Source organism: Dermacentor variabilis, chromosome 8 (assembly GCF_050947875.1).
Source record: "Dermacentor variabilis isolate Ectoservices chromosome 8, ASM5094787v1, whole genome shotgun sequence".
NCBI classification, from domain to species: Eukaryota; Metazoa; Arthropoda; class Arachnida; order Ixodida; family Ixodidae; genus Dermacentor; species Dermacentor variabilis.
In genome coordinates, this window is record NC_134575.1 from 110,674,358 (window position 1) to 110,746,446 (window position 72,089).

The following is a 72,089-nucleotide window of genomic DNA, read 5'->3' on the forward strand; positions in this document are numbered from 1 at the left end:
CGAAGCACTTTATTCTATGGCGAAGCAGCGGGGGGAGCCAGCCCACACGACTACAGCGCCGCCACCGAAATCCACGTCCCGTCCACACTCGCCGCCTCGCTTCAATGCATAGGGCGCTCCGGCTCCTGAGCCCACTACCCCCTTCTAGAACACCATAACTAAAGCTTCGTCCCATTTTCTACTGGATGTTCAAGTATTACAACCACATCTAGCGAATTTCTTGTTTGAAAAAATGATTCGACTTAACAAGTTATCGACAAATTATGATACTCAGATGTCGAGTAGACACTAAGTTCGAGCAGCTATGCTGCTGGCTAACGTCCATGTATGCGTTGATGTCCCAAATTCAAGGAAGGCCTTTAGTTGTTGCATCAGCGGGAATGCATTATGTTTACGGTTTCTTGAAAGTGTTTTATTTTCAGTTTTAGGCGGAATATGGAACAGCTATAGAGTGGTAGTCGGTTTGTCAATTGTGCTGCAGTCCCTAAAGCAGACTGGTAAGGGGTTATTTGCTCCCCGTTTAATGTTCGATAATTGGTATGTGCTTTGTTAGCAAAGCTAACAAGCTTGTCTGATGTTAAAAATGGTTGAGCAAAAAGTACTCCCATTAAGCTGTACATATGAAATGGCAATGCTCATCTTTATAATGAACATTACCGGTGGTTATGCTAAATAATATTGTTTCCTTTGTGTACCTGCACAGGAAACTGAGCCAGGCATCTTAGTTTCAATCTTCGGTAATGATGGAGTAGACATGAATAACTACAAATGGTTCGGTTTTAAAACGGCGCTTCACTTTGTATAGAATGTACTAGAAATGTAATCTAGTATATTGACGGGTGTACAATAACATGTAAGGATCCCTCTGCGGCTCCTGCATGACAGAAACTGCCTTTTATTTTTCATTTGTATTTACTAATAGCTTGACAAGTGAAACATGGTAGTATGGTAGCAAGATGACATGCGTCTCTCACGGTCTTTTTCTGGCCCTTGATGTTCAGTATTCATGAGATTTAGCCTGTCCTCATTATTTTCGGTGCTTTGCATTGGTCAAGAGGCAAGACTAGTTTTGTAGCAGCGGCAGATTCTGGAAGCGACGTCTGGTTGAAACAGAGCACGGCTCTATGGACTCGGCTTTTACGTACATGGGTTGTAAATGATTTTAACCGCCTGCGTTGTCCGCGACAGGGATTCTTCGTGTTTGTGCATTTTCTTTTTATTTGCGGATGCGATGGTACAATTTATGTCCGCCGCGTTCAGACGTGGTCTTAAAGCCCGAGACAAATGGTGCGATTGGTAGTACGACCATTCGCATCAGCAGCCGCACTCAACAGGTTCTCAACCGAATCCACCGCACGCGGCGCCGAATCGCCCGCCGCGCATGCGACCAACTTGCTGTATAAAGCGCGAGACACATGGTGCGATTTTCCGTGCGATCTGTCGTACGGCGCGTCGTGTGCGACTTGCCGCATGCGGCGATTCGGGACACATGGTACGAATGACCGAGCGGCGGGTAGCTCCGCCCAGAACCGGCGCCCCTGCGTGAAAGTTCGGAATGCTGCGCAACTTTGAGCAGAAAGTGAAAGCAACCGTATTTGCACAACTATGTTGTTTTAAACGAACGATGACAATATAAACACGTCCATGCGAGCACTGTAGACGTGTTTCCGCAAGGCCGCGTCAGCAGTATCGGATCCGTTGAGAGCCGCCGATGGATAGGAGCCGGCAGGCATAGCTCGCTGGGCCATCGAATCCGACTCCGGTGGCGCTTGTGACACGATTGCTTGCAGCTCGTATAGCGAAGCGCCTATGTTAGTCGGCACAAAGTGTACACAGTTATGTCACGCTTAAATTGCAGCACAATTGATTTCAATGGCGCCGACAGAAGCGAACGAGCATGCCAGGCGAGCTTGCGATCGCTGGGAGACGGTGTAGGCCTAGCTCGCCGGCCGTCTCTCCGGGGCCGAGGGCCCTTGCGATGCGTCCGCAGCTCGTAATAAAGCGCCTAAATTCGTAAGCAAAATCAATGCCTGAACATTTATGTTTCTCCAAAGTGAAAATACGGTTAGTTTTCTCGGTGCCGTTACTAGCGATGAGTAAACACACCAATCAGGCGAGCCGCTTCGTATACAGACGATGGCTGGTGTGTGTGCACTGACCGCGTCCGAGTAGAAATCACGCCAACAATTTACTCTTTCGCACGACGTTTTATAACACGCACTCTTTCGAGGTCACTTTATTCTAGAAGTTATGTCGTGTCAGGAACAAATTGTAGCCGATTTATGTGCCGCCGTCAGCAGCGATTGAGGCCCACGTTTCGACCACGGAGAAAAATGCTGACATGATCGGAGCGGCGAGGCGCCCTCTCGCCGGCACCGCCGAGTCTGCCATGTGGCCCTGACGTTCACGCTAACGGCGCTGTCATTGGCTGCTGTCGTCCATCCGATGTGGCAGTCGCACGACAATTCAGCAAGTTGGTCGCATACGCGACGTGCGATAGGGCGCCGCAGGCGGCGGATTTGGTTGAAAACCTGTTGAGTGCGGATGCCGATGCGAATGGTCGTACGACGAATCGCACCCGAAATCGCACCATATGTCTCGGGCTTAAGTCTCGTGCGATTGCCGCATCGGTCGGACAACCGCAGTCAATGACAGCGCCGGTAGTGCGAACGTCACGGCCACGCGTGGTTGACCCGACGGGGCGCGGCCGGCGAGCGAGCGCGTCGCCGCTCCGATCATGTCTGTTTTGTTTTTTTAGAGCGCAGCTCTTTGGCGTCCGTTCCTGGCTTTCGCGTCGTCGTCGTCGTCGGTCTCGTAACCAGCTCCGCCCCCCTTTCATCCCCCCAGCGCTAGCAGCGACCGACTGATACCGCTGGATGCCGCTGACGCCGCTAGAGAGTCAAGATAACGTGACTGCATAGAACACCGTCGCCGCCATGCAGAAAGAGGAGGAAAGGGTCCCCCCCCCTGTTCTTGTGTGGCGGATAGGGTGCTCTTCAGTTGCCGACGCGCCGGTTATTCGTTGTCCCTGAAACCAACTCCGCAGCTGGGGTTGACTCACTATCGGCGTCAGCGGCAACAGTCAGTCGCTGCTATCTCTTCCCTCCTCCCTTTATCGTGTTGTCCGCTTGCTGCGCGCGCTTCTGCCCCCATCGTTTGCCGCTGGGTGTACACGCCGCCCCCCTCCCCCCTCTTCCTGCGAGTCTCCGGTTGTCAAAGCGCCGGCTCGAACTTAATTCCTTTCTTCGCTCCTCCTCCAATGCAACCCCTGTGCGGTGGCAATCAGAGAGCCAGATCGGTGGCGGCGAATCTGTATATGTGCACCGCCCGAGCCGAAATTGCCGCTGCCGTTCGCCCTGTGCGGTGGCAATCAGAGAGCCAGATCTGTGGCGGCTTGACATAAAGACAAACAGCAATTTCCTAACACTTATGCGGGAGAACATCCCGTTCCTCTCGCTCGTAACGCGTCCCACGGCTGTGACAACCTCGCGAGGCACTTTTATAGATCTCGTCTTTGAGAATCAAGCATTGGTGTACCAAGTCGAACATATATCAGTCTATTTCTCCGACCACAAAGCTTCCTTCATGACTGTCAAGAACTGTTAGTGGAGTCTTTGTTAAAGGAATACGTGTGAAAAATAAAAAAAAAATTCTGTGATAGCGCATACATGTGTTGCTCGATTTCTTTGCCTCAATCTATCGAAAAGGTGAAACAGCTTATTTGCTGCGCTCAAACTTCGCATTAGGAAGTAACGTAATCGTCGGTAATTTTTTTTCTCCCTGGTCGAAATGAAGGCCTCCTTCGCCGCTTACGGCGGCACATAAATCAGCTACAATTTGTTTCTGACACGAAATAACTTATAGAATAAAGTGACCTCGAAAGGGTGCATGTTATAAAACGTTGTGCGATATAGTAAATCGTTGTCGTGATTACGTATTTACTCGCATAATGATCGCACTCGCGTAATCATCGCACCCCTGAATTTTGTCGTTAAAATTCGATTTTTTTTTTTATTTCCCGTGTAATGATCGCACCCCGAACTTGCCGCAGCGATATGTCGTGTGCCACGTCTAGCTAATAATGATCGCGCTTACCATCTGTCGAATGCTACGCGAACGACCCTTCAAGAAAAGCCAAGCGGTCTGCACGCACGAAACATTCTTAAGTAGATGCCTCATTTCATTACTTTCATCACTTTCCGCACTTCCATGACAAAAGGAGGTACAACCAAACTTGCCTTTATTATGGGTAGGCCTTACAATGGTTATGGTCAACAAAAACAAAAATGGCGCCTTTAGATTATTTTCATCTGCACTCGTGAGCACGGATCAAATCGCGCGCGGCAATGATAGTAGCCACGTTTACAATGATACGTTAAAAGGGTTCCCTATTCATACGCCGACGCTTGTAACACGGCTAAGATATTCGGCCGCCCTTAGCGCGAAACTTGCCGTGTTAGGATAGTAATGAAGACAGATGCCGCAGATTCCGCAGCACGCCGGCCATGCGTTTCTGTCACTGGCAGCTAAGCGCGCCCGTCTGTTTCTGTCCCCACAAAGTGGACATGGCGCCAATGAAATCAAGTGTGCTACAATTAAAGGTGACATAACTGTGTACATGTTGTGCCGAGTAACATAGGCGCTTCGTTATACGAGCTGCAAGCGATCGTGTCACAAGCGCCACCTGTGTCGGATGCGGTAGCCGAGCGAGCTATGCCTGCCGGCTCCTAGCCATCGGCGGCTGTCAACGGAGCCGTTAGTGCTAACGCGGCCTAGCGGAAACACATCAAGAGAGCTTGCATAGACGTGTTTGTATTGTCATCGTTTGTTTCAAACAAGACAGCTGTGCAAATGCGGTTGCTTTCACTTTCTGTTCGAAGTTACGCAGCATTCCGAACTTCTACGCGGGGGCGCCGGTTCTGGGCGGAGCTGCCCGCTGCTTGCTCATTCGTACCATGTGTCCCGAATCGCCGCATGCGGCAAGTCGCACACGACGCGCCGTACGACAGATCGCAAGGAAAATCGCACCATGTGACTCGCGCTTAATAAGGTCAAAAGAGAAGCGATGGGAGGAAATATATTTTTTCCACTACGCTTTGTTCTTATTGTAGAAAGCTTGTGAATTGTGAAAGTTCAACAAATTGCTTGCTATTTGTAAACGGCTGTAAGCAAACTGCACTGAAATTAGTAAGAAATTTCTAGGAAATTATCGGGTATATTTTGGCCACCTGCGCCACTTTAACCCACAAACGTAGTATGGTATATGGCTAAAATTGATGGTTTCGAGAGCATTTTATTGGGGTCAGCCGCATTGGCGATGTTATATAACCCTGATAAGTGCCAATTGAAATGGCAATACTTAGCGACAATTAAGCAGGATAACATTACCATTGAACAAGCTCTCGCATAGTGGATGTCGCCCGCATTGTGTCATAGTGGCTATTGCTTCGGGACACTAAGCACGTGATTGCGGGATCCAAGAGCGGGTGGTGCTGCGGCAGTTCAGTTGAGTGAAATGCAAAAGCGTCCATGTTTTGGACGGTAACGACACACATGCTCTCGGAATTATTTCCAGGTCCCCCACAACGACCATGCCTAGTAATTATTTTTATGATTTGGCACGTAAAACCAAGCAGTTTCATTTTGAAATACCAGACGTCCTTCAAAAGAATGCTTAATTTCGTTATCTTATTTATTTATGAGTTTCATTGGCTAAGCTTCTTGACACAGTGCGCAACCAAAAATTTTTTATAAAACTTATTATATATATTAATTGCACGATTTACCATAATAATAATATTTTGCGAGTGTTATTTGGATTCCACGGCGGCGCAATTAGATGGGGTAGAAATGCGAAAACACCTGTGTACTTAGATTTAGGTGCATGTTAAAGAAGCCCCGGTGGTCGAAATTTCCGTAGTCCCGCACCACGGCGTGCCTCGTAATCATAAAGTGGTTTTCACACGTAAAACCCCGCAATTGAATTTTTCTATCTCGACAAATATGCGCAGAAGTGTCTTCAGCTAAAACAAGCTCCTATTCGGGTTGCTGTTCTCGTGTGCGCGTACAAATTGTGGGCGTTTTCAGGAATGCGCCATTATGAAAAGTTTTAGTGGTATTTCACAGGAGAATATGACATTTCGCTCCTCAACACGTGGTGAGAAAACACGCGTTCCAAACAGCTCGTACGCCAAACAATACCTACACAAGGCTGCGTTCCCAGTGTCCTTGAAATGTGCTCGTTCCTTCCCACGTATTTAATGCGGCGTGAAGCTGAAACTGGTTTTTAGAAAAGCCTTTGTGTGATCTGAGACAGGACGATGCCCTGACAAGTTCGTTTACGGCTTCCCGGAATGTCTGGTGACCAGCGCCGCTTTTCTCGATGGTAGTCTGGAACATGAAGCTACAAACCAAGCCTATTTTGGGACGACGCGTTTGCACAAAGAGCCGCAGATTTCTCCCTGCGTATCACCTGCGCGCACTAACCGCCCCATTTCAACCTCCCTTGCACCCAATTCCGCGTGCCTATTATCGGGATATGCAAAGACAGCCTGCAGGAATGCGCACACAAAGAGCCACTGCTGGGTTTTCGAACACACACAGTAGTGTCAGCAAATTTCCTGTCATTGCAGTTCGGATGGGATGGGATGGGTTTGGGGGGCTGCAAAGGAAGGGAGATGATAGGGAATTTTAGCTTGGGCGGTTTGCCGGTTGAGCGGGGACCTAAGCGTGAGCGGCCAGATTGGTGGCGGCCGCTGTTGATGCAGAGCTCAACCACATAAACACAGCCAATTACTATATTCTTATTAGCTGCTGGTGCAAATTTTTGACAGCGGCGTAATCGCATTCCAAATTACGCCGCTGACGAAAATTTGCGCCAGCGGGGAAGCCGAATATAGTAGGTTACTTCAATTTAGCTCTGTGTTTGTCTGGTTCAACTCTACGCCACCAAGCAGTTGCACCGCTCCAGCCGCTCACGTTTACGCCCCCGACCATCCGCCCCCTTTTGCCAGAATAGCGGACACGCTAAAAGTATCTAATTGCGTTGTCACCTAGGTGTCACGCAAAAATGTCGTTTTTGGCAGTACATGCTCTCGAAACCTTGCACCAGGTGTTTTTCAACGATGTAGTAGAACGCACTTTCAAATTTCAATTTACAAACGGCAGTCCTTGGCCTCTTGTTTTACAGTAGCCCGAATAGCCTTCATCATTTTTCGTATTAGCCTCAGACTTGTAGATAAGCTGTAAAAAATGGTGCTTCTTGATATGAGCTGCAAACTTAAATAAGAGGCAATTCCAGGATGAAAATGTGCTTGATAACCACCTAGAATGGTTTCACGCTTTAGTTCCGCAAAAGATACGCACCAACAAAGCTGCACATATTGAAGTTTCCTTATTAAAAAATTAGCAATCAAATCAAGTCAATCTTACAAAATAAAACATAAGAGGCCGTTTTCGGTAGACCGAATTTTTTTTTTTAATTGAGCTACCATATCACTTCTGTAATAGCAAGTTTTAAGGGTTTTTAGAGAAGAACACTGATATTACGCGTTATTAAATGGTCCAATAAAATTTGGCTCTCGAAATGGACGGTAATCAAAACAGTTCACTTGGGACCGGAGTGCACATGTCTGCGGTTTATGCGTGAATTACTTTGCTTTCATAAGAAAAGAATTATGCAGATCCCACGCACTGTGGGAATCGATGTAAGCGAAGCTTTCCATGCTGGATGCTTTGATTGACGATAATTAGCAGTGCTGTTGACGGCTAAAGCTTAATTTCTGCAACGTTCAGACCAACACGAGAGTGGTGAGTGGATGTTAAATGTTATCTTGCGTGCACCACTGCTGTTTGTCTGCGTAGTACATAGTACACTCAGGGAGAGGTGTTTCCTTGAGGCGTTGTTGTGCACATTATTTTATAACTTCTGAGAGGGTTGAGCGTTGTCATTTCCTCACATGGCACATCGCACTGTGGCAGAAGTATTAAACTTGAGTTGGATTATGGCGCTGTACGTTCCAAAACCACACTCAGATTATGAGGCAAGCCGTAGTGGCGGACTCCAGATTAATTTTGACACCATAATGTTTTTTTAACGTGTCCCAATATCTAAGTGCACGTGCGTTGTCTATTTCGCCCACGCCTAAATGCGGCTGCCGCGATTGCGATCAAATCCAGGATCTCTTGCAATGCTATAGCGCAAAGCTAACGCGGCAGCCAGATAAATGTTGATTTGACGGTCGACCGCTTCCGTTGTGTCTCGTGGACCCTGCGGTGTGCTTTAATGTGGCTCGGCTTCGGCACTCCCAGCGTAGGTTGCTTGTTTGAAATATTTGCATGGCGTTTATTTTTCACAAATAGGAGCAACATACTGTACTGTAACTTGAACTTAAAGTTATCCTGTTTCCCCGCTACCGCTTGCCTTCTCATGTCTCCTCCCCCTCTCTAATACTGGAACTGCCTCTTCTCCCTCTCCTTCTTCTCCTCTCTACAGGTCTATCTGCGTCCACTTTGGCCTCGCACGTTAGCAGAAAGGGAAGCCCTGCAGTTTCTACAATGCTTCTGAGGGGAGTCACGGATAATTACAGCTGTCAAGCGGCTAAAGTGGCGATGGCCAAGGAGCTCTAGAGGGCATTGTGCACATTCGACGTGGTGGAGTGAAAACGACTTTCCCCCGTCGCATTTTCTCTCTTACTCGCGCTCTGAACCACCCTCCGACACGGATGCGGGATAGCAGCCCACAGCAGCAGCAGCAGTGGGAAAGTCGAAAGAAGAGGCAAAGAAAGCTTTGCTTTAAAACTTTTTGTGTGCCGTCGTATTACTGCGACAGCCTGCATCCTTTGCATCATTTCAGCTTCTATCCATAAAATTGGTTAATTTTGGCGCAGTGGTGATAAAACATCTCGCTTCACTACATCAATAGTCAGCATTAGCCTTCTTAAATGATGGGGTTTTACGTGCCAAAACCACTGTCTGGTTATGAGGCATGCCGTGGTGGGCAACTCCCGAAGTTAGGACTACGTGGGGTTCTTTACATATATGGGTGTACATCTACGTACCCGGGTGCTTTCGCATTTCGTCCCCATCGAAATGCAGCCGCCCGGCCGGGATTTGATCTCGCGACCTCGTGCTTAGCAGCCCAACACCATAGCCACTATGCGACCAAGGTGGGCAATAAGCATTAGCCTAGTGGATATGGCTTTGCGATGCCAAACTCGACGTTGTGGATTCAATCCTGGCCGACGTAGATGCGTTTCGATAAGGGCAGAAGTCGAGATTGCTGAATGTAAATGCACGTTAAAGAAACCCAGGTAGTCCAATTATCTCGGAGTTAGTACTACGGCGTACCTCTTAATCTGATTGTGATTTTCAAAAGAATCTGGGCACATGTATTTTTTTATCTGCGAACGTCCATTTTCCGACAGCGTCGATAATGATGGATGGATGCTTCCACCATGTTATCAAAATGCGCACAGGCTCAACAGACTGGAACAATACTTTCAGTTGTCTCTGGGCACGTACGGTGCTTGAAAAATAATTTAGAAATGTTATTTAGAACTTTCATACAAGGAAAAGGCAATAAAAAGTGGTGCAGGCAGCTGAGCACACGCTGAATGTGGACGTTGTTGCTCTTGCAAAACTCTTCGTCGGAGAAAATTTTACAATAGTAAATTTTTCATATCAAAGATATGTGATTCAGTATTGGAGATCCGTATGAAAGAATTGAAGGAAAAAAGCGAATGCAGGCAAGTTCATAACAAAGAGGAAAAGAACGCGTTACGAAGCGCACTTGCCTAATCACACTCTCTCTATCATCATTTCTAGGAGAGGCAAGCAGGTTCAAGTACACGAGACACTGCAACGTGCTGACAGTGAAAAAGAGGCAATGCTTGTACACGTCTTTGCCGTATTTAGTTTTCTGGTTCCTGTAAGTACAGCGCCTATTACGCAAGCTATCGCAACGTTTTATAAAATGTGGGAAAACAAAGCGATTGCGAAATTATAAGAACGAGCGAATGCACAACCAAACAAGAAATTAGCAGAAAATGAAAAGATGCATGCAATGATTGCTAAATTAAAATTGCTGTCCTAGATTGGGACTCCTTCTTTATCGGACGGAATCATTCCTGAAGCAGATCAATTATTCAACGAGCGCGCGCTGTACGTGAGGCCCATATGCGTCCGTTTCAACATTCATCGCGCAGAAGGTATTTGTATCCCAGTGCCATAGCGACATATGCGAAAAGTCCCTTAAGAGAAATTACTGCCTGTCGTGCGCCACACCGCAAGCAAGCAAATACTGTAATTGTTATACCATACTACGAAAACAAGGCATCATGGCTTTTGCACGTTTGTGTGGGGCGTATAGCAATAACCGCGTAAGGAACTGTCACCATGTGAAAAGCCCGCGGTTCATCAAACAATGTCTTTTGATTGTGCGATACCAAGATGGTCGAAGTGATAGCCGAGCACCGTGTGTTTGTAGCAAATCTAAAAACCGCACAGGTGGTCGTAATTAACCCGGGTGCCTAGCTACGGCGTGCCTCAAATTCGTATTGTGGTTAGCGCATGAGCAGCCCCTTAATTTAATTTCGAAGTAGTGGATAACAATATAACGAAGGTTTGGTTAGGTCACGTTATTCGCTAATAGGTTTCACTGGCTAATATTTTTGAAGTACTGTGCGCCGTAGAAATTGCTATCAGCTTCCACATATTTATTTCTCGTGCATGCATTGCCTTATCAATGATATTTCGTGTGTTTGGTTTGAATATGTTATACAGGCTATGTGGCTGTTGCAGGTTTTGCGATAACATGTGCGCTTGAGCGTTTCCGGGCGCCTGTTCGTTTGATCCTTTTCCTCTGTGTGTGTGCAGGCTATCGCCATTTTCGCGAACAGATTATTTACAACATTTTTAACAACATTTCTCCCCACAATGTGGTACATTGGGCTTCACCACGTGGTTAGAAAATGACTCCTTCTAAACACCACACGTGGTTAACGACACAGGCACAGTGGGTGCGTTGACACCGTCTTTAAGCACATTCGTTTCCTGTCAAGCCTTCGAAGTGGTGTTAAGATGAAGCTGCTCTTCACAAAATCCTTTGTGTCACCGGAAGGGGCAAGGCAAAGAGAAATACATTTCAAGCGTCCTGGAATTTCTGTGTTAACAGCGTCGCCTGACAGCTAAAGTGGAGGCTTGGTTGGAGCATGAAGCTACCAACCAAGCCCCCACTGTGACTACGCTTTTCAGAAAGAGCCGCAGTTTTCACCTTCCTTATCACATTCTCGTACTACCCCTCTCATTTCAACTCCCTCGCACCAGATTAGGCATGCCTATTTCGTGGTATACAAAGACAGCTTCCAGGAATGCGAGCTTAGAGCCACTGCTGCGTTTCCGAGCACACAGATGTCCGCAATTATCTTGCCATTCCAGTTCTGATGGCATGTGTGTGGGGGGCTACTCAAGGAAGGGAGATATTTACGCTTCAACGAAGCTCTCAAGGGAAAACGTGGTTTCTGGAAACTCATGGGGCAAAATCTTGCACCTCGCACGAAAAATAACTTGCACACGGGCTGTTAGAAACACTTGTTTTGCCACCTGCGATACCCGCAGTCCTTCTTCGAAAACTGCGATACCCGCAGTTTTCGAAGTTTCGAAAATCATGCAGTCTTCAATAGCGTGTTCTATAGTAGTGCGAATTTCCCTACATCAGTTATCTTATTTTGCTTCACACTCGCGTCAACGCTGCAAATCGCAACAACACAGTACGAATATTATAAAATATGTTTTATTAGTGGGTCTGAGTATATACAAGCTAAAGCACAACGTTAAGATGCTCTGAATTAGCCTGAATGAAATTACGTATGTTCGCAGAAATATTATTTATATTTCTACCACTTCTACTGCCTCTTTCTAAACCAAAAATAATTGTTGGCTGATATAGCGACGATAGCATTATGTGGTGGAAACGTTTTTCTGTAATAAAGTTAATTGCGAAAACGTACTTAACAGTCATTATAAAAAGAAAATATGCAGATTAGGCGGATATTCAATCAAGCGAAATTTATTTATCCAATAATGCAATACAAATATACAAAACACGAACACTCATATACGGATATTTGCAAAAAGAGATACAATGTCACTTCAGGTATTTAAAATAATTAGGTCTTTCGAGCAAAGCGCGGTCATGAGGCGGTATTACATCTTTTAAGAAATATTTCTTCCCGAATGGACGACGGTTCACGTCAGAGCTGAATACACATGTTCTTTGCTGATTTGTTATTTAAGTAGTTTCTGAAAGAAAAAGAAGACAGCGTTTACTAGATTTCTCATAGCGAAGCGACAAGCTGAACTCTTTGCAGAATTGACAATTGTATCTGCATAATTGTTTAAATGAGGCGCAATCATGGTACAATATTTTTTTTTAATGTCTGATAAAATCATCGACAGTAAAACATACCTGATTTGAGACCCGATTCTGCAGGCTTTGTTTGCTTATGGCGTTCCGCTGCTCAACTCACGGATCATGGATTCTGTCCTGGCTGAAGATCATGAAGTAGACAGAATAATATTGGTGGCACAATGCACGCACCACTGCTTATCATAACTGCAATACATTTTGCCGTCTCCGATCTTGAGATGCGCTGAGCTCATTTCAAACTCTAGGAGCTTCGCACAAGTGTTTTTTCTATCCATGAAAATATAAAAAGGCTGGTACATCGCTACCTTCTATAATTGCCTGCACGCCAAACACTGCAAGGTGATGTTAACCGCGCTCTCATTCAATGCACGTGAGTGCACTTATCACGCATTTTAGATCTCAACATATGAGCAATAGAAGTAATCAGTAGGGTAAATTGGTAGTATGGATTAGTAGTGATTACGTAGCAGGCTTCGAAGAAGGACTGCCGGAAGAAACAAATAACACATATATGTCTCATGAATATGCCGTATAAATTAGCTTGTCACAACTGATATACGTTCGTATTTAAGTACTTATGCACTGAAGACAACATTAAAGAAACTGAGAAACCGTCGATTTGTTTTATTGTATAAGGGCCCATCTCGAATTCTAATGCACTTCAATATAAAAAAAAGAACCTTTATTTGCTCCCGTACGCAAAACGTGTCTGAATATTGTTCAGTAAATTCTATTTAACATAAGTGACCTACGCCTTTTAACTTAGTTAGCAGCATTGCAACCCATAGGAGGAAGATTTCCAAAACCAGCGAGTAACGGCGCAAGACAATTTCTTTAACTTCGCGATTTGAGAATTTTGTTCTCCGACTCAAAGCCAATGTTTTTCTAGTCAGCTTCCTCACCGCCAGAAGTTCTTTTAGAAATTGTTGTTGAACAGTCTTAAGCAAATTTAACTAAAGGTAAAGCAGGCGAGCTAAAATTTGTTCTTGCAATGACACTCAAGACAAAACCTTGACGTTCGTCAAGTATTTTGTTAAAATGGCAAGGCTCACGACCAATTATTGGGCGTGAAAGAGTCGTAAGTATGGTCCATTCTTGCTTATTTTATAACGCGCGTCATCCTTAGAAGCATGGTGCTAACATGTGCTGTTGTACATACACCACTACACAAAAGCGAACGGATGTACTAGTCGACACCTTTTATATTATGAATATTTCAGGAGTCTGTGGTGGTCGCTAGTGTAATATGGTTAAATCTGATTAACGTTTTCTCGATGTTCTTATTAGTGCCCAGTGTTTTTGGTGCCGTTATTTGTGTTGTCACGAAGGAAAAGAAAGTTTGGGAACTTAATATGTAGGCTGTGACAAACAATAGAACAAGCACACTCTGCCCTTCTTTGTTCTTCCGCTAGTGGTTAGCAAAAAAAAAAAAAAACATATCACCCACGCTTCTATTACCCCCCTTTTTTACTTCGTCTCCTCTCTTAGGATATCAATTTTATGTGGGTTACACGAGATTTCCCCTTTCTTTTTCCCTTTCATAAAAACAGCCTTCTCAAGAAACACTACCCACACCACGCCAAGAGCTTCCTTCTTTTCGCTTAGTCATGTGAGCAGGAGAAAGCCGCGGAATACAAAGGCGCTTTGCCTCCTCACCACTTAGAGGAGGAAAATATACGTAGACTTCTTAGATGGACTGGGAAAGGGATTATACAAGAGCAAGGGCAAGAAGTGAAGAGCAAACATGCGAGAAGTGAGAGAATGGCACGAAACGAGGGGGTTAGCGAAGGGGCGAATCAGAAGCCTCAGTTTACCACGACGTCATGTAGCCCTGGGAACCAGTGAGCGCGCAGCAGACTGGTCAAAACGTGAGGTCGGAGCCAGAAAATTTTGAATCGTCTCTTCGGTTTCAGCTATGAACGTCCCCAAGATCATCTGCCTGCTCCTTGGCCTCGCCCTCTGCGTAGTCTGCGGAGTCAAGTTGGGCCTCGCTTTGGTGCCTTACGTGTGTGCTGGTAACCTGGCCAAGGATGCGGCACAGACGATGGTCGCCTACAAGCTGTCTCTGGCTACCAAGGCGCTCGCCATGATCACCGGTAAACGTTCTTTCAGGGCGACCATCTACAACTCTCAGCTTGAGCGTTACGAAGCCGCTCCCGCAGCGACCGTTGAAGACAACGTGGTCAGGGGCGCTCTGAAAAGTGCCGCGTCCATTACGGCTGCTCCGAATCCCGTCCATGTAGAAAACGAGGTTAGTGATTCTTTTCCTGCTAGAATTTGTGCAAGTTCTTCGGCATCCTCGTTAGTATGTATACTGAATGCGTGTTGCGATGTTTAAAGCATTTGTCAAATTCAAATTCACTACATGTTCCAATGCTCACGCGAATAATTTTCTACATCGCGTTCGAGGCTGCTGTCCGTTACATATTTAACGCAGCTCTGTTGAATGGGATGATAAAATCAACTTTGCATGCATTACATCGTATTCGTGGATTTTCTCAGATGTTCGTACAGTTGATCATACAAAATTCGTTCCTTAATTGTTTGACTTCAGGTGAAAGTTGAGTGGCTGCCCAGCGTGACGAAGTCCACGACCCACCTTCCAACGCTGCCGTCGATGCCCAAAATGGTGGTGCCTGCAGGTGTCCCTAAAGTCGTGGTTCCCCAGCTACCAAGGATTGGGGTGCCCAAGCTGATCGTCCCCAACATCGTCATGTCGGAGATTGCTATTCCTGACGTCATGCAGTCCAAAGTTGACCGACTGACCAGCAAGTTAAACAAGCTAGGCAGCAAGTCCGCCGCCTTGCTTGGCGGTCCCAAGTACCAAAGCGGCTACATTAAGGGCGGATTCCGCGTCGCTCATGGCGCTGGCCCCGCCGCTGACCTCCAGCTGGGGTCCAGTGCTGAGCCGACTCGAGTCTCCCCCGTCGAGTCACGACAGTTCACCGTTGTGCGCAAGAACCCTCAGCTCGAGCAGAGCGTGACCACTGTGCCGGCGCCCGTCCACCGCAGCCGTCCAGTCCGTTCCGTCGACGCCGGCGTGATGGGCCGTTACTTTAGGATCATCCAAGCCAACGACGAAGGGCGCTGCGTCGCGCTCATGGTTTGCTCCATGGCCGCGCATCCGCAACACTTTGGCGTCTATGGTCGCAAGGTCGTCGACTTCTTCGATGACGTCAACCCCTCAGCGTTGTCACCCGTGGCAACCTACAAGGAGGCGTCGCGTGTCGGTCGCAGCGGGGATTCCTGCCAGTCACGCTATTCGGCTTGCCAGGTGGATCCCATGTACCTGGCCCGTCTCGGTGAATCCCATGTCCACGTGATCTAGAGTACAGCGGGCCGGGAGTTCCAGCTCGTCACCCATGTATATGCTCGTCCCGTGTATATGGACCTCATGTTTATGTATACATGTTACGCTGATTTGCTCATCACAAAGCATGTATATATTTGCATATTTGTATATATCTATGTGTATAGTTGCACATATATAACTGACCGGTTGCGCCTGTCGCAATGTAGAATGTTTTAAATATTGTAAATAAAAGTACATTGAATGTATATGCTGGTTATTGATACCTCTACCACGCAGTGCAGTAGACTGCATTTGATGTGCGGCGTTCTAGAGAATCTTTAGAAAGCATGGCTGCTTGCGTAGAGCTATGCAGATGTGCAACGACTGCAGGATAAACAACGCTTCCCACGCGGATTTTACTGGAATAGTGATATCATCTCCAAAATTGGAAGCCTTAAGCGACTGGAGACAATGGCTCATACCCTAAAAGAACGGCGTCTAGTTCCGTGAAGAAGAAGAAAGAGCAATGGGTGATACACTATCTTAGAGGATAGTATCATGCTGTCGAACTTTCTTTAAACTCAAAAAATTGTTTTACATGGGAAGTGGAGTTACCGGATGGTGCCCGACCCCGATGGTATTACAGCAAAATGAAGCTCCTTCCTACATTTTCCCTTAGCTCCGATCCCAAGATACCAACTTACCTTTAGGAAACTTAGCATTCGAAAAACAATTGAGAACGCGACCTTACGCTGCTAGGATATAAGATTAAGGAGCGTGGCTTTTGGGGCTTGCTGGTGCATGAATTGAAAAGCAAAGATTAGCGCGAATAGTGTGAACCAGGTTCGTATGAACGGTTCACTTCGGTTCGTATGAACATACGAACCGAAGTGAGAGCGTGGTAAAATGAATCAAAATGCAAGAATTCATGGCGTCGACTATCAAGGCTAGTACGCCAGCAAACGTCAGGCGAGCGCAATCGCGCAATCAGACAGTGAACGAGTTTTGTAGCTAGTTTTAAGTTCCTGACAACGTGCTGTCACCATTTGCTTCATCAAATATTTTAAAATAATTTGAAGAGACGAACAAAAGTGCAAGAACGAAACCGAGACTTGACGAAGCAGTCCAATGAATTCCTTTGTTTCATGTGCCTTGGGCCACGCCAGTGGGGCAGGCGCGCAAAGCCTGCCAGCTTCACAGGCACGGAGAACGAAACCGGCGAAGAGTTGACTCTTGACCACGCAGAACTTTTGGCATCATGTCTTCAGTTGATAACTATGACAGGGACAGCTGCGATTCCGTCGATTTAAATACCCACACACAACGAACCCACCACCATGAGGCCCAATTCGTAATGCATGCGTTGTCGAAGAGACGGGTGCACAAACAGAGGCACACGTGGGCGCGCGTATGACGGCAGCGTGGACCGTTAGCATCCAAATTCGCATTTTTGTGCGACTGTTGCCGATAACGGTAGTGCCGGTCTTGCTTGATGCCCTGTCACACAGTGCCACGCGCAACTGCCTGCAGAAAATTTCGGAACAAGAAAGCAGTTCGCATAGTCACTGTTAGATTTCCTATAGTTTCTATGCCAAATCATAAAGTGAAAAATTTCAAGAACAGAGCGCAGATGACGTCCCATGAAGGGACAGATTCATTTACTTACATCGGCTAATACACCAACCATTCCTTCATCGTTGGCTTGAAAGATAATGTAATCCGAGCCCTCGCCTCGTGAAATAAAGTTTGAACATAGCGAAAAACGCACATTTTGCGCATGTAAGTGCTGTCGCATCGCACTGAGTGCGCTGCTGTGGGCAACTGTAAACCTTATATAAAAAACAGCGAGTGGTACTCCGTGGATAGCGCACAATTTTATACCTCATATTTATCATTTTCGTGGTCTTCTCATGCCGACATTTCACGTTTGATAAAGCAGACATAAATGAGTATTTTGGGCACACGATCGCTCATTAAGAATACGAGTAGTTCATGCGAGGAAACTCCTGCTAACGGTCCTGACACCGTTGGCCGATGAATGAGGCGGTCGTTTACGTTGCTGTAACGATGGGGCCACTACTTTATGCTGGTTTGGGAGTACAGGCAAACAGTGCATATCGAAAGGTAAACATAGGTCAGCATGACAACAAACATAAATAAATTTACTTACGTATTCGCTACTCCAAGTAATGGGTCGAATCCTCACGACCTTGCCGGGCACCAGCGGATACACGTTCACGCTTTAAACGAAAAGAGTCTTCTTTGACGCCATGCCCTGAATTCCTCATAGTCGCCCAATCGTCGTGATGCCATCATGCTCGAGCCTGAAAATAAGAGCGCATGTCGAAAGACTTTCTGTGTGCTATCATGCGTGTCATCGTGGTCGAACGAGAGCAATGTGCCATTTCTTCGTTTCCCGAAGTAATCGACGACGCGCGTAGGAAGGCAACGTCTATAAGAAACCTGCGCGTTGATCAAAGGTAACTGAAACTATGCTGGTTTTCCCAAACATTTTACTCAGGACCACTTCTGTCTAACCGGTTAGTATACTGACCATTGCTTTCTTTTTGTAAATTGTAAATTTTACATATATGCTTTGTTCTTTTCAAAAGACGGAGTTTAACTTAGGCAGGCTGTTTAATAAATCATAGCCACATGTTCTTGAGCTCCTTTGGTTTTGATAGTTTAGTAACATGCTGTCATAAGAGAGAAAACTGAAAAAGGCAAAAGTAGGGAGGATAACCAAGCACGTGCCTGGTTGGCTGCTCTACACTTGGGAAAGGGGAAAGTGGAGGGAGAGATGATAAAAATAATAAAGAGTCAGTCATTCACAGAGTCAATCGCAGAGGAACGTCCATTTTCACAAGCGCCCATGCAGTGCAGTAGCCTTCAAGAAGTGCAGAAGGGCTCTTATGGCCCTCTGCATGCAAGAATGCTTAGGCATTCACAGGTTCTTTTCCTCTGAGAGTACTCCACTATATAAAAGGCCGAGTTTCGCATGTATAGTAAGCCGTCGAGCGTCACAGCATAGGCAATGAGGTGCTCTAATGTCTCAGCGCACCCGCACAAATTGGATGCCGCACTCTTGGCCATTCCTACTAGGAATGACTATAACTTTGTGAATGCGACGCCCTACCACAGGTGACATCGGTTGTTTCGCGAAGGCAGCGTCACGGTGGCACGCGACGTTGCAAATTAGGGTCGAGAGAGTGCAAGCGTGAGTTCCTGAAACCCGATGAATTCCATTGTATATTTATTTATTTATTTATTTATTCAGTACCCACAGGCGCCAAAAGGCATTACAGTGGGGCGGCGGGGGGAGGTATTACAAAACTGTTATAAACGGTCACAAAAGATTTTTTTTTTACCCGACGTGAAAAAAACAACAACAAAGTTCAGCAGCAGTTACAGAATTGTCAAAACACGATAAGTTATACATGGGCAATTCAACCTATAGGTACAAGAAACGGGCTTGTTGAGTCACTTCAATAGGGCAAAAAATACATCATTTGACACGACGTTGACGACACTGGCAGGTAACCTATTCCATTCTTGTATAGTCTTTTGAAAAAAAAAAATGTATTCTTATACAGTTCTGTCTTGCATGGAATTTCTAGTACCTTTAGCACATGGCCTCTCCGTTGTGATCGGTAATGAGGCGGCATTATATATTTGTCCTTTTCTATACCAATTGCACCGTAGAATATGGAATGGGGAAGCTTCAGTCGCAGCCTTCTGCGTCGTACCTCCAAGGTATCCTATTTAAACTCTTCCTTAGAACTCGTAACGCTGAAATTAACTTGGTATCGACCTGACACGTACCGCACACCTCGATTCTGTACTCTCAAGTTTACCTATGTCGCGTGCCGTCGGAGGGTCCTACACTACACAGGCGTACTCAAGGACGGACCTTGCGTATGTTTTGTATAGCAGCTCTCGTGTAGACGTCCTGAATACTCTGGAGTTCCTACGAAGAAAACCTAACATTTTCCCTGCCTTAGCGGTTACATAGTTAACCTGTTCCTTCTATGATAAATCTTGGATGTAATTATAGGGTGAACCAAACACCAAGGTAATTGTTATTCAAGGTGTAAGAGAAATTTATAGAGTTCTTCTTCCGAGTGAATGTCATGTTGACTGTTTTGATTCGGTTTATCTGCATGCGCCACTTAGTGCACCGTTCACTAATTAGATTGAGGTCTTCCTGAATCAGACTGGCATCATCCATGCTGTTAGTCACCCGATATAAGACGCAGTCATCTGCAAACAGCCTTAGCTGCGATGTAAGACTTTCGCCAATATCGTTTATATGCAATAAAGAAAGTAAAGGCCCCAGGACGGAGCCCTGGGGCACACCGGATGTAACTTCTTGAGGGCGCGACTGAACCCCGTTTACAACCACGACCAGCCGGCGCAGGGTAAGATATTCTTTAACCCATGCGAGAACCTGCGGATGAATTTTATATTTATGCATTTTTTCTATGAGCAAGGAATGGGGTTAACGTGTCGAAAGCCTTTCTGAAATGGAGGAAGATACATTCAACTGAAAGCCGTTTATCCAAAGCAGAAGCAATATTATTTCTGAATTCCAGCAACTGTGTAATAAAAGAAAACCCTTTACGAAATCCATGTTGGGAGGACGTAATTACATAATTAGTATTCAAATGAGCTACAATGCTCGTGAATAAAATATGCTCTAGTATTTTACCTGCGATGGATGTCAATGATATTGGACGATAGTTTGAAACGTCGCTTCTAGGGCCAGACATATGAACAGGGACCACAATGCCTGTTTTCCAGTCATCAAGCAGGGAGGCTTCGAGCAGCGACTTCTCAAAAATTTATTTCAAGTACTTAGAAAGCGGTTCAGCGCATGATTCGAACAGGAAGTTTGGTAAGTCATCGGCACCACAGGCTTTAGAAGTGTCGACCCCTCGAAGCAACGATTCGATGCCGCGCATGCTGATTACAACATCATTCATGTCACTTGTCGTTTCCAGCAGCGTTAGCTCGTCCGCAGAAGGCATTGTTGCAGGATTGAAAACGGAACAGAAGTAGGCGTTGAAGCATTCTGCTTTGTCAGTGTCATCATGAACTGTGACATCACCGGACACGAGAGGGGGAATATTTACTGCATCCTTTCCGTTCTTTTTCACGTGTCTCCAAAATTCTTTTGGTTTATCTTTTAATCGTGAATGAATAGTTTTTGAATAACTGTCTTTAGCAGTGTGATGTGTGATGTGACGAGCAAATGACGGATGTTGTCGTGCAGCATCCGCTTTTGAGAGTAGTATAAGCACCCGCTGATGTTTTTAATGAGCCGAGCGAGCAGCTTTATCTGCGCTGTCGTTGCCGACAATTGCGCAGTGGCTCGGCAACCACTGAAATACAATGTTTTGTCCTTTCTCAACCGCATGGCCATGAGCTTGCTTTATTTGGTACAATTGTTGTTCGTGTATCCAATGAGTTTGCAAGGCTGCTTTCGAATCGCAGAAAATGGCCCTGTACACGATTTGGTGGCTGCTGGAGTACGTAAATGAAGTGCACCTTGGAGAGCGGCAAGTTCTCCGGCTGTTGATGTGGTATAGTGAAAGTGAAGCAAAGAGACGGGAGGAGGTACGATAAAATTAGGAAACAATTTGTGCAGCTACGTGTCACTCGCGTATTTTGATGTTTCCGTCAAACCACGTCGGACACCCGGTATAATGGGGGATGTCATGTAACACCAGTTTTTTGCGTTCGCGAAGCACGAAATGGAGATTGGTGGATTTGAAATCTACATGATCAACAAGGAACTATAAGAATAGTTCTCTTTATCCCAGTAGTTTGATCGTCCGGTCAGGTTCAACAGTGGCAGACGTATGACTTTGCGACTGTACTAGGCCTAACCTCGACAGAACACCATTGACATCGGCAGAAACTCTGTGGGCGTCAGATGAGGACAAAATATTGTGCACTCAAAAAAGTAACATGCCTACGTGGCACACGCAGCACAATCACATTGTGTAAGTTCGAGGAGCGGCTCCATAGCAGCTCTATTTTCGGCACCACACACTACATGGTCCTCGCGGCGAAGTTTCTTCGCGATCGATTTAGGAGAACGATCTGAACTGTTCTCCCGGTGTCGATCGCGAGCTGCGAATTGTGCAGCGATTTGCCCTGCTCTCTCTACCGCGGTGTTATCAGCCCGATGCTGCCTGGTTGCTGCCGAGCGTGTAGCTCTACGATTCGCTTCTTGAGCAGTCGTTCGTTCTTTGCGAGGTGGCGCCATAACGCGTACCGAAGAAGAAACACAAGTATTCAGACTACGTGGCGCACATCTCATATCCCTTGACTTGTGGCACGACGCGTTGGTGTTGATGATGATGACGATTAAGATGATTTATTGGTACGGCATTCGAAGCCGGGTGGTGACGAACAGTGGTCCTGGCCGCGCACACTTTCAAGTTCAAGAAATGGCCACAGAGGGCGAAAAAATCGACCGCGCGCCGCTGCTAATGAAACAACACAGCAGAAGTATTCAGGGGATGCTCGAGTTAGTCTCAATATCTCCCGCTAGGGGCGCCGTAATGAGCGCAAATTTTTCTTACAAACTTTGTCCTGCAATTACCGAAGCATATTTATTACATAAAATAGGCCATATAATGATCATTATTAATTAGATACTGTACGCTTCATTACCCCGCAGGGGCGTCTGCGTCAGCAGGCGTTTGGTGTGTTGCGACACCACGGACCCGAGCACACGAGGGTTGGACCCTCCCGCGTGTAGCCGTGCGCGGCTTAGCCGTGTCTGGGGAAAGGGGGATCCTGGAGGTTGAGCCGATGCTGGGTGTTTGGACCTTTAAGGCCCCCCGGCGGAGGCAACACCCCTCTTCGGCCTCGGCTTCACATAGACGGCACCCCCGGACTGACCCACCCGGGGGAAATCGGTAGTCGCCTCTTCCTGTCCTCCTCTCCAATCTTCGACTTTCTCTCCCACTTTTACATCTTTCCTGTCTTCTCTTCACTTCTTATTACTTCCTTTCTCCACGGCGGCAAGGGTTAACCTTGTGTATCTGCCCTCCCTTGGGTATAATATATTGGGTTAAGGCCAAGATATAGTCCGGCGTTCTCGGCGCGCCAGGCCGCGGCAGGCGAAGTCGGATACGCTGCGCTAGCGACGCCAGGGGTGCAAGAAATTTGCTTCCTCTAGAGTTCGGCGTGCGCGCGCAGCTCGAGGCTGGCGCCATCTATGCGTCCGGGAGCGCAACTTCACCGCCGCGGCGAACAGCTGTTTACATGGCGCATGCGCGTCTTGCATATACCCTCGCCGTTCGGGTAGCGCGCGGGCTTCTCGTTCCGCGCGCTGTTTGCGCGCCTAAAACGAAAACTTTTGCGGGATGGCGTTAACTTGTCCTGACAGCCAGAAAAAGAAAACATAGGGTTTTACGTGCGAAAACCACTTTCTGATTATGAGGCACACCGTAGTGGAGGACTCTGGAAATTTCGACCACCTCGGGTTCTTTATTAACGTGTACCTAAATCTAAGCACATGGGTGTTTTTCGCATTTCGCCCCCATCGAATTGCGGCCGCCGTGCCTGACAGCCAGAACATCGCACTCATATTGCTAGTACTTCGGCTACGTCAAAAATGGAAGCGGACCATGTATGTACATGCGAAAGCTATTCGACAAGCGTCCTCAACTCGGCGACTACCACCAGCTAGTACAGGAGCTGCGAAATGCAGCTTACCTGTGGCGAGACCACACTGCTTTCGTATAGCTTCCCACGCCTTGTTCTTCCGCTCTGTGTCGCGGTAGTCCATGCGTTTCACATCGTATACACATGGAAGGTTGCAAATCGCTTCAAGCAGGCGTCTTCACTCGCGCTGTCATCCCACACGGATGTTAAAAAAACCACAGCCGCACTGTCAATACGCGCACCGCAGGCCGCCATTCTGCCTTCTGCTCGCTGCCGCTGCAGCGCGAAGTGCATTCTGGTCTAGCGGCAGCCGCGTGAAATAGAACACGCTCTATGTCCGCGCCGGCGGCGTTGTGCTCGCCAAGCGCGCCTGGGCACGCCGGCTACGCCGTGACGCCGGACTGTAGACTGCACGCTTTTCACCGACGTCGCTTAACCGCGCCGCGCGTGGCCGCGCGCGCGCGTTACGCCGGACTATATCTTGCGCTTTATAGTAGCAATGTACGGCTGGCGCCTGCAGCCTTACGCGTTAAGGCCTGCAGCGTCCCCATGTTGGGCTCCGTGGTGGGTGGCCGCCATTGCTGCCGAACACAAACCAAAATACCATGGGAACACCCGCATTTCCCCGCCTACTTGATCGTCACCCTCAGAAGAGGGGACGCACCGAAGAATTCAGCACATGTTTGACCCGCACTAAAGAGAACTACCCTAAATACCATGTTGTACATAGTGAGAATGCTGCAAAACAGGCCAGACTCATTTCACCATTCATAGTTTCAAAATCTTTGACCGAAGCCTTAGGGTCAGGTTACAAGGTGACGAAAATGGCAAGTGGAGATCTTCTTCTTGAGATCCCACAGAAAAATCAATACGAAAAGCTAGACAGACTGGTGACCTTTGGCAACATTCCAGTTTCTGTTACGCCACACCGATCAATGAACAGCTCACGCGGAGTCGTCTCAGAGGCAGACCTTCAGGATTTGACAGAAGCTGAACTGCTGGAGGGATGGAAAGATCAAAATGTGACCGATGTAAAGCGTATTATAATTAGACGGGACAATAAGGAAATCCCCACAAAGCATCTTATCCTAACATTTGCATCCAGCGTACTGCCAGAAACGATTGAAACAGGATACATCAGATTAAACGTTCGACCATATATCCCCAACCCTAGAAGGTGTTTCAAATGTCAGAGGTTCGGCCATGGCTCGCAGAGCTGCCGTGGTCAGACAACTTGTGCAAAGTGTGGAGTGCAGGGCCACCCCTCCGAGAACTGCAGTGGCACACCTCACTGTGTGAACTGCAGTGGCGACCATCCAGCTTACTCACGCTCCTGTCCGAACTGGAAGAAAGAAAAAGATATAATCACCCTTAAAGTCAAGGAAAATATTTCGTTTAAGGAAGCCCGTAAACGGTGCTCACCTTTCCACAGCACACCTTATGCTGATGCGGCGCGTCGGGGGGCAGCGTCGCAGCGGCCATTGCCAAGTACCCAGCCCGCGTACAGCGAGCAGGTACCTTTGGCTCCTGCCCCCAGGGTGGAAGTAGGTAAGCCTACTCCATCCAACCAGCAACCAGGCCAGGCTACCCTTGTTTTGCCGGCCCCACAAGAGTTATCTGCGGAAACCTGCGCTGCACGCAGCGATCCCGCAGGACCGATAGCGGCCACGAAGGTAGGCGCAGCTGAGGCTGCCTCGACCTCCCCGGCCCCTCCCAGCGCTGGCAACAGCCGGCGCAGCCAAATCCCACAGGGAGCCCCATCGACCTCAGGGCTGGTGGGCGCAGGGGTCTTGCCTTCCGAGGTGAGACTCTCACGAAAAACTTCTCGCTCGCAAGAGCGCGTGTCCGGCGCCTCACAAGAGGCAATGGACACAACACCTATACCTACGGCGCAGCAAGCGCCTAAGGAGCGGCGAGGTTCCCTCGAGCGCTCCAGAAAAAACAAAACCCCGGTTACAGGGCCTCGAAAGAGCTCTGTAACCTAAGGCATCACCTCCCTTTCCGTAGACAACGTACTTATTTAAAATAAATATGGATACACAAATTATCCAATGGAACGTCAGAGGTCTTCTTAGAAACCTGGATGACGTACAAGAACTCATACACAAACACAATCCAAAAGTGCTGTGTTTACAGGAAACACACCTAAAATCAAAACACACAAACTTTCTCCGACAGTATATAACTTTTCGCAAAGATCGCGATGATGCTATCGCATCATCGGGAGGTGTAGCTATAGTTATCCACAAAAGCATTGCGTGTCAACATTTACAGCTCCAAACGCCTCTTGAAGCAGTGGCAGTTCGAGCTGTCCTCCTAAACAAACTCATCACCATTAGCTCGCTTTACGTACCCCCACACTACAAATTAAACAAACATGAATTCCAGTCATTTATAGACGAATTGCCAGAACCTTATGTTGTTCTTGGCGATCTCAATGCGCACAGCTCCCTGTGGGGTGACTGTCGTATAGATGCGCGAGGTCGTCTTGTTGAGCAGTTCCTTTTTTCTTCTGGTGCGTGCCTTTTGAATAAGAAGAAACCCACTTATTACTGTCTTGCAAATAATACCTTTTCTTCAATTGATCTCAGCATAGTTTCCCCGTCTATACTGCCTGAACTGGAGTGGGAAGTTGCGGACAATCCTTACGGAAGCGACCACTTCCCCATACTATTAAGAACACTTAAAGAAAACGAATATCTACCACAGGCTCCTAGGTGGCAGGTCGACACAGCCGACTGGGAGAAATTCCGAACCATAACTAGCATATCATGAGATGACATGTCCTCGTTACAAATTGATGCTGCTGTGGATTACCTTACACCTTTTATTATAGATGCCGCATCTAAATGCATACGTGAAGTAAGTGGCTCGGCGTGCAGGCGGCATGTCCCGTGGTGGAACGATGAATGTAGAGTCGCACGTAGGAATCAAAACAAAGCGTGGGGGTTGCTACGCGCTTCGCCCACTGCAGAGAATCTCGTTAACTTTAAGAAAGTTAAGTCTCAAGGCAGGAGAACCCGCCGACAGGCCAGAAGAGAGAGCTGGCAAAAGTTTTTATCGAACATCAACTCGTTTACAGATGAGGCGAAAGTCTGGAACCGCGTAAATAGAATTAGAGGGAGACAGACATATTCACTCCCTCTGGTAAACACACAGGGTGATACGCTGCAACATCAGGCAGACTCACTTGGGGAGCATTTTGAGAGTGTGTCAAGTTCAAAACATTATTCGAAATCCTTCCTGAAATATAAGCAAATAGAAGAATGTAAGCCACTCAAAAGAAAATGTCCACAGAGTGAATCCTACAACTGCCCATTCAGTATTGCTGAGTTGAAAGCTGCCTTGAGCTCATACAAGAGCTCTGCACCCGGATCTGACAGAATCATGTATGAAATGCTCAAAAACTTACACGATGACACGCAAGTTACACTACTCACACTTTTCAACACCATCTGGGATGCAGGGTACCTTCCAACCGCATGGAAGGAAGCTATTGTGGTCCCTGTTTTGAAACAAGGTAAAGACCCTTCCTCAGTGGCAAGTTACCGCCCGATAGCCCTCACAAGTTGCCTTTGTAAGGTATTTGAAAAAATGATTAATCGGCGACTGATCCATTTCCTTGAAATGAGCAAAATGCTTGATCCTTATCAATGCGGCTTTCGAGAAGGGCGGTCCACAACCGATCATCTCGTACGTGTTGAAGCAAATATTCGGGAGGCATTCATACATAAACAGTTCTTCCTATCGATATTTCTCGATATGGAAAAGGCCTATGACACAACGTGGCGTTACGGAATCTTAAGAGACCTGTCATAAATGGGCATCCACGGTAATATGCTTAACATAATGGACAGCTATCTGTCAAATCGTCCGTTCCGGGTAAAAGTAGGCAATGCACTCTCACGTCCTTTTACGCAAGAAACGGGTGTACCCCAAGGAGGCGTGCTCAGCTGCACGCTCTTCATCGTGAAGATGAACACGCTTCGCGCTTCATTACCTCAGGCCATCTTTTACTCTGTCTACGTGGACGACATTCAGATAGCTTTCAAATCCTGTAACCTCGCAGTGTGCGAGAGACAGGTACAGCATGGCCTGAACAAAGTCTCAATGTGGGCAGACAGGAATGGCTTTAAGATCAATCCTAACAAAAGCACCTGCGTTCTTTTTACAAGAAAGAGAGGAATGATCCCAGACCCTTGCTTAGAACTGGGTGGACAACAAATACCTGTAAACAAAGAACACAAATTTCTAGGTGTCATACTTTACTACAGACTCACTTTCGTCCCCCACATTAAACATCTTAAAGAAAAATGTCTAAAAACGATGAACATAATGAAACTGCTATCGCAGAGTACATGGGGTAGTGACAGGATGTCTTTATTGAAACTCTATAAAAGCCTCATTCGTTCACGCCTAGACTATGGTGCCGTGATTTATCACTCTGCCGCCCCGAGCGCGCTAAAGATGCTAGACCCTGTTCACCATCTGGGTATCCGTTTAGCCACAGGAGCTTTCAGAACGAGTCCCGTACAAAGCTTATATGCAGAATCGAATGAGTGGTCACTTCATATCCAGAGAACATACATCAGCCAAACATATTTTTTGAAAGTCCACTCTAATCCTGAACATCCCTGTTTTAACACCATTAACGACATGACATATGCTACACTGTTTCGTAATCGTCCTTCCGTAAGACAGCCTTTCTCGCTGCGTGTGAGGGAGCTTAGTCATGAAATGCATGTTCCACTTCTCGAACTTCGCCTAATGCATCCAGCCAAGCTGCTACCTCCTTGGGAGTGGCAGTTGATACAATGCGATACATCTTTCATGGAAGTTACAAAAAACGCCCCAGAGATTGCAATCCAAATGCATTTCCGGGAACTCCAGCACAAATACTCCTGTACGGAGTTCTACACAGACACATCGAAGTCACACGACGGGGTGTCCTATGCAGCCGTCGGTTCATCCTTCTAGGAATCCGACGTACTGCATCCGGAAACTAGTATCTTTACGGCTGAGGCCTACGCAATATTGTCGACCGTGAAGCATATAAGGAAAACAAAACTCAGAAAATCAGTTATTTTTACGGACTCCCTAAGTGTTGTGAAGGCTTTGATATCGTTCTGTAAGCGCAAAAATCCTGTTTTAATTGAACTCTATTCCGTGTTATGTAAAGCATATGTATCTAACCAGCATGTGATTATATGCTGGGTGCCTGGCCATAGGGGCATCCAGGGTAACGTTCTAGTGGACCAGATGGCCACATCAATTTCATTACATGCAGTTAGTCCTACTGCTTCGGTCCCTGTCAAAGACCTGAAGCCTTTCTTAAGAAGGAAACTACGAAACCACTGGCAACGCATGTGGGACGAAGAAATAAATAATAAGCTCCACGTGATAAAGCCACAGTTAGGATTCTGGCCTTCCGTAACAAAATCACGCCGGACAGATGTCCTATTCTGTCGTATAAGAATAGGACACACATTCGGCACACATAACTATTTACTCACCGGAAACGAGCCTCCAACCTGCGGTAGATGCGGGGAGAGGCTCACCGTCCTCCACGTCCTTCTGGTGTGTCGGAAAGCCGAATATGAAAGAAAGAAACATTTTCCCATAGCATACCAGCAGCAGATCCCCCTTCATCCAGTAATGTTACTCGGCCCAGAACCGCTATTTGACACCGTCGCAGTTCTAAGTTATCTGAAAGATGTTGTGTTTCATGTTTTTAGCCCCACATGTTCGTAGCGTCTCCTCTCTTCAGAGGATGGCGCTATGATAATTATTTTAGAGCGCAGCTCTTTGGCGTCCGTTCCTGGGTTTCGCTTCGTCGTCGTCGTCGGCGTCGTCGTCGGCCTCGTAACCAGCTCCGCCCCCCTTTCATCCCCCCAGCGCTAGCAGCGACCGACTGATACCGCTGGATGCCGCTGACGCCGCTAGAGAGTCAAGATAACGTGACTGCATAGAACACCGTCGCCGCCATGCAGAAAGAGGAGGAAAGGGTCCCCCCCCCCCTGTTCTTGTGTGGCGGATAGCTGGGGTTGACTCACTATCGCCGTCAGCGGCATCAGTCAGTCGCTGCTATCTCTTCCCTCCTCCCTTTATCGTGTTGTCCGCTTGCTGCGCGCGCTTCTGCCCCCATCGTTTGCCGCTGGGTGTACACGCCGCCCCCCTCCGCTTCCGCTTACTGCTGGTTGCTCTCGACGGCGGCGATGAGCCTCCGCTTCGGCGGCGCGAACTGCAGGGTCTTCTTGGCGGCGGCGATGAGCTTCTGCTTCCCCCACGGCTGTGACAACCTCGCGAGGCACTTGTATAGATCTCGTCTTTGAGAATCAAGCATTGGTGTACCAAGTCGAACATATATCAGTCTATTTCTCCGACCACAAAGCTTCCTTCATGACTGTCAAGAACTGTTAGTGGAGTCTTTGTTAAAGGAATACGTGTGAAAAATAAAAAAAAAATTATGTGATAGCGCATACATGTGTTGCTCGATTTCTTTGCCTCAATCTATCCAAAAGGTGAAACAGCTTATTTGCTGCGCTCAAATTTCGCATTAGGAAGTAACGTAATCGTCGGTAATTTTTTTTATCTGCGAACGTCCATTTTCCGACAGCGTCGATAATGATGGATGGATGCTTGCACCGTGTTATCAAAATGCGCACAGGCTCAACAGACTGGAACAATACTTTCAGTTGTCTCTGGGCACGTACGGTGCTTGAAAAATAATTTAGAAATGTTATTTCGAACTTTCATACAAGGAAAAGGCAATAAAAAGTGGTGCAGGCAGCTGAGCACACGCTGAATGTGGACGTTGTTGCTCTTGCAAAACTCTTCGTCAGAGAAAATTTTACAATAGTAAATTTTTCATATCAAAGATATGTGATTCACTATTGGAGATCCGTATGAAAGAATTGAAGGAAAAAAGCGAATGCAGGCAAGTTCATAACAAAGAGGAAAAGAACGCGTTACGAAGCGCACTTGCCTAATCACACTCTCTCTATCATCATTTCTAGGAGAGGCAAGCAGGTTCAAGTACACGAGACACTGCAACGTGCTGACAGTGAAAAAGAGGCAATGCTTGTACACGTCTTTGCCGTATTTAGTTTTCTGGTTCCTGTAAGTACAGCGCCTATTACGCAAGCTATCGCAACGTTTTATAAAATGTGGGAAAACAAAGCGATTGCGAAATTATAAGAACGAGCGAATGCACAACCAAACAAGAAATTAGCAGAAAATGAAAAGATGCATGCAATGATTGCTAAATTAAAATTGCTGTCCTAGATTGGGACTCCTTCTTTATCGGACGGAATCATTCCTGAAGCAGATCAATTATTCAACGAGCGCGCGCTGTACGTGAGGCCCATATGCGTCCGTTTCAACATTCATCGCGCAGAAGGTATTTGTATCCCAGTGCCATAGCGACATATGCGAAAAGTCCCTTAAGAGAAATTACTGCCTGTCGTGCGCCACACCGCAAGCAAGCAAATACTGTAATTGTTATACCATACTACGAAAACAAGGCATCATGGCTTTTGCACGTTTGTGTGGGGCGTATAGCAATAACCGCGTAAGGAACTGTCACCATGTGAAAAGCCCGCGGTTCATCAAACAATGTGTTTTGATTGTGCGATACCGAGATGGTCGAAGTGATAGCCGAGCACCGTGTGTTTGTAGCAAATCTAAAAACCGCACAGGTGGTCGAAATTAACCCGGGTGCCTAGCTACAGCGTGCCTCAAATTCGTATTGTGGTTAGCGCATGAGCAGCCCCATGATTTAATTTCGAAGTACTGGATAACAATATAGCGAAGGTTTGGTTAGTTCACGTTATTCGCTAATAGGTTTCACTGGCTAATATTTTTGAAGTACTGTGCGCCGTAGAAATTGCTATCAGCTTCCACATATTTATTTCTCGTGCATGCATTGCCTTATCAATGATATTTCGTGTGTTTGGTTTGAATATGTTATACAGGCTATGTGGCTGTTGCAGGTTTTGCGATAACATGTGCGCTTGAGCGTTTCCGGGCGCCTGTTCGTTTAATCCTTTTCCTCTGTGTGTGTGCAGGCTATCGCCATTTTCGCGAACAGATTATTTACAACATTTTTAACATTTCTCCCCACAATGTGGTACATTGGGCTTCACCACGTGGTTAGAAAATGACTCCTTCTAAACACCACACGTGTTTAACGACACAGGCACAGTGGGTGCGTTGACACCGTCTTTACGCACATTCGTTTCCTGTCAAGTCTTCGAAGTGGTGTTAAGATGAAGCTGCTCTTCACAAAATCCTTTGTGTCACCGGAAGGGGCAAGGCAAAGAGAAATACATTTCAAGCGTCCTGGAATTTCTGTGTTAACAGCGTCGCCTGACAGCTAAAGTGGAGGCTTGGTTGGAGCATGAAGCTACCAACCAAGCCCCCACTGTGACTACGCTTTTCGCAAAGAGCCGCAGTTTTCACCTTCCTTATCACATTCTCGTACTACCCCTCTCATTTCAACTCCCTCGCACCAGATTAGGCATGCCTATTTCGTGGTATACAAAGACAGCTTCCAGGAATGCGAGCTTAGAGCCACTGCTGCGTTTCCGAGCACACAGATGTCCGCAATTATCTTGCCATTCCAGTTCTGATGGCATGTGTGTGGGGGTCTACTCAAGGAAGGGAGATATTTACGCTTCAACGAAGCTCTCAAGGGAAAACGTGGTTTCTGGAAACTCATGGGGCAAAATCTTGCACCTCGCACGAAAAATAACTTGCACACGGGCTGTTAGAAACACTTGTTTTGCCACCTTATAGCGATACCCGCAGTTTTCGAAGTTTCGAAAATCATGCAGTCTTCAATAGCGTGTTCTATAGTAGTGCGAATTTCCCTACATCAGTTATCTTTTTGAATAGCACATGCCTCTAGGCCCTTGTGGTTCAAGGGCTCTGGCGAGGCAGCAGTGCTCCAAGTAATTTTACCATCTTATATATTTTATAATTTGCATCATCCTTCTACGATGGATTTTAATGTTCATAGTACTCGTCATTAATCATCGCCATAATTTTATAGCACATAGATTTTACGCACTTTACAGCGACTATTTTTAGGCCACTTTACAGCCAAGCCACATCTCCATAATACATCGTCAACATCACCACTTGTCATGGCGCTCTTTGGCCACACCTGGCCCTTGCGCCATAAAACACCACAAATCATCATCAACTGTACGTTTCATTAGTAAGTTTCCTGTTTTTGTTATTATAAACGCAAATAGCGTTCAGCATCATCGATCTTACACGGGACCTCTGGCCTGGATTTAAAATTTTTACCGGTATTTTCGAGTGCATGGCGGCACGGATTCATTCGTTCGTGCACTTAGACTGGTTGCTTTTTTCTTGCTAAAACTAGTTTATTGCGCTTCGATGTCTGCCGTTATTTATCTTGTGGTGAAGGGACATGTTTGCAAGCGGACATGTAAGCCCGAAAGCTACGTTTCGGTCGTGAGCCATGCATCTGCATTGAAACGGGAACCGTATTCTGCGACTGAGGACAGCAGTACCGCTGAGTCGTTTAATATCGCTGCCTGAATCCTTATGCAATATTGCTCTCGTTAACTTACAGGGGGAGACAAGTCAATGAACCAGATGCTGCAATACATATGGGCCGTCAGGACCCTCTGTTGCTGTTTCCGAAATAAGTTTTTAGTTGCGAATTCACGAAAGAAAGCGATATCGGAACGCGTGTCACATTTTTTATCTCGTTGTAGCCGTAGCCATGGGTGACAGAGTAGCCTTATCAATGTACTTATTTTCGACTCCACCTGCAAGTTCTTTCGTCCACAGAACCGAAGAACCCTTTGATAAAATGAAGCTAAAGTACTGAATTTAATCTAAACTGTATCTATCTATTTAATCTAACTGTATTTAATTTAAACTGTATCAAACAGTTTCACGCATGATAATTCACCCATATTTCGTACCTGTTGGCTCCAAGTCTTCTTGCTGTGCAGTTTGGTTTACCTGAGGACATTGACTTTTGTTGTAAAGCGGTGCAACACGTTCATGCAGAAAAAGAATGCATCATTTCTAATAGCTTCATGTCTTTCATGCATTTGCTTGTGAAACCATCAGTGTGATCTCTTCTAATGCATAAATGAGGGCACAAATGTTCTCATTTGTGATCTTAATAATACTTCAGTTGTTGACATGTATTGCAGTTAGGCAGACATAAATTTTATGGAGAGTAGCAATATTTATTTACCATGCTGCTAAGCACCCTAGAACAAACAGTGTACATTTGCATGTGCTCTGTAGTCACAAACCATTACAATGTATATGTAACACCTTTCCGCATTTCATATTGCGAAATTGTGCTTATTCAATTTCTGATGCAGCCAAAATTTCTGTTCCAGACATGGAGTAATGAGGACGGCACCAGTATAAAGCAACAAACTCCACGCACTATAGAGAAGTTGCTGCCTGTTACAACAAGGTCATTGTGTGGACGTTGGCTGCTACCACAAGGTAAAAAAAACCTGGTTCCGATATAAATAAGCTTGATATATGCTGTATTGACTTGCTAGTCTTTAGATACATGTTATTTGTTTGTAGCAGAGGATATGAACGTTTGTTCGTATCTACAGTTCAGTATAATTGGTTCGAACATAAGAGAAAACACTACACGACTTTGGATAATCTCTGCTGTATCTCATGTGCCGCTGTTCTGCCCCAACAGAGTCTGTGCCAAGCACATCTTGGTCATCACGGGAGCGTCCATCTACACAAACAGGAAGGGGCTGAAGCCCAATTCACAAGGCTTTACACCACGAGCAAAGAAGTCGTTCTAGAAGTATTTGGATGAGATATCAAGTCTACAGACGACTGTGTCAAGAGTGAAAAGAGCCTCTGCCATCACTCCACCGGCATAGATATTGGCCGAGTCATCCAGGTACCTCAGCAACAAAAATTGTGTGTCTTCAGATGTACCTGCAACCTCTGAACAAGCACAGACGACGCTGGCCCAAAGAGTTCCGTCAGCTTGCCCTTCCTTAATGAGCTTCCTGGCCTTGTCAAATACCATTAGCGCCAAGTATAATTTTTTTTCCAATGAATGCAAGCTTTTTCATTCCACATTCTTGTTAAAGATCATTCCTCTTCCTCAACCAAACATTAAAGGTCAACCACTTCTTTGCTCATACTTAATATGTCACTGTCTAGTAGCATAACATATGTGTAGCAGTATCTTCTATTGTACGTTGCCATGTGCATTTCCTCTCCTGAAATAGCTGATGCGGCATTGGCGTGTGTCTTGCATTAACATTTGCAGTGTGTGCTACGTAGCACTAAACTTTTCTTGATGTTTTTGGCTTTCAGTGCTTGCAAGGTAGAGTGGCTTCTTTCTTGAATGCAAGCTTTCTCATTCCTATATTTAATTCCTAGTCTCGTTCAGAATTGCTATTCTTGCTCGACAGCCAGTGTTTTTGCACAAGCTACATTGAAGTGATATATTGCGGAATCTTGTTTCACTGCCGTCTGATTTGGTACTCGTAACACATTGCCGTGTTACATTGCTCGTATGTGGGAGCCTGGTCAGTTGCATTGGGAAACAGTCTCTTGAGGTAAACACCTACTCCTGCTGTCAGCGCAGCGACATAGACTCCGAATTTACACACACCGTGATTGGTGCTCCCCATTCCGTCCTTTCCTGCTGCTGCGGTGTGCAAATTTTGCTTGTGGCCTTCCTCGGCCATGATTTGACGTCAACGGAGACTATCATACGTGACTACATGGTCCGAAGTGTATGAAGTTGATATCCACAGGGTTGGAAAGGCTTGCAAAAGTGGCTGCAAAATGGTGTTGCCCACAAAACCGACCATGCCCATATTTGGAGAATGTGAGGCACCAAGTGCCAGTTACACATTAGCAGCACGCGAAAGAACAAAAAGAAACGTGCAGGTCGGAAAGGAGATAACGCTAAAATGCCGGGTAGTCCATGTCGCTTTGCTGGCGGCGGTAGCAGAGTCCTGCGTCACATGATTGCTTCGCAATGCAAGTTACGGCGACTGTCGATGCAAACAGGTGGGGCACTGTCCAATTTGCTTGCGCTGCTGATTGTCGCTCGTTACCAGACCGCCATGTGCGACGACTTATGTGCGACGACTCTCAGTGTATCTCGAGATGCAAATTTTATTTCTGCTCTTATACGTGATGGTGCACTGCTTTTCTTCTGCCAATAAAGTCGCACGTCCTGTTCACTCACTTGTGGGTTGTTTGTATGGGCATCAGTAGAGGCTCTTTGGTCTCCTGGCAATTAGAACGCACCAGCTACGCGGCAGCCTAGGCAATGAGGCATGCCGCATAGGCAGCAGGGCGAGCACGGCGCGTACCAGCGCATGCGACCGGCGGAAAACGGCCATATTGGATTTTGCTCTGAAAAAAAAAAACACTTCCGCTTCCTTAGAGTTACTGTATGTGCTACCGCAGGTAGAAGAGTTGCGCGTCTGTTTTATCACGCCGCTAGCGCCCCTATTGGCAGAGCGTCATCACGTGGTAGTCAAGCAACCGTGCATTGCGGAGAAGCAGATGCCCGGGCCAATTTTTGTATTTCCCGACGCCGCCGCTGCAGCGAACTGGATTGACACAAGTTATCGCCAGTCAAATTCAAAGCGAATCCGGCCGATCTTGGCGTTCGCTGTTCGCGTGCGCACTAGCTGCAAAGAAACAACACAACGTGCGCAGCGCATCTCACAGTTGGTTCATCGCAGTGTCCGCGCAGTCCCATCGGAATGATATAATGACCGGGTGTTCTGCTCCCGTCTGCACGAATCGCTCTGAAAGCGAAAAAGCTTTTTATTCGATCCCATTTGAACCCATGCACCACACTGCTTTCACAGAACTGTCATAAAAAATCCAGCTCACATTTTCAGGATAATGCACTGCTTTGGTTGCTGTTTCTGAACATAAAAAGGTTACACAACTAAGTAAAGATATTTCATCTACTACTGCTTATGTGAAGCAGGATGCAAGAGGAATTAATGTCGTTATTTACCATACGGTAAGGGCCTTTACTGTGTTTTGCATTATTACTCATATTGTAGACGCAATCCTGTGAGAGGAAAACTTTCACTACACTCCCACAGAAGGTTACTTTTCGAATCCCTGCAGTGAAAAGGCACATAATGAAGTGGCACTTGAAGGTGCGGCTGATGTCCAGTGCCTGCTTGTACGTGGGTACGTTTCTACAGCAAATTTAATGGGGTACCAGAGTCGAAATACTAATGGTTGGTCATTTATTCACCAGTAATATTTAAGACTGCCTACACGTTGAGAGCTTTGGCACATAAGCAGGTATGCCTATTGCAAAACCCAGTATCCAGTGTCCAGTTCAGCGCCAGATTATGGGCCCAGTGCCGCGCGCTGGATGCTGGGGTGCTAGGCAGGCGCGGCGTACTGGGAGGCACTCGGTACTGGTGCGAAAAACAGCTCTAGCGCGTTAAATACGCGGTGCCTGGACGCCGTATATATATTTTTTGAGAACAGAAAGAGAGAGCATTTTGGCGCAATAAAAACAAAAAGCTCCGACCAGGATTCGAACGTCGGACCTTCAAATCCCAAGCCCGGTACTTAACCACTACGCCACGCCAGAAGCCGAGCATCGGCGCATGATTTTCTACGTCAAGGACCAAGAAGCAGTTTTAGTTTCACAGAGAGAAGTCTCGCTCAGTCATGGTAGATGCGCTATCGCCCAGCAACTAAAGCTCACGCCTGTACCACAAAGAAAATTTAGCTGTCCATATTCAGTAGCTTGCTCGGAAGTGCCACAACACCGATTTTCACTTGCGATTGACATTTTAACTTCGAAAAAAGTCCTAAATGAACCATTGACCCGGGACGCTGTATGGGCTGTTACTACCGATTTGGATAGCCGTTTGTTGTTCTTCACGCGAAGGATATGCAACGTTTTCTTAGTTCAGTGATGCCTTTCAGTCGACACGTCTGTCTATTCATATATCTTCGTCAGAGAAGCGCAGGCTAGGACTGTGATCCTTCGGCGACAGCACATATATACCTGTGTTCATGACGCGTCACATCGGCGCTCATCGCTACTTGTGCTGTTTGTGCGCTCATGCTACTTGTGTTTATTTAAGGACACTGATGCGAAAGCTGAAATATGGTGATTTATCCTTGTTAGACTTCTTGATTCCTGAGCCTAGACGCGCCGAGAGCGTGCAGATGGACTCGGCGGATACGCTTGGCATAAGCTTCGGTGGGGACCGATCTCGGCGCCTCTTCTTGACGATCTTATTCAGTCAGCTGTTTCGATGCACTTTGTTTGCGATTAGGCGGAAAAGCAGTCTACAAGCGATGCAAAAGTGCTCACGGTCGATCGACAATACGGTAGGCAAGTCGCCTGCAAAAACAGAGTGCGGCTTCGCCGCATAGATTTGGTTGCTTGCCAGGCAAGATGGCGGACCTCCGCGCAACTCTGCTACCTGTGGTAGCATATACAGTAACTCTACGCTTCCTTGTTGAGCATCGCCATCTGGCGTCCGCCCCGCTAAGTTCCATGCGTTGCCGCTGCTTATTTTCGTACCACAGCCAAAGGTACAGTTTCCCTTCTCTAAAGTTGGTTCTTTATTCTATGCAGTGGCCCAGCTACACGCAGCACGCAACTGCTATATAGACTGCTACATGTCAGGACACCTAGTGAAATATAACCGAACTGCCATGCAAAGTTTGTACACATCGACGCTAGGTGGCGCGCATGACGCATCGCACGTCAAATTGCACGATACGAGGCTAATGATGATCATGATTGATGGCATTCCCTCTGCTTTTGGGCGGTGACAAACAGTCACCTAGCCTTCTTTCATTAGTGAGGTATGCAATTTATGATTTTCATTACATCAATCGTTACACATCTCGATTATATAGTTTTTTTTTCTCAAGACTTTTTTATCTACTTTGTACCACCACCTATGCGACTGCCATGTTTCGTGCCGCCTGATGTAATAATATGCAACTGAAACGCAAAGGGGTGCACGTATAGAGGCTCCGCGGCGAGCATCTCACAACGCAAGGCTACTGGCACGATACGATGGTAATGATGATGATGAGTGTTTGTTGGCATACCCTGTGAAACGCAGCGGTTACATGGTCACCTAGCAAGCATGATTTATTCAAGTACAATATATATATATATATTCGAGCACTCTCGTACACATTGCCTTAAACTTTACGTGTTCTTCCTCGAACCTGATTTAACTACTTTGAACCATTACTTGTGCATCGGCTTCACGGCGTCCTACGTGGTGTAATATAATGAAACTGCAATGAAACTGTGCACGTATCGACACTGCGGGGTGCGCATGTCGCATCGCTTGTCTCCTCGTGCGCTAGAAGATTTTATATGGCATTTTTTTCCCGCTGCATGCTATAGCAAGCGCTGGCGTGGCTAAGTGATAGAGTGGCTGGCTCCTGAGCCGGGTTACCGGGTTTGAATCGCGTCGGGAATTTTTTTTTTCTGATTCCCGGGGTAGCTGCTGCGGACAACTACACCAACCGAAATGGCTATTGCAATCAGCCCATAACAGCTTACGCTGTAAAACGCTTGTCGCACATAATTTGCACGTCCATATGTAACAGAACTCGCACGAAACACTAGCTCATGATCGTCCTGTCCATGTTGTCGCCCGCTATCCTTTAACAGCATGCTCAGCGTATACCGCAATATACGCCATAACACGACGTGGAGTAGGAAAATAATGACATTAAAGGGACTTACTGAAATTGTATTCCAAGATATAGGCACAACGCCAAGGTCAGCTGCTGGGAAAGAATAACTGGAATATATAGAACAACGTATCCAGAGAATTTTATTATCACACGCTGACCTCCTAATATCCCCAGAGTTACGCTTGAAAGGTTAATGGGTGCATCGTACTTCTAGTTAGGTCGGCTGCCTGCATCCTCAAGAGCAAATGTTTTGTGGCACTCGTGCGAGCTAGGAGTGTCATCGATAGCTCTTGTACATTTCCTTTATTTGCCACACCAATTTAGTATAAGTGCTCCGCGTTTTATTATCCATATACTGGCGTGGAACATGTAGCCGACTAAAAGACAATTTGGTCGGTCACGCTATTGAACAAGTTTACCGTACGCGCATTGCCCCTTACTGTTCCAAAAGCTATGATGCAGAAACTCCACTGGAGTTAATGTCTAATCATTGTGCCACTTGCTCATCTCCAAGTAGCCCGGCGTCGTTTTCATTCTTATCATACTCCAATGCGGCCAGTGTGAACCCGTGTCGGTCATTAACAATCCTATCGGACTTCATCCGACCCGTAACAACCCTTATCGGTGGTATCGTTATGAACTTTTTCTGTCCGTGTCAACCTTATAGGACATGATCAAACCATTATTAACCATCATCGGTTCTTATCAAACTCATCGCACTTGATTCGACCTTTATCAACCCGTATCAGTTCTTATAAACATTATAAGAACTGCTTCGACCATTATCTGCCCCTATCGTGTTCTTGACGTAGCACAAGCAACCAACGCCGAACTGCACTAACTATTCAAAGTAGGCTCATCGCTGAAAGTACACACAATTCAATACGCTGGCGCAAGAGGCACTGTCTACTGTGACAAACTAACCTGATGACCCACGCCCTACGTGCCGTCATCGTATCGTCATCGTACCAGGCGTATAATCCCAGCCATCCTGCTATCCGCGCCTCCACTCGCCTCATGGCAGACTACTACGTTCGGAACTTCATGCAGAGGGACGGTCGTACCTGGGTGCGTACCTTCATTCAAAGCCAATATGACAAAATTATTCGGCACGTTGTTTCGCCATCTTGATCATTATCCCTGCCTTCAGAACGCTAACAAGTTCACCTTGATATTATTGGGCTCTTTCCACGAGCGGGACCTTATGGCTACTGCCTCATGGCCATCGATCGTTTTACTCGATGGCTTGAAAGTATGGCCACTCGAAAGGACCTTCAGTTCACTTCACCTTATTCACCTTAAAGACCCCCTGGGGGTATTACATAAGGGGTGGGTGAATATATTCAACAAATAAATACAAGTCACTTCCTTATAATATAAGCGGTTGCAGCACTTGTGTATGACAATGGGCATGTGATGGCAACTACGCCGGCGGAGAGGCCGTTCCAGTCCACAACAGTGCGGAGAAAAAGGAACCTGCAGAAAAGGGGCAGTAGAGAAAAAGGCCGGGCAATCTGAGATGGATGTTCAGTACGCTGAGATATGCGGGTCGGACGTGGAATGCAAGATGTTTGATTTAGAATGGTATGGTAAAACTTGTGGAGTAAACAGAGGATGGCGATGCGGCGGCGAGCTTCAAGGCTTTCGAGACCGGAGTTTCTCTTCAGGGATGAAACGCTGATGTTATAGGAATATGAAGAATCGACAAAGCGAATGACGCGGTTTTGAACAGACTGGAGTGCATTTTTTAGGTTTATTTGGCGCGGGTTCCAGATCGGACTGGCATACTCAAGTTTAGGTCTAATGAGGGTTTTGTATGCCAGCAGTTTCAGGTGTTGCGGCGCATGACGAAGATTACGTTTTATGAATGCTATAGATCTGTTGGCAGATGATATGATTGCGGTAATGTGTGTTCGCCAAGAAAGGTCACTGCAGAAGGTGATACCAAGATATTTGAATGACTGGGCGCTTTCTATAGGTGAGTTAGCAACTGCACAGGAAAAAAAATGAGGGGTTTGTGTTGACGGTGAAATGAGACCAGTTTGCATTTGTTAGCGTTTAGCTTCATTAACCACAGGCCACATTATTCATGGACGCAGTCAAGGTCGTCTTGAAGGGTAGCTTGATCGGAATTGTTAGCAATTGCACGATAGATCACGCAGTCGTCGGCGAAGATACAGATTTTACATGATGCTTGGAGTGCCAGATTATTGATATATATCATGATCAAAAGCGGGCCGAGCAATCATCCCTGCGGTATGCCCGATGTTACAGGGAGAGTACTGGAGCTCTGATTGTTCATATAAACAAACTGTGAGCTGCTAGGAATTCTTTATTTCATGCTGGAATATTCGGTTGTAAGTTTAAAAGGGCCCGTTTTAGTAATAGGCGTTGGTGTGGTACCTTGTCAAATGCCTTCGCGAAATCTAAAAGCAATGCATTGGTATGGAGGTTATGGTCAGGGTTAGAATTTAGGTCGAAGGTGAAGATTGCCAATTGTGTTTCGCAGGAGAGTCCTCTACGAAACCCGTGCTGAGCTGGATGAAGCAAATTGTTGAAATCTAGAAAGGCGATGATATGTGATTAAATTACATGTTCTAAGAGTTTGCAAGGTGCGCTAGTTAAGGAGATGGGATGATAGTTTAACAGAGAATCTTTTTATGCCTTATTTGTGAGCCGCAATGACCCTTCCCACCTTCTAGTCGTCCGGTAGAGTTTCTGCTGAAAGCGTCTGAGAAAATAGTAATGAAAGCTATATGGATGATTTTGTGTTTCTTTAATATTTTTTTGTTGATTTCGTCGACTCCAGCGGGTGATGAGAGTTTAATTCTGTCGATAAGTTTCATGATGCCTTGTGCAGTGAATTCGATAGATGGCAATGCTGAAAGTGGTACGCTAGACGGAGCGGGCAATAATGAGTCAAGGTCGTCTGTGAAACAAAAACAAACGCACGGTTAAATATGTCGCACATTCACCATCAGTGGCTTCTTCGCCTGCAGTGTTCGTGACAGCGATGGTACATGTTTTTTGCGGGTTTATTATTTCCCAAAACTTCCTGGGGTTATTCGTTAGGATTTTTAGCAGGTCAGTTGGAAAGAAAGCGTGTTTGGCGCAGCGAATTGCGTTATAATATGAATCCTCGACTGCATAGTATTCATCCCGTACATTTGCTCATGGGTTTCATCGGTTCATTGGTTTCATTCAAGCTCGCACCGCCAATTCAGAGCAGTTATCACGTGTCACAAAGACTCCATAGGGCTCGAGGCTTACTTAGCCATTGCCCGGTGTTTTCGTGCCACTTTCAAACGCGACCTTCAAGTGACAGTTGAATAGTTCTTTACGGAGAACCACTGAGCCTTCAAGGAGAGTTACTGTAGGCATCGTTTTACGCGGCACCTAGGATCCTCATGATTTCATGGCCCTGCTCCGACGCACCATGAACATCTTCCCTCCGTTTTAAGCGGCCCATCGTTCATGGCCAACGTCCTTTGTTTTCAAGGAGCTCGCAACATCTACAGACAACTTTCTCCTCGGCGGCACAATAGGTGCTTCTTTTCAGCCGCCTTACACCTGATCCTACAATGTTATCTGTCGCGATGACAAAACTTTCAGCCTGCGCATCAAAAAGAAGGTCGTTCGCGTTTCCATCAACGCTCATGATGCCGGCATACATTCTCCCCGACGAGCCGCACACCTCTAACGCCCTGCTTCGGCTTCAACAGCACGCGGGAACAGCTCTCGCAACTGATACGACCTGTTATGAATGTTAGGTGCAATTCACGGCTTCCATTCACCCTGAAGTCTCCGTGCTGCACATTGGAGTCATTAGGCGATAGACCATCCCCATAAGTGCAGCCAGCTCTTTACCGAAGCTTTCGCTTAGCCATCGCTTCATCAGGCAAGGCACACCTGACAAGCCTGCGCGCATCACCGGCCAAGATAACAGCAATATTTATGAGCAGGCTGCATAAAACGCATTAGCCACTGCTCGTCATACGCACCGTTCCACCAGACACGCTGTCAGAGCGCACCTGTGGCTGCTACCCCATTGAACTCTGCTGTAATGCATTTACGTTCGTTATTTTTAGAAGAGATAGCCAGCGTATGTTAGTATTTTGTCCTCGGATCTTTCATTTCGCAATCCCGCAAACTCGAATCTGCGCATGCAATGTTGACGACCAATGTTATATCCAGTGGAGCTGCATTAAAAACGAAGGTCACGTCCTGACATGAGATTAGGCATGAGCCTTGCAAACGTTACCGTTTCTCTCCCTAACTCTGTCCGATACATGAGATGCCATAAAGACATCGATAATGCCAACTTATTTCAACTCCACTAGTGCAATATGTTGTTAAGGCAAGTATATCCTAACTGCACAAAATGTATTCATCTTGTTTTAGTTTAAAAAAGTAAGGTTGTTTCCAAAACCCCCACGTTTAGCCATCTCCTTACCGTGAAAAAAAAGAATCTAAAGGTAGGCTTGGCGTTCTCACTTTGGAAACCGGGCTACACGAAAGCTGACTCGCGGCACTGCAGTCAGCATACCACGCAATGACGCGTACTTTGCACGGCGTCATTCTCAGCGGGCACTGATTCTTGCAGTATTTCACCAATGTTTCAAGCCTGAAAACCTATTGCGGCCTTACTTAGTTTGATGACCCTGCTAAGCAAAAGGTCCTTCACCAACGAAAAATATGAAAGCGAAGCAGCGCGATGAAAGCTAGTATTGCGCGGCTGGAACAGTTTGAGTACACCACCTACAGTGAAAGCATACATCAACACGAATGAGAGGAGCGTTGTACGCCCAGTCTTAGGATCAACGATAAGTAATGTACACGCGATTGCGCCAACGGAAACAATGATGCTTTATGTGTACTGGAGAGGGAAGCAATAATTTAGAGATTAACAATACTGCTATCAGCCGTGAATTTCCCATCCGACTGACAACAGAAGCGTCAAGCAAAAATTACGCAGATACCATGCACTGTGGGAATCGATGTAAGCGAAGCTTTCCGTGCTGAATGCTTTGATTGACGATAATTAGCGGTGAAGTTGACGGCTAAAGCTTAATTTCTTCAACGCTTAGGCTAACACGAGAGTCATGTCCAGGAATTCTGGACATTGTCCTTCGGAACTTCACAGCAACGCACAAATGTAACTCAATGGGAAAATTCTTTTTCTAAACTATATTTCAGAATATCGGCCGAAGTGTTTTTCGGCCGAGGGTCAAAAAGTTTCAACTGACTACAACAAGAGGGTAGTCCCTTCCATCCGCCGTGGTTGCTCAGTGGCTATGGTGTTAGGCTGCTGAGCACAAGTTCGCGGGATCCAATCCCGGCCACGGCGGCCGCATTTCGATGGGGGCGAAATGCGCAAACACCCGTATATTTAGATTTAGGTCCACGTTACAGAACCCCAGGTGGTCGAAATTTCCAGAGTCCTCCACTACGGCGTGCCTCATAATCAGAAAGTTGTTTTGGCACGTAAAACCCCACAATTTAAGTCCCTTCTAGCAACATATGCATTTTGGCACTTAGTCGGAACATTGGTGGTGCGTTAAAGAAGGTAAAGCAGGTCCCAGAGGGGCGGTGAAGTCCCGCGACAGGAGGAAATCGTTTTGCACCCTCCCGCCAGAGGGCACATTGGCTTGAAGAAGCGCCAAATTAAACCAATGGAGCGATTTGTCACAGTTGGCATTGAGAAGGTAATGGTAGAGGGAGTGTTACGCAGCCTGTTAGCACGCGCAGGTTTTTGAGAAGCAGCCGAGATGGTACAGACTGGCTATTCGTGTACATGTCTTGAGCATGCCAGGGTATGGTTCTATGCTCGTGTTCGTTCTGTGCATGAGTGTGCGGGCGTGTACCTCCGTATTTGCCTTTGCATGCGCGCGAGTGAGTGTATGCGTGTGTCAGCGTTCGCGACGTGTGTGAGCGTTCGCGGCGTGTGTGCGTGGCTGCGTGTGTGTGCGCGTGTGCGCGCCCTTGCGGGGTATGCGTGAGCGCGTGTGAACGTGTACGCGTGCCAACGTGTGTTTCAGCATGCACGATTCCGAACAAATGTGTGAGTATTTGCGTGCGCATGGATGCCGGTGCGTGCGTGTAGTGTGTGTGTGTGTATGTGTCTCCGTGTGTGTGCGTATTACGAATGGAGAGAGAGTACGCGCGTGTGAGGGAGAGTGCGTTTGTGTGCGAGGGAGACAGAGTGTGTGTGTGTGTGTGTGTGCAAGGGAAAGAGATAGTGTGCGTGTGCCAGGAGAGAGTGTGTGCGCGTCCTAGTGCCTCCGTATTTGCATATGCTTGCACGCGAGTGTGTGTATGTGTGTGTGAGCGTTCGCGGCGTGTGTGCATGCCTGCATCTGCGTGTTAGTGCATGTGTGTGTGCGCTTGCCTGCTTGCGGCGCATGCATGGCGGCGTGTGAATGTGCACGTGTGCGACCGTGCGTGTTCGTGTTTCAGCATGCATGCCTGGGGACATAAGTGTGCGTATTTGCGTGCGCATTGATATCTGTGCGTGTGATGCACGCGATGAAGAGAGCGTGTGAACGCGTGTCAGGAAGAGAGCGTGTGCTCTTGCGAGGGAGACAGTGTGTGTGTGTGCGTGCGAGGGTGTTTGTGTGTTTGTGGGTGTGAGCGAACATCTACCTGCTTACACCTACTCTTCGAAACAAATGCGATTTGAAGACAATTAAAACCCGTGTTTAAATCCAATGACACTACATTCGTAGCCTTATCTCTTTCTGAAAGCGAACCACACAAAAAAAATGTGCCTGCGACGTCAGTATTCCCGCCTTTGGCTGGCACGGCCCGTGAGAAGCAGCCAAGCAGTTCAACTTCGTTATCTTCCTTCCGTCGGTGGCAGCGCATATGTCTTGTGGGCATTGACGCGCAATATCTGCACTATCATTCAATCGTGTATCGTTTGTGTGACCAAGCAAGCTTTCGGTAGCGCGCGTTCGCTGCTATATTGATATTTTAACTTTACACGGCTTGTCTTTGGAAACCCAATGTGAATAAAAATCGCCAGTCGCCTGGCCCCAAGGAACATGCTCACGGAGCCGTGTCTTTGATGACAGTAATAATAATAATAATATATGGGGTTTTACGTGCCAAAACTACTTTCTGATTATGAGGCACGCCGTAGTGGAGGACTCCGGAAATTTAGACCACCTGGGGTTCTTTAACGTGCACCTAAATCTAAGTACACGGGTGTTTTCGCATTTCGCCCCCATCGAAATGCGGCCGCCGTGGCCGGTATTCGATCCCGCGATTTATGACAGTATCTCACAAGGCTGGAAGCGGGCAGGTCGATGTTACCCCCGATTTTTTCCCGCGTCAGTTGGGCTTTCAGAGAGCGCTTAATTGCAAAATATTTGTTTTTAGCTCTTACAGGACCATGTTTAATAAGCATATATTCGTTCAACTACACTATGTCGAAGACACACTCCAAACTGCTCATTTGCTTTAGCCACCCAAGATCAATTATTTAAAAGATAATTAACATACAATCGTGAATTACGCACACAACTGCTCAACTTGCTCCGTATCAAGAGGTTACCATCTGAACACTCGAATGATAACAGTTATGTCAGGAAGATTTACATTGATCTATTTCTTAAAATTTGGTGCTGTTAAAAAGACCGTGTGTATATTGATAGTGCAATAGGCATCTAATAAAGCAGGTGCGAATGCTCGGACAGGTTTTCTTGGAGCAATTAAAGTTGATGAACTTAGAACACATGCATCCAACCGTGCACCTCTGTCTTTACAATGTATTCTCCTACATTGTACAACAAACGCCTCAGAACCACGGTACATCACAAAAGATGTGTGGGAGCATTATTTGCTCTCCCTAATAGATTTCTGAGCGTTCGTGGCATCAGGCTTGGCTTCCTGGCGTCATCAGGAATGAAAGGAATACATACCTAGGGGCCCAAGCAGGCAGACTACTTCGGCCACTGGGTCGGCGTAAGAACATAGATGGATAGATAGATAGATAGATAGATAGATAGATAGATAGATAGATAGATAGATAGATAGATAGATAGATAGATAGATAGACAGACAGATAGATAGATAGATAGATAGATAGATAGATAGATAGATAGATAGATAGATAGATAGATAGATAGATAGATAGATAGATAGATAGATAGATAGATAGATAGATAGGAAATGGCTGAAGTATAGGGAAATAATGCAATTTACCTTAACAACTCACTCAGTGATAGCATTGGATAATTTTTTCCCGTAATTCGTAACAGAGGGGGCAGTACGGACCCGATTAGATCTGGGTTGGGACGGAAAATATCGAAATTGTAGGATGAGTGCTTTGCTGCAAATAGATTGATTGTCTAAGGTGAATTTTTATAAATCCTTCGGTTTTACGAGCAATAACGACAATATAATTATGGGGCATGTCATAGTGATGGGCTCCCAATTAATTTCGACCACCTGGGCGTACTTTCAATTTCCACACAATGCACGGTACGCTAGATTTCTCACATTTGGTCTCCGTGGAAATGCGGCCGCCTCGGCTGCCAATCCAACCCATACCTTAGTGCTTAGCGGCGCAACGCCAAAGTCACTGCTTTCGGGTGGCTAGAACTGGGAGGCATGAAAACCGGCCTCTCCAAACTTGTCAGGATGCGCGATCACTTCAAAATGGCACTGTCGTCGCGGGGGTGGGGGCTGGGACTGGACAACAGTGAATTAGGGTCTGATTTATCTTGCATGAGTAATTGACAAATCGCACAACAGAAGGTCCCCGGACTGATGTGTGATGACGACATTCTGCCAGTAGCGACAATGCATGCGATTTATACACTAGCGAATATTTGTGGCTACGCGGCGACAAACCTAGGATTTAAGTTTAGCACAGAGAAATTGGGAATTATGATCTTTAATGAAAAGACGAATAATTACATGGTGTCAATTCAACAGCAAGTCATACGCATAGCCAAACAATGTATATACCTATGCGTATTTATAGGGTGTCCCAGGTAAGTTGAGCCAAACATTAAGAATATGCAAATACCACGTAGCCGAACAGACTCAAGGTAATGTTTGCCATCACTAGGAAATACTCAGATGATTTTTTGTCTTTCGACATAATGAGAAAATTAGTCTTATAAAATCAAATTCTCAAATATTATATTTAGGTGAAAATTGACAATGACAAAATTGTATAGCAACATGGAAACTCCCTATCAAGTAAAAAATGCATTGCCTCACAGCCCCGTAAGGCAGAGGCTACAAACACTCAACAAAGTGAAGCGAACAGTGCTTAAATTCTTTCTAATCACGCATACAACATACAAAACAGCATGTCGACAAATGTCATCATCAATGGCTCATACCCCCCCCCCCCCTCATGAGCAATGACTCATACCCCAGTAAGCAACCAAAAAATGCAATGACTCATAGACCCGTAAGGTTCACGGCTACTCACTTTGCGTGAATTAGCTGCGAAGGCAGTGCCTCTGCTGCCGTCCGTGATTTCAATGTGTATGTGTGGGTAGCGAAAAGGGAGCGGTTACGCGCTCCGTGTTGCAGACCTGTCCTTTGCGATGCCACAGTGATCCGGCCGAACCGACAACCCAGCGGCACACGTGCATCGATACGACATTTTCAAAGAATGTGATTGCAGTTCCGAGTGAAATAATGACGACACATCAAGACAATGAATGAGTTTGTACCTTTTGTTCAAAATTATGTGTCACCTACGTCTCCTATGCTAAACAGCTTCGCTGGTCAACCATAGAGAAAGAAAAAGAAAGTTAAGAGTGGACACGTCCATACACCCCCAGCGGCCCAATCGACCCTAGCGCGCCTGGCGGTTGATGAGAGCAACTGGCCTGCACGTCCTGTTTCGGTTTCGCTGGCGCGAAATTTGGATTACCCCTCGTAACCGACGTTGGGCTGTAGCGAAAGCTTGTCATTTCAGACCACTTTTCGTCACCCAAATGGCAACGCTTTTATTTGATTCAATATTTTCTCTAGTTTAATATTTGGTGTGAATTGAGGTCGTGACGCAATTTTTATTGCGATTAAGTTGTAACAGATTGAGATATAGGTAACCATAATTCACTACGGCTTTATCCATCGCGCTTGTCTTCTGTGTTTTGGTACAAGCGCTCATATGTATCAAAGAGACAGAGTTTCCGCAATGTTTTTATTCCAAGGCAAGATAGGCTTCTTCTGGGTTCTGCCGTTGTCAAAGCACCACGACACACAGCAGTAGCTGCCGTAGCTTGGACCGCCGGACGGCATGGCATCAGCACGGTCTGAAAATGTCAATAAGTGCACGCTTCGTTAATTACCAAAAACATATGTACACGTCATTACTGTACCAAGGAACCGCTTTGAATGAATAGCGAACCGATGCACAATATAAAACCACCGACACATCCTGACCTCTGACCCATATAACTCGCACTTACAAGGATAAATGTTAAGACCCCGTACAGGGGTGTTCAAAAGTTCCCAGGCCGCCATCCTATGTAATCCGCCCATGGCATCGCGGCCTGTGAACTTTTGGACACCCCTGTACGTACTCAGTATAAGGAGTAGATTGGTAGGCAAAATAGCAGTTCACATAAGCGTGATAAAGATACATTCGAAACGTCCAAATACGAGGCCTTTGTTCAAATGCGCGCCACGCCAAGCCTATGCGACAATACACTGTGCAATGTCTTCCGCCACGAAAAAATGGTAAGGAACCGAAAATTACTAGAATGCGCAGTACTTCCCAACACGGCCGCCGCAATAAGTACATGCAGTAGTCATTGGTGGCTTTTCCCCACCATTACTTTTCTGTATAAACAATCCGCACGGACGTATACACCAGCGTCTGTCCGTGCGCCGTAGATACAGACCTCGCTGAAGTACCAAACGCAATAAGCTACGCTCGCTGTTTATGTCACATGCTATTGTTTGCAATCAATATCGTTAAAATATTCAGGAGCCCTTACTCTATAAGGGAAACGAGCAAGCAAAGCTTGGCTACAGCGTGCCTAATGTCCTGTTTTTATTTATTTATTTATTTATTTATTTATTTATTTATTCAGGAACCCACAGCGGCAAGGCATTACAGTGGGGGGGGGGGGGGGGAGGTGTACAAGAAGAAATACACACGACACCTCTGTTCCTGTACAGTGTTAAAAGTGATAACAAAAGAGGGAAAACGAAAAAAAAAACGAAAAAAAAGGCAAAGCCCTTAGCAATGCACATCTACAATCTACAAGATCAAAAAGAAAGCATCATTTGATTCAACCCTCACAACATCACTCGGCAGTCTATTCCATTCCCTAATGGTTTTAGGAAAGAAAGACATTCTAAACAATTCAGTTTTTGTAGCAAATTGACGGACCTTAAAATCATGGTCAACACGATTGGATCTATAAAAAGGCTCTTGCGCAAACTTTTCGCGATCAACCCGAACAGCGGAATAATAAATAGCATGGAAAAACTTCAGCCTCAACTTCTTACAGCGCGTGTCTAGTAATTCCCAGTTGAGTGCTTCCTTCGTACGCGATGCACTGTATTGAGCCCCGCGTATGCCAGATACGAAACGAGCGGCGATGTTCTGCACCCGCTCCAGCTGATCTTTATCTCTACGAGTATGCGGGTCCCAAACCGTACACGCGTATTCCAGAATTGACCTCACATAAGTCTTGTACAAAATGTCCCGACATGACTGTAGAAAATTGTTTGCATTTCGGCGAAGAAATCCCAGGATTTTTGCATGCTTTAGCAGTGACGTAATCGACTTGACGGCGCCAATTCAAAGCAGGAGTAAAATAAAACCTAAATATTTAAATTCGAATACCTGTTATAACATTTAATTCCTAATAACATACGGTTGCATATCAAGGTTTTTCTTTCTTGTAAATTTCATATGAACAGTTTTAGACAAATTCAAATTCATATTCCATTTGACGCACCACTCTGAGATTCTGTTCAAGTCTTCCTGAAAGATCTCAGCACCACGGTCACAAGTGACTACTCTATAGAGAACGCAGTCGTCCGCAAATAACCGCACTTGAGACACTATTCCGTCACTAATGTCGTTCACGTACAGCAAGAACAATAGCGGCCCAAACACGGATGCTTGCGGAACACCGGACACAACTTGCACCTTCTGTGACTGAGTACCATTCACCACCACAAACTGCTGACGTAAACGTAGGTAATCTTCTACCCATGATATTACTTGAGGACTGATATTGTAAAAGGCCATTTTTTTTTATTAGTAAACAGTGCGTCACGGTATCAAATGCCTTTTCGAAATCCAAGAACACACAGTCCACGCTAAGACGCCTGTCCAGTGCTTCTGCCAGCTCGTGCACAAATTCAGTCAACTGCGCAGTACAAGGTAGGCCCCTTCTAAAACCATGCCGCCGAGGATTAAACAATGAATCTGTCTTTACTTAGGTAGCGCCCGTCCCCGGAACGCCGTTTTCAGTCTGAATCGGCGTGGCGTCTTTTATGTTCTTTCCAGCGTTCGTCAGCCTCTAGAACGGGCCAAAGAAAAGACCGTCAACCGTCGCGCAATGACTTAAACGCGGGTTAGGAATTCAATTTTCTCGAAACCGGAATTTTCCTGAAATGTGCAATTCATGATATTGACCTTAAGCGTTGTCCAGCAGATCGTTTTTAGTCCGCCAACACAAACTATTTCAATGGAATGCCGATACCGTGGTTATCGCAAACAGCGCTGGGCAAGAACGGTTTATCCTCGCATACCGAGACGCCGCGTCTCGATGGCGTCTGACAAGCTGAGTCTCAGTGCAGTGCACAGCCGTGAACCGGTGCAAGTTAATGGCAGCTTCACGTTATGATTTTCACGGAACGCAACCAACAAAGATTATTCCGTTCTCGGCGGGGGTAGCAAGAAAGCACATGGTACAGCCCTCACGTTACGCGTTCCTTGAGGGGGTATGCTTTTCGCATTATTCGCGTCTAGCCGCCTCTTATATAGAGAGCCGCAAACTGGTTTCTTTAGCGAACCTCATCGCCCTCACAAGTCAGGTACTCCAAGCTTCGCTTGAAAACGTGACTCACCTGTCTCACACTTGAAAACACCGCCGCAGCCGACGTTCAAGAAACCTTCCCGTTGGCACGCTGCTGGTACACGAATCGCTGATTTTTTTCTCGATGGACGAATGGTGATCGGTGTTGATGGCAGTACGGATGAAGAACAAAAAGCACGGAGGTGTCTTGGATAAATTCTGTTTTTATGCATAAGAAACACGCCAAATTTGAGCGTATAATTATTATTTTGTAAAATGATTGAGCAGAATTCATTACAACATTTTCTTTTTTTGCGCCTGCGTCCTCTGGCGTTTGGTGAGAGTGACGTAGTTCCTGAGACCAGATTTCTTGGAGTGTCCGGAAGCGTTTACGCACGTCCAACGGAATGTCTTTCTTGTAATTCCGTTGGATGTGCGTAAACGCTTCCGGACACTCCGAGAAATCTGGCCTCAGGAACTACGTCACGGCTACGTAATGAACAAGTGCTCTCACCAAACGCCAGAGGACGCAGATGCAAAAAAAAGAAAATCTAATGAATTCTGCTCAATCGTTTTTCAAAATAATAATTATACGCCCAAATGCGTAAACGCTTCCGAATCGCCCCCCTACCTAAAAATATGCATCCTATCCACAGCAAAGAGAGGTGAGCTCAAAGGGCTAAGGCTCTAGTAAATAAGCTTAAAAACACACTGGCGTATAACGCAGCGTACGTGAACGCCGTTTGCGGCAGAGACGGGGCTGCGGTATCGACGGTGGTTGATGGCGACGGGTGCGTTAAGATAGCGTGCTCCACGTGCACGAGGGATGCCTGTACAGCCGAGGAGGTTGCAGTAGCGCTGGCTTGAGCGGGTACAAAAGCGGGGGTAATATTCTGCGATAACAAATTAGCTATCCGAAATTTTAACAAAGGGAGAATCTCGGAAGAAGCCCTCCACATTCTACTCAAAAACCCTTCCAGGAGGGACATAACTTTTATTTGGGTACCTGCCCATGAAGAAGTCCCAGGAAACGAAGCTGCTCACGAGCTCGCCCGAGCACTCTACCACCGGGCAACTCTAGAGCAGCCAGTTCCTGGGATAAAAGATAGCATGATCACGTACAGGGAAATTGTCGATCACTACAAAGCCGAAAGAAGAATCTTTCCGCCTCCGCATCGGTCTCTCTCTCTGAAGGACGCTAGCATTTGGCGACGCCTCCAGGGAAACAATTATACATCACCACATTGGATCTACTTAACACAGACGAGGGACTATAACGACGCCCTCTACAGAATTTGTAAGCAAAAAGGTACGCTAGACCATATAATATGGGAGTGTGCTGGCTCCCCAGGGGCCACGGAAAACATTGACAGTAGAGAAGCCTGGGAGGCCTTGCTCCAGAGCCAGGCTAAAGACGACCAGCGTCGAGCAATCCGCCTGGCCGTTGAGGCAGTGAAGGCTCACCGTCCTCAACGCGCGGGGACTGCTTCGTCCTCCCCCCCTACCTACGTGTAGGTTTAGAGGCGGGCACTCCAGCTCGGTGGAACAATGAAGTTTTCAATCACTCAATCAATCAATCAATCAATCAATCAGTCGGAGTGTCCGCTCTTAGTCTTTTTCTTTCTCTATGGGCCAACCACCTTCGCGGAGTGGAATGGCTCATATTTTTGTTTTGCTTTCTGGCTGTCGATGAGGATAGCTATAGCGGCTTGTTGGTGCGGCATATCTTATTGTGTTGTAGCGCAAGCTGAACAAGGACAACACACGGGCTGTATGACGTTTCGAGGGTGTATACATAACGACGAGCACGGGAAATAAATCTGTTGTTGAAAGTTAGCGCTGTGTGTGTCAGATGTGCCTTTCTGTGGTCCTTGTTCAGCTTGTGCTACAACAAAATCAGATTTCTTTCTTTCCTTCTTTCTTTCTTTGTTCTTTCTTTCTTTCTGTTGTTCCTTCTTTCTTCCTTTCGTTCTTTTTTCCTCTTCTTTCTTCATTCATATTCAGCCATTGCATCTTTGCTTGCTTGCAAGGATATGAGCCATTCCTGATTATGTCGTTCTTCATTCGGGTATGGCCATTGCAACGAGCCACTTTAGGCTTTCTCCCAAGTAAACCAGTATTTCGTCTGCCAATGTAGCCGTGCGGTTTGGAGCTGCTTCCATCACGGGCACTAGGTCTAATGTTTCCATTGACTGCATACGTATATCAGCATTACTTACTTTAAAAAAAATCGCGGTATTTTTTTTTTTTATGTGGCAACAATAGCCATTTAAAATATATTCCGCAAAGCACTCATCCCAATAATTCACTACTTTTTGTTCTAACACACGTGTGCGCTACTGTATTTGATACAATGTACTAAAAAAATTCCATTGATTTCCGCCAGGAAACCAAGCCTGATGCCACGATCGCTCATATATGTAATTGGGAGCGCGCACAACGTTCTCGCACACCTTGTGTGATATACCGTAGCGCTGAAGTGCTTCTTCTCTAACGTAGGAGAGTCCGTCGTGGAAGCAGAAGTGTACTGTTGGGCGCATGTGCTTCAGTTGAACTTGAATTGCGCCAAGAATGCCCGTCGAAGCATTCGCACCTGCTTCAGCAGCAGCGTACTGCACCATGAATATCCAGGTAGTTATTTTTAACGCCGGCAAACTTTAATAGAGCAATGTAAATCTTGCTGACATTATTGTTATCATTCGAGTGTTGAAATTGGTAGCCTCCAGATACGGAGTAAGTTGAGCAGTTGTTTGCGTAATAAATGAAGGTACGATAATTCAATTAGCTGGCTTGGTCGAAGGAGGGATGCACGACGGAATGATGGTGCAGATTTAGCGCGTCATCGCCGTCATGAGGCAAGGAAGATAACGAACACGAACCGCTAGCAGCTCCTCGCGGGACCGTGCCGATGGTGATCGCGCCATCGAGACAAAATTCAGGGCGGCAATACTGACTGCACAGGCGCTTTCACACCGAAGCTGTGTACCTCTGCCCCGAAATGCATTTGTCGTGTCAGGGAGCAAGTATGTTGGCCAAATCTGGAGGTTGCGGAGTATCGGGCTGCCATGCGACGGAGGTGAAACAGGCTTCAAGTGCTCCGCCAATAATAATAATAATAATAATAATAATAATAATAATAATAATAATAATAATAATAATAATAATAATAATAATAATAATAAAATAAAGATGCGTTGTTTCACGTCGGTGGGTATGCTGGAATCATTTGTGAACCCCACATGGCCTCACGCGCAGAAGGCATTGCCGTATATGCAGAGGAGGAAATGCATGTGCAACCACACATATGAACCGTAAGAGGAGAGGGGCACCGACTGTGGGGTTGTCTGTGCCGTACAAATGAAAGACGTAATTATGATATCCACTGTCTATATATGTATATTCAGGCACACCCAAGAGTGCTACTGAGAAGTTCATGACCCTGCACTTTGCATTGGTTAGCCGCGATGACAGTACCCTTGTGATCACCATTGTAGACTTCAATGTGGGCATTCGAAGACCAGAAAAGAAATGGTTCACTGAGTTTGTGCAAGAAGAATTTGGTTTCACGTGCTACATCTATCAAAGTAACTCAATTAAGCAACAACGGTCGTGCATAGGTTCAACTTTGGCCAAGATTCTGTCTAAGGTTGTAAGCGGACCAACCAGTATATATTAGAGTAATCATAAGGCTATCGTCACTACCATTACGAAATGGTGAAAATAAACACAAGACCCCTTGTCTAATCCTGTGTGATGTGCTACAGCTCAGCTGGTCACCCATCTTCACAGAGTGAAATGGCTCCTAACATTTTTTTTTCTTTTTGGGCTGGTTTCGCTTTCAGGAAACGATAATGGTATAAAGGCAGTGCCATTCGTTCTTGCCGCTGTGGATAGAAATAAGATTCAAGTAAACTCTATATCCGCGCCGTGCTTTCTTAGTGTCTGTGGTGTTGGGCTGCTAAGTACGAGGTCGCGGGATCAAATCCGGGCCACGGCGGCCACATTTCGGTGGGGGCGGAATGCGAAAACACCCGTGTACTTAGATTTAAGTGCAAGTTAAAGAGCCCCAGGTGGTCGAAATTATTTCGGAGTTTCTCACTATGGTGTGCCTGATAATCAGATTGTGATTTTGACACGTAAGATAACCCATGTTTTAATGTCTATATTTTATTTGCATCCGAGAGTAGGCGCAAATAAGGAAATGCTAGTTTCTCACACACACCTACAAACAGAGATATTCACCACTCTCTCTCTCTCTCTTTTTCAAGCATGCAGACGCACACATAACAGGCACGTTTGCCTCCATGCAGATTTACGCGCGCCCACGCACGCACACACGAAGAAAAATGTGCGCACGCACGCACGCACGCGGAGATGCACTCATACACGAATGCGCGTATGCTCGCAGACGCATAAACGCGCTCGTGCGCACGCAGACTCAGATACGGAGACGCAGCATGGGCGAACACGCAAACTCAAGTACACGCGCATGCACACTCAAGACGTGCACACGCATATACACTCCCCCTCTCCCTCCCTGCTGCGTCTCAAGAAGCTACTGCGTGCAGGGTGAATCACACTTACTCTGCAGTTACAGTTCCAAATCCAGCTCTAATTAATCGCCTTATGGTTTAAATTTGGTGCTTCTTGAAGTCAACGGGGCTATTTTTTTATCTACACTGGCTACACTAGTGTAGTTAGTGTAGGAAGTCGCCATTTTTTACTTGCCGTAGAATAGTTTAGCTCCGCCTACCTACCCGAAGTACTATTTTTATAGTGTAGCATGAAAACTGCACTTTCTACACTGCGCTTTCGATTAATGCAAGCAGCGGACGTCAAAAAATATTAGTGATATAGCGACGATAGTAAATACTCGCTGCAAAGATTGTAGCGAAGTGCTTGAGTGACCATGTGTCACAGAGGGAGGTGAGCTAATCTTCCAAGTAGGTAAAAGTATCTTACTCATGGATTGTGCAGGCTGTTTCAGACGGCGCGCTGATTTCGTGCACTGCGCATTCGCCATGTATTTAGCTGCAGTTTGTCTAGATTTGTTGACGAAAAAAAATCGTACACTGTAGTTTAGTTTTAGGGTAACGTGATGTGGGTAATGCTACGGTTGTCCGCGTCGTCGTGAGTCCCCGATACGAGCGTGTGTGACGGCGATCCCTGCTCCTTTAAAGGGAAGCTGAAACGGTTTTCAATTTCTATGAATTGCTGGGATTGGGAAGAACAGACCTAATAATTTACGGTTCCGAAATTTTTTTTTCGTTTTATTAATATAACGGGCGGAAATCGCTTTCTAAATCACCCGCGCGGACACGCCCCCATCGCTTCCCGGAGCGCCGGGTGAGGACGTCGGCAGAGGAGAGAACCGGCGAGAGTGACGTCATGGGCGGAGACCGAGCCAACCGAGCTGCGGACCGGCGTGCTGACATGTGCTGGCATGCCTCTTTCCGTCCTGCGCTTTACTGAACGACGCTACGAGAGATCTGCCGCGGCCGCCGCCGCCGCCGCTCACGTTTGTTTTGCGATTTTCGTAAACTGTTCTTTCCTTCTATGCTGCGTGAGTGCCTACAGCCAAGGGCGCCCAACATGCCCTCGTTCTGTGCAGCATTCGGCTGCGCGAACACAGGCGGGCGAGACGATGTGGTGTTTCACAAATTCCCGAAGGAAAAGAAGCTTTCAGCGCAGTGGGTACGTGCGGTGAGGAGAGATAAGTTCGTGCCGACGAAATCAACTGTGCTGTGCTCGGACCATTTCCGCGACAGTGACTATCATCGGAGCTTGACAACGATGCGGGCAATCGGTATTCCAATTAAATCGGCGCGACTGAAGCCCGGCGTTGTTCCGCGTTGTTCCGCATCACTCTTTTTCCATTGGCTATATCATTTTCACACCTGTGTGTAAACTTCTTGCCTTGTCCAGCCGGTTCGACTCCTTTCTGGGCAAGTGCCACTTCCAGTACTGCCCTGCTGAGGCACACAGTCCTGAATTGTCTTGAACTTGTTACGCACTGCGTGCGCTTCTGTTTTTTCCTAATCTCTTGCACCTCCTGGCAGCACAAGCAGTTCTCTTCATCTTCCATCAATACGCAGCACATGCAGGTGCACCTAGTTTAATGAAAGCGTGATTAGGCCCACATTGATGCACTGGAGAAATACGAACATTTGCAGCCATTAACGTCTGGTAACACAGTTTTAGCGTAGCGGGATAGCCTTACGACAAATGCGAAAACGCGTTGTTGCTAGCGTTGCTATACTCCGTTTCATACATCAAGTGCAACGCTGTGGAGGCTTGAGATACTTCTTGCAGTGGCTGCGTTCGCACTTAGAAAAAGTTCGGTGTTTCTTGACCCGATTTTTCAGAAAGCTTTCCATATATAAGCCCAGGTCGGAATGAAAATAAAAAAAGAATTTACCCATAGAAACCATCCGTGTACTTATACGGCTGCTAACACGTTCTTTTAAAAAAAATTTCTTTTCGGTATTTTTTAATTGCAGCCCGTCGCGGCAGCTTCACGTGCATGCTCGCGCGAGCAAACGCCGCTGGCACGCTGCGAAGCATAGACGGAACCGCGCGCAGTAATAAATTTTGGTGACCGGACTTCGAGCGTAGCTTCCACAGCGATGCACCTGAGGTATCAAATGGAGTGTAGGCTTGTCTAGTGACATTCGACGTACGGTTCCTTTATCGTGTTTACCACACGGCGGTGCTAAAACTGCCTAATATCTTTATGTCAACACTAGCATGGAGCACGCATACCGATTCTTGATCGAGCCACACTCGCAAAGTCGTCGAACCATAGTATGAATATTGCACATATAATACCTCTGGTCGTCTCTGGATGTGTATGATAAGCAACTTCCATGACTGTACCTCACAGCACTGCATGTGCGCGCTTTGAAACGCGGCACTTATGTTCGCGATCGTATATCAACGCTGAAAAAACCACGGGACTTTAGACAAGCAGCGGCAAGGTGCTTGACATCGCGGAATTGCACCCGTGTTTAGAATCTAATGAGAAGTTAGTGCTTCGGCATTTTTCCAGCAGCATGTTCCCAGTGACACTTTAGCGCATTTTTCTCCCGTCATTGCAACGTGCAGCTACATGAAAAAAAAAAACATACGTACGAGCTAAGATTTCCAGCGCGCGAGAAGGTGCACACATCGCTCTCGCTGTTGGCACACTCAATATCGTCGTTGACTCTCTTGCCGCCATCGTTTTCCGTATCCGCTGTGGGTTCAAACATGTACGGAGACAATATAAGCTGCCGGAGACAGCGAGAACGTTCCATCTTGCAACTCAGCTATGAAGCCAGAACAGCAGAACCGCGTGCTACCAAAGAGAAAGGAATGGTGCTACGCATTGAAACGGAGACATGCGGCGGCGCCGACCGGCGACTACCGCCAACGACGTCACAGCGGCCCCGACCAATCACGGGAACCAGCGGCGTTCGCGCGATGCCCTGAGGCGCTGGTGCGCGTTTTCTTGGAAAAACAGCCGCTTGCGTTTGTTTCCGCCCTTTTTGAACCAGATATTCGTGTTCAAGGGACTCAAAACTGTAGAATGCTGCAGAGAACTCATTTTTTTCTAAAAGTGTTTCAGCTTCCCTTTAAGGGTCGACGGCAAGCGGCTACGAGTAAAGCTTGATGCGACGCTTCCTTGGGTGTTGTCGCCGCTAACACTGAAATATGCAGCCGGTAAGTGCGAAGTCAGGTGCTTTTCGTCTGCTGATGCAGAAGACGATGCGCAGTCTGCTGTGATTGCCTACAGCCCAGCGAGCCAAGTGCAGCACACGAAGACATAACTGTGCCCAGCACTACGCTCGTCTACACGAACCTGCACGAAGTGAAGGTTAAAAAAGATAGCCCTCTGCCCGGAGGGTGGAAAACAATTTTCTCCTGAGGTGAAATGTGACTTCATCGCTGATCCCTGGCCAAAACATTGCTTTAACGCACCACCGATGTTCCTACTATGTGTCATAAGCGCATATATTCTTAGAAGGGTTTGCAACGTCGACAGTCATCTCGTCGCAGTCCCGCGGCCCAGGAACGTTTTCCGGGACATACAATTTTGACGGCGATGAGTGGCTCCAAATGTACATGAGCATCAGCGCCCCCAACAGGTTGTACAAAAGTGTTCTGCGGGCTCAGATAATTTTCTACCTGAATGGAATGCCATGGCTCTGGTTTCGAAACCACAAGGAAGAACTGACGAGCTGGGAGCAATGTAAGCAAAAGCTCCGCAAGTTCTTCGGGAAACCTGTTGGCCGTCAGCGAGCTGCGCAAAGGGAACTTGGATACCGCGTAGAGGCGTCAACCGAATTATGTGACATACATCCAGGAAGCTATCGTCCTTTGCCGCAAGGTTGAGGAGAGCATGTCAGAAGAAAACAAAGTAAACCACGTACTGAAGGGCATAGCAGACGACGCTTGCCATGTTTTCGTGCATTTTATCCATCATAGCCGACGTTATTAATGAATGTCGACGCATCAAAGAAGCAAAAAGTCTTCGCATCGCACACCAGTTGATCCGTATTCAAAATACGGCTGCTACGTCTTCGTGCAAGGACTTTCGCTCTGCGAATCAGCCGTCAACGCCTGAAAGCCTCGGTGATATCGTTCGACAGAAAATCGGAGCCGCGGCACCGGTTGGCTTCCAGACATCTTCTAACTATTCTCGACTGGCCAGTTACCTCGTGCACCCTGCTGTGCGCGACGAGTGGGCGAACCTTGGAATTCAGTCTCTCTATTCCGTCAAGTGAGCGGAAACATACATTTTCCTACGATATCTTCTTCGCGAGGCCAGTACCCCTGTCGGCTATTTCGGAACTTAGCGGAATGGCGAACGTCCGATGACCAGCCGATCTGTATCAAGTGCTGGCACGTTGGCCACATTTCCCGCCACTGCCGCAATACCTGGACATCATGCCAATATCAGTCTGCGCTCCAACCTCACCGCTACTCGCCAGGTGCTTGTCTATCACCGCAAGATTCCACAGAGCCATAGAACTCTGAGCAGGCCTCCTCATCAACACGGCAGAGTCATTCACACTCACCACGGCGACCCCTGTCTCGCTGACCCATTATTTGCCGTTCGGCGTCCCCCATGCACCGGCACTCTACGTGTAACTGGCGGATGCAGCTTCGAGAGGTGACGCTGCTTGAATGACCGGGATTCCGATTAATCTACTGACCTTACCGACGGAAAGCAATTTACTTGATGCGACGTAGATGTTGTCCCTGTCGCTGCTCTGCTTGTTATAGGCGCGCACATCTATGTGATGAGCGACCAGCTTCTTAGACAACTCCCTTATGCCCTGACACCGGCGGCGACCTGTCTTGTGCGAGGCGCTGGCATAAGAACACTGGCCACAATAAAAATGTGTGCCGCTCACGTTGGTGTTTCTGGCCGCCAAACATCTGTTTTCTTTACTGGTCTTTGAGAGTGTCACCATGTCGTTGTTCTAGGCCTTGATTTGCTATCCGCTCACTCCGCCTTTATCTAGTGCATCGCTGGAGTTCCCCTTGATTTACTTTGCCCTGACCCTCCCGAGGAAGTTCCGAGCAGGCTCTGCTTCGCTGAGCACTTTCGGTTCGCCCCACAAGCCATGACCAGCGTCCTGCTTTATACAGATGCCTCTGTGCCTGATGGTGACTGTGCTGTGTCTCCTTTCGCGGAAGTCCTCTTTTCTCGTCACGTTGCTCTTCCGCAAACCGTCGTCCGTATCAGCGACAACTCTATCAGCCTTCAGCTCGTCAACTTCGCAATCAGTGACCACGTCCTACCACAAGGCACAGCCTTAGGTATGCTGTCTTCCTCCCAAGTTTGCCAGTTTTCAGCCTCAACTGCTTATATTACGTCGTCTCCCGTTGGACTCTTCTTCTTTGCCGGCTGTCCTTCCTCAGCTCAGAAACATTATTGCTCCCGAATTCCGTCTCACCACGCCAACTACTTATGCCAGCGTCTATCCGCGTTCAGCCACATTTTTGACCTGGGTCACCCTTTAGGCGAGACCTCTATCACGACACACCATACTGACATGGGTGACGCACACCCTACTCACAGGCGACCATACCGTCGGTCCTTGCATGAACGACAAGTCATTCAAACAGAGGTCTTGAAGATTCTCTCTCGATGAATCGTTGAACCATCATCCAGTTCTTAGGCGTCCCCTGTCATTCTAGTTAAAAAGAACGCCAGCTGGTGCTTCTGCCTGGATTACTTGCACCTCAACAAGACCAAAAATAAAGACGTTTGTCCTGTACCACGCGTTGATGGCGCCCTCGACTACCTCCATGGTGCGATGTACTTTTCTTCCATCGACCTTGGTTCCGGTTACTGTCGGACTGGGTCGACGACATGGACTGAGTGAAAACTGCCTTTATAACACCCGATCACCTATAAAAGTTCAAATTTATACCACTCGGCTTATGTAATGCTTCATCTACCTGTGAATGCATGATGGACAAACTCCTTCATAACCTCAATTGGTTCATCTGTATTTGTTACATGGATGACGCCGTAATTTTTGCTCCTACATTTGCGACGCACCCGGAGTGCCGCTCGCTCATTATTTCTGCTTTTACCAATGCTGATCTTCAACTTGATTCCTCTATATGTCACTTCAGACGCGGCTAAATCACTATCCTTGGGTCATCTTGTTCATGCATCTGGTGTGCGCCCAGACCCGGGTAAAGCTTTTCCCGTACAGAAGTTTCTCGTGCCAACATGTGCTAAAGATGTGCGGAGCTTCGTGGGCCTGTTCTCGTACCTCCGCCGCTTCATGCACAATTTTGCGGAGGTTACCCACCCTCTGCTCTTCTGAAGGCAGACGCTTCATTTTCTTGGGGACCTGAACAATCAACTGCCTTCTCGAAGCTTATCTCCCTCCTTACATCTCAATTCCTTCTTGCGCATTTCGACCAGACTGCTCTAAGAGAAGTCCGCCCTGATTCGAGTGGTCATGTAATCGGTGCCATTTTTTGGCAACGTCAACAACGCCACGACCTCATCATTGCCTACGCCCGCATCTGCTTTCTCCAGCTGAGCGGAATTATCTGAGCGAACGTGAGTTATGTCAACGCCAGAAGAAGCCATCTATGTTCACTGCTGGTTTACTCTTACCTCTTGGCGTTCCTACGGAACCCTTCTATCGCGCTGGTGTAGACCTCTTGGCACCTTTTCCCACATCTGACTGATGCAACAAGTGGATTGCCGTCGCAACAGATTATACAACTTGGTTCGCGGTCACCAGAGCCCTTCCAACAGGCGTAGACTACTTCCTGTTGCACCTCGTTGTTCACCACTGCGCTCCTCATCAACTTCTTACGGACAGGGGTCACTCCTTCCTCTGTACAGTTGTGGGCGACTTCCTCCGTTCATTTTCTACCAAGCACAAAATTACTACTGCATGCCATCCGCAGGTGAGCGGTGTTACGGAGCAGCCTAATCGAACAATAACAGACATGCTATTCATGTATGTTTCTGATGAGCATCGTGACTGGAATACTGCTCCCCGTTTGTCATATTCGCGTACAATTCATCACGCCACGACACTGCACGTTACTAGCCATTTTATTTGTTGTGCGGCCGAGATCCAGTATTGCTTTTTAATACAATACTACCTACCACTCAAGAGTCCGGGTCTCAGTATACAAGCGATGTCATTGCTCGAGCCCAAGAAACACGCCAAGTTGCTCACCGTCGCCTTTGTGCTTCTCAGAAGAAGCGGAAAAGCATTTGTGTCAGTAGACACCGGGCGCCGATTATATTCCCGGGGATGTTGTCACTCTGTGGTCTCCCACCCGCTGTTTCGGCATTTCGGAAAAACTGATGTCCCGCTACTCCAGCCCTTACCGAGTCCTCTGTCAGTTAACCAACGTCACATACGAGATGTCTCCGGTCGCACCTACACTCGCTCCATCCAGACTTCCCATCACGTCGCTCAGGTCAGCCGCCTAAACGCTGTCAGTCCTTTCCTGCCCAAAAAGCAGCGGGACGGCGCTCCTACGCCAAGGGGAAATATGTTGCGCAGCTCTCCACAAAGCTGAGGAAGATGAGCACGAGCTTAGGTGTGAAGAAGTGAACGCTTCAACGACTAGCATGCTGTAGGCTTGGCTTTGTCAATTACTGTACCATCCTGGAAATAAAAAAAATAAATTATGGGGTTTTACGTTCCAAGACCACGATCTGATTATGAGGCACGGCGTAGTGGGGGAATCTGGAAAATTTCGACCACCTGGCGATCTTTAATGTACCCTAAATGAAAGTACACGTCTGTCTCCGCATTTCGCTCCCATCGAACTGCGGCCGCCATAATGTATATACGCTACCCGTCTTGATTCTTCTCTCAGCAAAAATATTATTCTAAACATAACGGGAAGTTTTAGCTACTACATCATAAATCAGCAATCCTTTCTTCTTACAACCACTGCACCGCAATTCATGAGTTCTGTGGAACTTAAAAGAAACAGTTAAAATGAGATTTGAGAAAGCAAATTTTTATTTAGCTTCCACTTTTTTTTAATTCCAAAAGAATGCGAAATTTCAAGAAACAATAGTCGAAGTATACTACTCTGTACTTCAGCAACTAAATACGATATTGGAATTCTCTAAGCTGCGCCTAATATTTCATTTATTGAGGACAAAAATGATATATCTTATGGCACCCTGAAATTCACCACTAACTCGTGAATATGGCATTCGCAGAATCTTTACAGGTATTGTAACAACTTCACATAAGTTATAAATTCACACGTCTAATTTGCGCGATTGCGATTCTCCAAGGGATGTAGTTTAGAGGGATGCGATATCAATTTTTATCCGAACTAACGGATTTGTAAACTTCGTGCGGCTATTCTTTTTTCGGATTTGCCGATTTCCGATAATTCTTGTCAATAATACCATGGCCTAAATCAAAATTGTTATTGCAGTGATCACTGTGACCTAACGTTTTCTCTTGAATGCAACAATTCTCATTCAGATCGGTTGAACGGTTGAGCGATTTTCTCATGGAATCATTTATGCGTTTTACGTGTATTTGAGCAACCGGCATCGAAGAAGGGCCCTAGCTAAAGCTTCCTCTTATTGAATCACACCAGGGGTGCGATCTTGTACGCGTTCCAAAATAGAACGGAGGTGGTCCGTTCCATCGAGCCGCACACGATTGGTCAATTTGAACCGCGACGAATGCCATGACGTCAATTGTCACGTGAGCCGTGGCGTCTTGCTGCTCATAATCATTCCGTGTCGTCTGCTAACGGACGAACGCCACGGAACGGACGGAGAGTCCGTCCGGAGCGATAGAACGGATTAGAACGGCTACCAGACGGCTTGGATTGGATTAGAACGTAAGTTCTTGGGACAGTTAGCATCTTTCGTATCCGGTTCAATCCGATTCCGCGCTCCCAACAGTTGGAGAAGATGGCGTTTTTCTCTGCCGTGCCTTTTCGTGTCGCCTGTGCGGCTGCTGCAGTCGCGCAGAGACGACGACCCGAGGTAGATGATGCATTTGAAGAGTTGACGGAAGAAGAGTTCCAGCAGTATTTTCGTCTGTCCAAACGAACAGTGCGTAGCTTGTGCGACGAGCTTGACCCTATCATTGGATGCCAGCGAGCCAGTGGCCTTTCCACAGAAAGGAAGGTGTGCGCGCTGCGATTCTTCGGCACCGGAAGCTTCCAGAGGAGCGTTGGTCGCGAGGAACACGTAGGCATGGCACAGTCGGCCGTGAGCAGCACCATTCACGAGGTGACGGAGGCCATCATTTCCGTGTCTGCCCGGAGAAAGTTGGTGGACTTTCCCTTCGCACCGTCTGCCAAGGATGAGGCTAAGGCGGCGTTCGCGCGACGCGGCGCCATCCCAGGCGTGCTAGCATGCGTCGACGGCACGCTGATCGCCATCATGAAGCCAGAGGGACTCAGCCCGGCCGACACGGGGAGCTTCATGTCGAGAAAGGGTTATTACGCCCTAAACGTCATGGTCGTAAGTACCGTTGGAATGTTTTACATCAAACTGTTGTCGCCATTTTTACTCGCCCATAGTTGCAATTGTTCAGTTTAATGTCCAAGCTGGCATAACAAGTAATGTAACGATTAAAAGAAGACATGCGGGGAACTGTTTACGAGCTCGTTGAAATCTGACATGTCGGGAGTAATGGCGAGTGCCATGTGTTGTGCATAATCAGTCTGCCGTTCCAAAATTGTGTTTTAAATGGGCAGCAGTCGTAGCAGAAATGGATACACTGTAGGGAAGACACGATGGAAGCATTTTGAACACGGAAGTACTTACAACCATTACATGGGCTGGCTTTAGCTCTTATGGGGGTTCTTGCGCAATATCGGGCCTCGAGTTTTCATTTAGCTATCAATTAGTGCGAACCATAGGCGTCCACATAAGGGGGGGCGCATTGCCCCCCCCCCCCCAATTGCAAGACCCTGTGCACGCCTATGGCTGAAACAGTCTGCTACTTGTACCAGCGTACGTGTATTCTTTTGTGCATATGAATGGCAAAACGGATTTTGAACGTATCTGCAGCGCTATTTTGTATTGCTCCCCATTGCAGGTGTGCAACGCGGAACTTCGCATTCTTGTTGTGGACCCCCGGTTCCCTGGTTCGTGCCATGACTCTTGGGTGTGGCAGCATAACCCGCTGCGTGCACGCCTAGCCGCACAACTGCAGCCTGGCGAGTATCTGCTTGGTTAGTATTCGTAATGCGTACCCCTAACTAGGGCAGAGCACTCAGCTCTCACTTTCTGTAATAGGAGACTCAGGATATCCTCTCGAGCCATGGCTGCTTGTTCCGGTACCTGGCAGCCATGCTGGCACCACCTCTGAAGGCCACTACAACCAGGAGCACGCATTCATGCGCAATGTTGTGGAGAGATGTATCGGGGTGTTGAAAAGCAAGTTCCGCTGCTTGCAGCGCTTTCGGACACTGCTATACAGCCCCGATAGAGCAGCGCGAATTATTTATGCATGCGTTGCTCTCCATAACATTGCCTTGGACGCGGGCGACTGGACATCGGACGATTATGGTGGGGAAGTGCCACCAGCTGAGGAGCCAGAGCAGCCAGGAGACATCCAGGTGCTGGCACCACACGACGTGTTCCTCAGAAGAAGGCAGCAGCGCAGCGCCGTTGTCAACCTTTTCTGAAGGACACAGGAATGGTGAGTTTTCGTAATACATAATTTATTTATACAAAGTGCAGTGCCCTTAGGCTATCACAGGGCTGTGTTTGTACAGCGGAAAATACATTGAAAAATTTGTATACACAACAAGTGCACCTCCATACGGATGGTCAACGTTCCAAATCCACACATCCGACAGATTATGATAATTTAAACACAGACGAAGTACACTTTGTTTCGCCAAAGACCGATCAGCTTACTGTCCGTTGCCTGCAAAGTATTTACTAAGGTAATTGCAAATAGAATCAGGAACACCTTAGACTTCCGTCAACCAAAGGACCAGGCAGGATTCCGTAAAGGCTACTCAACAATAGGCCATATTCACACTATCAATCAGGTGATAGAAAAATGTGCGGAATATAACCAACCTTTATATATAGCTTTCATTGATTACGAGAAAGCGTTTGATTCAGTCGAAACCTCAGCAGTCATGGAGGCATTTCGGAATCAGGGTGTAGACGAGCCGTATGTAAAAATACTGAAAGATATCTATAGCGGCTCCACAAACACCGTAGTCCTCCACAAAGAAAGCAACAAGATCCCAATAAAGAAAGGCGTCAGGCAGGGAGATACGATATCTCCAATGCTATTCGCAGCGTGTTTACAGGAGGTATTCAGAGACCTGGATTGGGAAGAATTGGGGATAAGAGTTAATGCAGAATACGTTAGTAACTTGCGATTCGCTGATGATATTGCCTTGCTTAGTAACTCAGGGGACCAATTGCAATGCATGCTCACTGAGCTGGAGAGGCAAAGCAGAAGGGTGGGTCTAAAAATTAATTTGCAGAAAACTAAAGTAATGTTTAACAGTCTCGGAAGAGAACAGCAGTTTACGATAGGTGGTGAGGCACTGGAAGTGGTAACGGAATACATCTACTTAGGACAGGTAGTGACTGCAGATCCGGATCATTAGACTGAAATAATCAGAAGAATAAGAATAGGCTGGGGTGCGTTTGGCAGGCATTTTCAGATCATGAACAGCAGATTGCCATTATCCCTCAAGAGAAAAGTTTATAACAGCTGTGTGTTACCAGTACTCACGTACGGGGCAGAAACCTGGAGGTTTACGAAAAGGGTTCTACTTAAATTGAGGACGACGCAACGAGCTATGGAAAGAAGAATGATAGGTGTAACGTTAAGGGATAAGAAAAGAGCTGATTGGGTGAGGGAACAATCACAAGTTAATGATATCTTAGTTGAAATCAAGAAAAGCAAATGGGCATGGGCAGGACACATAATGATGCTGGATACTCAGTGCTGACACCCGTTATTGCAATCGCACCGCTGGCACGAGTTGTTGCAAATGGGTCGCAAGTCCCAAGGGTAGCGTTGGCCTGGCGGCCTGGGGCACAACTGGAAGCATCCGAAGGTCCCGGCAAAGCATGAGTCTACTGGTAACAGAACAACTTGTTTATTCTAGCATCGCAAAAGAGCGGCCGGTCAGGTCAACCGAAGTGGAGAGACGGGAGAGCACGTTACTCAACAGAAGAAATCGGAGCCTCTCTCGGCGTCCGGGAGCAGCTGCTCTTATACTCTCGGAGTCGAGGGGAAGAAGGAACGCCTCGTCAGAGGCGCACGTGAGGCGCGGCACGGACAGGCTGAGAGACATGTTGGGACGAGTGTAGTGACGCATCTGCCGGGCCGGCGCCGGTCAGACCTCCTCGCTTCACACTTGGGGAGCTCCTCTCCCCGGCTGCCGCGCTTTGACAAGCGTGGGCACCCACATGCACACACACACACACACACACTTGAAGACACGTGGTATTGAAACATGCCTGGACGCGCTTGCCGGAGAGGCGTATCGGCGGCGCTGAACGGGCCAAAATGTCCGTCGCTTTGAACGAAGCCCCGGCGTCCGTTGCATCCGCGCCGGCTATACCGCGCGTCGTAGGCGAAACGTAACAGACCGCCCCGCCGGGGGAAGGAGATCCCGATGGTCAGGGGACTGCATCCGCTGTCCGGAGGGATGTCGCTCGATGATCCTCATAACCGAAGTCGGTCGTCCCTCGGCGTTTCTTGAGCGCAGCGCACAGAGAAAGCCTCGTTCTCACGTTCTGGTTCACACAGGACACTGCAAAGTGACTTCGGGAGAGTTGACATTTTTGTTTTAGTTCCCGGCAAGCGCTAGAACTACGCCGAAACTCAACCGCTCAGTCAGCAAGCACGAAACAACCCTCACCAAGTCCTGCCAGGCTCTTTCCCCTTTTTTACCACTGCCTAGTTCCTGACAGTAGTCTAGCAGCACTCAGAACGCGTCCACAAATTGGAAAATTGCACTAGAAAGCACGTCATCACTTTGAGAAAATAAACAAAAGAAATATGTTAAAAATCCTGCCTCAGGAAGAAAAACATCAGTAACAATCAACTTTGAGGCTGATTCCTACGTTATGGGCTTCGACTTAAGCCATCGGCGTTACCGTTGAGACTCCCCTTTTTGTAACGCACCTCAAAGGAATATTGTTGCAAGGAGAGGCTCCAGCGCAGGAGGCGGCCATTTGTGGAAGAGATGGTCTGCAGCCATTGGAGAGGGCAGTGATCCGTCTCGAAGCATGCGAAGCGGAGATCGCAGCGTGCGACCGTACACTAGCTCAGCCGGCGAAAACCGCGTAGCCGCATGCGGCGCGGTCTTTAATGCAAACATCACTCCAGGCAGACACAGCTCCCAGTCAGTTGGTTGTTCAAACCACAATGCTCTCAATACGCGCTTCATGACGGAGTGGAGCTTCTCAACGAAATTCGACTGTGGGTGGTACACTGAGCTGTGTAACAGCTTTACCCCACACCTTTCAAGAAAGGCTGTCGTCAAAGCGCTAGTAAACACTGTGCCCTGATCTGATTGGATTTCCGCAGGAAAACCAACTCGCGCAAATATGGAGAGTAGTGCAATGACTATCTCAAATGAGCTGAGTTCTTTAAGCGGCACTGCCTCAGGGAACTTTGTCGCTGGGCACATCACAGTCAAAATGGGTCTGTTCCCCGTGGCTGTTACCGGCAGAGGTCCCACTGTATCAATAACGAGCCTTCTAAAAGGCTCCGTAATGATAGGTACCAACTTCAACGGCGCCCTCGATTTGTCCCCTGGTTTGCCCACCCGCTGACAGGTGTCGCATGTCTTCACAAAGTGGTCTGCGTCCCGAAAACACCCTGGCCAATAGTACTCTTGCAAGAGACGGTCCTTAGTTTTCTTAACTCTTAGGTGTCCGGACCACGAACCCCCATGCGACAAGCGCAACAGATCCTGACGGTAGCACTGAGGCACGATCAGCTGATCGAACTCCACTCCCCTGCGGTCTAGATACTTCCGGTACAGGACCCCACCTCTTTCCACAAAGCGAGCATTTTTCTTGGCGATACCTTCGTTGACAATGCAGCGTATGTTTTCTAGGCTGCCATCCTTTTTTTGCTCGGCTATCAAAGCCGACCGGCTGACTTTTAGCAACCTATTAAGTCCGTCTGACGTAGGCGCGATGAGCAAATCTGCAGATAGCTCTTCTAATTTTCCCGTGTCGGGCATTTCCTCTCCAGTATCTGGTGCCTTCAACGCTACAGGCTCAATTTTATTCAGTTCGGACGTGATCTGAATATCAGCTTGCTGCGCCTCTGACCCTTTCTCATTGTTCGACAACGTCGGCCCCGCAACTACCGCCTTTGCAGCGAGCTCCCGAACCTTCGATCTGGTTAAGGCCTGAACGCTAGCCTCACCAAACAAAAGCCCCTTCTCGCGCAGGAGGTGATCGGACCTGTTCGAAAATAGGTACGGGTACTGGGAGGGCAGCATAGATGACACTGCGGCCTCCGTCTCAAGTGCTCCGAAAGGTCCTTCAATAAGCACTTTTGCTACGGGCAGACACACGCTGTGAGCTTCCATGGCTTGCTTGATCCATGCGCACTCGCCCGTGAACATATCGGGTTCTACGTAGGAGGGGTGAACTACATCCATCGTAGCTGCGGAATCGCGAAGCACTCGGCACTCTTTCCCGTTCACGAGGAGGTCTCGCATGTAAGGCTCGAGAAGCTTCATGTTCTTGTCAGTGCTGCATAATGACAAAAACACGACTTTAGTTTTTGTTTCCGGACACTGCGCCGAAAAGTGACCCGGCTTCTGGCACGTATAACACACGCGCGCTTGCCTCGTCTCGAACCGCTTTCTGCGTTCGGCTTCGGCTGCCGCCGTCTCCTTACATTCGGTCGGACTGCTTTCACTCGCATCCGCACTACGTGTGTCGCCCCTTGCTCTCATGGGTGTGAACTTACGCCTCTCAAACTTGGAGCCAAATTCACCCTTTTGACCGTCCTTAGCTCCGCGAGCCCGACGCGTCACAAACTCCTCGGCTAGCTCGGCGGCTTTAGCCACCGTACAAACGTCTGGCCTATCCAAGACCCAGTACCGCACGTTCTCAGGTAACCGACTATAAAACTGTTCCAGCCCGAAACACTGCAGAACTTTCTCGTGGTCACCAAACGCTTTCTCTTCTTTGAGCCACTCCTGCATGTTTGACATAAGCCTGTAGGCAAACTCTGTATATGACTCACTTTTGCCTTTCTCATTTTCCCGAAACTTCCGACGGAACGCCTCCGCTGACAGCCTGTACTTCTTTAGCAGACTCGATTTCACTTTGTCGAAATCCTCTGCCTCCTCTCTCTTCAAGCGAGCGACTACGTCGGCCGCCTCGCCGGGTAACAAAGTGAGCAAGCGCTGTGGCCACGTTTCCCGAGAGAACCCCTGCTTCTCGCACGTTCGCTCGAAGTTAACCAGGGGTGCGATCGGAGAT